Source organism: Eulemur rufifrons, chromosome 23, assembly GCF_041146395.1.
Source record: "Eulemur rufifrons isolate Redbay chromosome 23, OSU_ERuf_1, whole genome shotgun sequence".
NCBI lineage: Eukaryota > Metazoa > Chordata > Mammalia > Primates > Lemuridae > Eulemur > Eulemur rufifrons.
Window position 1 is genome coordinate 6,839,350 of NC_091005.1, and position 72,089 is coordinate 6,911,438.

The following is a 72,089-nucleotide window of genomic DNA, read 5'->3' on the forward strand; positions in this document are numbered from 1 at the left end:
GAACTGCACTGGTCTACTTATATGCAGATTTTCCTCTGCTTTGCCACACTTGGGAAAGCAAAACCAAGCCCTCCTCTCCCTCTTCCTCCTCAGCCTACTCAACACAAAGACATAGCGGGTGAAGACGTTTATGATGATCCATTTACACTTAATGAATAGTAAATTTTTGCACTATTTTGACTTCTTTATGATTTTCTTAACTTTTTTCTAGCTTACTTTATTATAACAATACAATGTATTATACATAAGAAATATAAAATATGTGTGAATTGATTGTTTATGTTATCAGTAAGGATTCCAGTCAACAGAGAGTTCTCTTGTTCAGGGAGGCCAGTCTTTTTCTTCTATTCTGTTATTCAACTGATTAGATAAAGCCCACAAATGCAGGGCATCCTGATTCAGTATTCATTAATTTAAATGCTAATCTCATCCCCAAACACCCTCCAACATGATCGATTAATAATAACAAAAAATTAACACCCTCCAAGTTGACACATAAATTAACCATCAGTCCTGGTGTGGTAGCTCACACCTGTAATCCTAGCCCTGTGGGAGGCTGAGGCTTGAGGATCACTTGAGCTCAGGAGTTTGAGACCAGCCTGAGCAAGAGTGAGACCCCACCTCTACAGAAAAAAAAAAAAAAAAAGAAAAAACAGAAAAATGAGTTGGGCATCATGGTGAGCACCTGTCATCCCAGCTACTCAGGAGGCTGAGTCAGGAGGGTCACTTGAGCCCAGGAGTTTGGGGTTGCAGTGTGCTATCATGATGCCACTGCACTCTAGCCAGGCAACATAGTGAGACTCTGTCAAAAAAAAAAAAAAAAAAAAAATTAACCATCGTACCATTGAAAGGGGACTTTACTCCCATTGAGCTTAGCAGGTCCTTAGAATTGATGTTTTCTTTCATGGCTTTTGTGAAGCCTCCGTGTGGTAACTGATGTGCTGTGTCCCGTGGCCCACTACTATTCATTCAGTTGCTAGATTTCAGGAGATCCTCTCTACCTTCTCTTTTAGCTGTATCCCATTGTCCTTCTGAGATATTCAAAGGAGCAGGAGTTAAGCTGATTAGGGTACCTATCTTTGTCATGTGACTCGCTTCTGGCCAAAATAACAAAAATATCACCATATCCCAAAATCCAGTGCCCTTGTCTCAAATACTCATAAACTCTTATGCTTCAGAATTGAGAGAAGTATCTGATAATAGATGTTCAGTTGAAAATTATAAAGGAAGTAAGGAAGATACAAGGACAAATAGAAGAAAAGAACAGGGACTGAAAAGTATGAGCTGAGTTCTGACTTTCAGGAATCTTGAAGACATTACTTAGGAAGAAAAATAGATGGGCAATGATCATGTGTTAGGAGGGCAGATAACTCGGCAAGACCATCACTAAATAAGTTATTGCACATTCTCTGTGTACAAGAATATGAGCAATTTTCTACCCAGCCGGCAAAACAATATTAGGGAATAAATAGCTTAACTTTTAAGAAATGTTACAATTACTCAATTTTTAGTGTAGTGAAATAAATGTGTTGTTTTAGTTCTAACATAAGCATCAGGGCTATCCTGAAATTACAGCAAGATCAAAAACATCAATCTGCATAATGTTTCTAGTGTCTAGTCCTGTGAATTTACTACACTAGCAGGATTAGAAAGAATAAAATGAAGTATCACAAACCTATTTAGACCCCCATCTTTGTCGCATTTTGAAACAAACAAACAAAAAAAGATATAAATCAAAATATGTACCTCACACAACGTTTGCTTTGAAATTTGTTGAATAGTTACATTTTTTAACTGAGTTTCTTAAGGTTATTTTCCTGGATGACACAATGTAATTTTTTTTTTTAAATCTAATATGAAAATCTTGCATCAAAAGCTACAAGAGGGCAGTGGGGAAATATGGCCAGCTAGAGACATTGGTCACCAGATTCTCCCAAATGGAGGCAGAAGTTTCAGGTGAGAAAGCATAGCCCAGATATAATACTGAGGGAAAGGAGCCAGAACCCACTCTTACCAGAGATCCCATGGGAAGAAGTAGTGGAGAGAGCAAGAAGGAGCAAAATTTTGGGGGAGAACAAACCCCCGAGGGATTCAGAGTCTGCTGGAAAGGATGGATGGGAGTGTTTACTTTTCCTTTTGTCACACCTGTGGTGGTCTGACAGCTCCCAATCTGTGGGAAAGCCCTTCAGCCCTGATGATTCCAGGTACTGCTGCCATCGGAGAACTGAGAGTTTACCAGGAACAGAGCACTGGGCGGCAGGGCCTTGTATGGTCGCTCCCCTTGACCATGAACCTGAGCTGAGACAGTAGCACCATAGTGCCTGCGCACATGCTGGGTACCTCTATTGAGCCAGCGAAATCACAGATCGCCATTCTCCATGTCACTGAATCCCACAAGAACATTTCCCAGCACTCGCTTGAACTATGACAACCACATAGGAACAGAGAAGCACCGGAGAGTAGCAGCGTTCCTGGAGTTCTGACCCACAGGGTAGGCTGCCACAAGGGAGTGCTATGAACGATTTTTAGGACAGAGGAAAGTGGAACACACATTCTCCTGCACTAGAGAGCCGCTGGCTGCTTGCGATCCAATTTTGTCTTTGGCCCTCCCAGAAGAAACACTCCCCACTATTTGGGGCTGTCTCCTCCTCCTCGCCTACCCTGCCCGCCGCCACATTGGTAGCTGTGGCTGAATGGCTGTTTTGCTTGGGACTGGTGAATGTTCCACAAAGGACTATCAGGCCAGGGCACTTGGGAGCAGTGGCCCTACCTCTGATAGAGCACTTGTCATACCTAACTTTCCACCGAGCTTCGGACTCCCCTACCTTCCAACCAAAAAGAAGCAGAGAGCTAGTGCTTTCATGTGCCCCAAGGACAAAAGCTGCTGCTGCCTCTGAGGAAAGGTGGTGCCAGCAGACCTCTGCCTGGGCTGCAAGCTGCATGTCGCTTCTGTGAGGAGCCTACTCTCCCTGGAGGCAAGTCGTTTGCACAACCACACCTCCTCCACTGGAGCATTTCAGCCACAACCCACTCCCAATCTGGTAGCCCTACACACAGCAGGTTGAGCTGCCACTGCCACCTCTGCTACAGCTAGGCCAGGGTAAGAGCAGGGAATCTGGGCACTTTTGTGCCCCTGAAGGACGATAATGCCACATACACACACATACACATGCACATGCTTCCCCAGATGACAATGTTGAATATAGGGTAAAATAATTTTCATTTATTGAGATAATGTAAAACAATGTTTTAATTTGATATTTTTGAACTGCGCATTTAAGCAATTACTATTAGCTAGTGTCACTATGCTAAATAGTTTACGTATATTCTATCATTTAATCCTTGCAAGCACACAGTGAGGTCATTTTAAAGATGGGTCTCCTCAAGAAGCAGACTGTGAGATGCAGATTAACATGCAAGATGCTATTAAGGAAACTTTAGGATCAAAAGTCCGAGAAAGGAGATGAAGAGGATAGGATTGGAACAGAGAGAGGGTGGAGTGTGATACAGGACTAAGCAGAACCACGGCAGACCTCACCAAGAATTCCGGAGTTAGAATGACTCTTCATATTTCTCCTTACATGGGCCAAGATGGGCAGGTCTTTATATCACATGTCAAACAGTTACTGGCTGGAGGCCGTCTATGAAAGAGTTGTGAATTCTCAGTAGCAGGGGTAATCGCTGAGGGGACTGATGGGTTATAGCCATCAGCCATGGCATTCCCAGCAGTGCGCAGTCATTCCATGGTTGAGTTTCCATCTCTGCTAGGACCCAGGAGCATGCTGGGAATTATTTGTTAACACGTGTCTAAATCTCAGATTCAGATGGCATCACTTCAATCCCAAACCCTTAGGTCCTCTGTTGTGATTCTCTCACCAGGGCTTGCCATAAACTACACATCACATCTTTTTTCACTACTGATAACTAATACTGTGTTATCTAGTGGAAGTTTGCAGTCAGATTTAAAACTCAAAAGCAAGTTTTCATTTTATGTGCCCTGTTTGGTGCTTCTAATAATAATTCTTGCCTGTTGTTTAATAAATAATAGATGAATTTTCCCTAGCATAATCTAGAGTTCATTCTACCAATCAATTAGATTGAAACATTGTTTATAATAGTATAATTCAATTAATATTTAAACATGCTTAACACAATCTTCAGTATTTATTTTCCTAAAAATTTTTTTGTTAGTGTTCATATTGTCCTTATTTTCTTATGATTATATTAAATATTATACTCTCTGATCATATTAGAAATTTAAATACCTTACTCATTTCCCCCAACAAGAACGTTTCCATTCCTTTAAGAACTCTCTTACTTACAAGTCTCTTATTGAGACTTCCATATTTAGGGATGGGTCTGTGTGTGAATAAATGTATTGTGGACTGTAGATGACGTTAGAGGTGGAGTTAGTGCAATAATCTTGTTTTCCATCTTGAAAACTTCTCTTTGTCATAAAAATACACAGCCACACAAACACACACACACCTACACACATGTAAATATAACTGGTGTCTACATGGGTAAAAATGTTGACATTGCATAACTAAAAAAAATTCAAAAGCTCCTTTGTCCACTAAATCTATATCTCTATCTATATTTAACTTTGAAATAATATTAGAAATATTTAGTAATCTGTGTGTGAAAAAAAGATAGGTTCTTTGGGAGTCTTAATAGTTCCCACACTGGCAATGTGATAATGGTGTCACTAGTAGAAATAAACATAGAAAAAGGCTAAAGGGTTGGAGATAAGTTTTAGATGTGGTATAGTGGAAATACCCTTGCGATACAAAGCTGAACATTTTTATTTTATTCCTGTCTGTGCTGCAGGCTAGATTTTTGACCTTGACACTGTCACTTCTCTCTTCTATCTCAATTTCCTTATATGTAAAATGAAAGTATTAAAATATACTGCTATAGATCTCTAAAATTTTATGCCAATGATTTATGATTGGTCAGTAATTATATTTAATAGGCACAAGGGTGCATTGTTTTCCATTTGTCCCTAACCACTTATTACCTAGGAGTCACTTGCATTGGCATGGCTGGATTCTGAAGGATAATCAATAATAAGTGGAAATTGCTAATGAATCTACCGTATAACCCATTAGGTATTTTGCTGATGCAACAATTTTAAAATAATATGATTAATAATATTCTTTCAGTATCAGGAGATGTGATGAAGTAAGCAATACCCAACCTTAACAACTATCTCAAATTGGGTAGCTCCCATTTCATATATATATATATAGAGAGAGAGAGAGAGAGAGAACATCAAGGAAGTATAAAAATCGGAAGCATAATATTATCCTGCTTTACTTTCTGAATTCAGATATAAATCCAGTATTAAAGCATTGTTGAGCCTAATGGGAGGTAGCTTTGTTACCCTGAAAGACTTTCCTACTACTTCGGTTTTGCACAATGTCAGTGATCAGTATATACTTTCTTAATGAATGGTGAGGCAAAAATTGGGAGCTTCCTACTCAGTATCCAGTCTTCCTTTCATCTACATCAACTTTACCCATATTTTATTTAGGGGAGCAAAGTTCCTTACTAAAAAAGTCTACAGGTTCCCTTGCAGCTAAGTTTGATCATACGGTCTAATTCTAATTAGAGGAACATACAAGGAAGTCATGAGGTAGGGGTTAAGCAAAGCTCTTTGTTTCTTTATTTAGAGACAGAGTCTCACTCTGTTGCCCGGGCTAGAGTGCAGTGGCATCAGCCTAGCTCACAGCAACCTCAAACTCCTGGGCTCAAGCAATCCTTCTGCCTCTGCCTGCCACATAGCTAGGACTACAGGCATGCTCCACCATGCCCAGCCAATTTCTTTCTATATATTTTCAGTTGTCCAGCTAATTTCTTTCTATTTTTAGTAGAGACAGGGTCTCACTCTTGCTCTGGCTGGTCTCGAACTCCTGAGCTCAAATGATCCTCCCCCCTCGGCCTCCCAGAGTGCTAGGATTACAGGCATTAGCCACAATGCTTGGCCAAGCAAAGCTCTTTAAAGGAGTATACTTAGCTCACATGAAGCTTTTTGCTTTGCACACCTATCTTTCATTCAGCTATAAAATAACAATGTTCTCTAGATGGTCACAATGCAGTTGGCTCAGCATCTGGTCTTAATTTTCTTGAGCCACTGAATCTACAATAACCACTGCTTAACTCCAGAACTTATATTATCTGAGAAAAACATAAATTCTTACTTCAATAAGCCAACGTAAATTATTTCCTTTTATGTTATGCAGAACCTATTTTTACATGAAGGCTACATGGATAGTTGACAGATACATTTGATGAAGAAATAGAAGAGTACACTATCTAAATAACTTTTGAAATATAGAAACATATATATTTGATCCTAGATTTTGAATATATTGCAAACATTTTATAGACACAAAAGCACTCAAGTCCAGGAGAAGGAATGAAGCAAGATATCATCATATGTTATTCTGTAGCACGAAATTACATGTTTCAAAAGTCCCATTCTGTCATCAAATGTAAAGTGTTCAGAAAGAATTACAATAGAAAGGAAACAAGGAGAAATCATACTTCATTGCAATTCTGTTTCCCTAGCCACACTTGGGGCTAGCACAAAAAGAACATGATCAACAACACCAAATTGTGCCAAGTTAGAAGATAAATTTCTAATGTAATTAGCACTCGGTGAATGTGACAATGTGACAAACATTCACAGCATTATGTGGAGGATCTTAAAATATGGACAATAAATGAGAAAAGCTTTTACCATCTATTTATTCAACAAGTATTTTTCAAATGCTCATAATTTGCTTGGTAAGGGCCTTAGAATTAGAGTGAATATTCTTCTTTCCAAATTCTTCCAGAGTTATATTTTAAACTGCATGTTAGATTAGTGTGGTTGCAGTAGGATTTCTTCCCAAGATTTATAAGAGTACGGGGCAGATAGCTCAAAAACTAGAATCTAGTCTTGCCTGTTCAATAACTAGCTGGCAGATTTGGAGCCAGCTGTTTAGTCTTTCTGAGCTTTGTTTTCCTTATACTTAAAATGAAAATAATAATAATATAAAATTTATGAGATTGCTTTACAATTAAATGTTTTAATATAGGCAATTTTTATGAAAAAGCTGACAAATGAATCGGTGGAGTGGTAAGGAAGAGTAAAAAGAGTTAACTTCTATTGAACACTGCTAAGAACCCCAAATACGTTATTAGCACCACCCCAGACACCTAACTATAAAGACCATCTCATCCTGTTACCCCACCAGACATCTAGAACTCTGATTTATTAATATCATAAAAGGAAGTGTCACAGCATTCGTACTAGAAAAATTATACAAGCTCACTCTTTCATATTTAGGATCACTGATTTGTTGTCAGTGTTGTTTCCCATTTTACTCAGTTTATTTTAATGACATCATAACATTAGGCTGAGTTTTAGAAATATTAATATTTAACGTAATTAATTTCTTGATTAGTGAATCTTTTGATTTCTAATGCTTAGGCTGTATACTTGTTTCATTCTTCTTTTTTTTTCTTTTTCTGCTCCTCCTCTTATTTCTTTGCCTCTTCATTTAAAATGTATCGAGGCATCTAATTATCATTTAGTCTATAAAATAGGAATGAAAATTTTTAGCATTTATTAATTTTAAAAATTGGTTGTAGGTTGACAAATTCGGTATGTGGGATATTCTATAAGACCTCTATCTTGTGCCCTTAAAAATATATAAATCTTATGATCAGAAAACTACTAAGAAAAAAGACAGGGCTCTTCTTCTGTTAAAATAAACTAAACAGAGACACAACAAAAAATATGCAGTGTGTGATCCTGAAATCAGCCAAAGTATGAAATAGATGATTTCCTGGCATCCCCTGCCCCACAAAAATATAACAAGACACTATTGAAAAACAAGAATACCACCCTAAATTCACCAGAACTTGGGGAAGAAGTGGAGAAAACCCCTAGGCCTACAGGATGAAGACAGGTTGCAAATCTAATGATGATACATGTTTGGTTTGTTTCCTCTTTTGAATTATTAAGACTAAAGCCATTGTTAACGCACTCATATATATTTTTAGTGTACATAAAAATCAGATTTTTTTTTTTTTTTGAGACGGAGTCTTACTATATTACCTAGGTTAGTTTCAAACTCATGGGTTCAAGGGATGCTCCTGCCTCAGCCTCCTGAGTATCCGGGACTACAGGCACGTACCACCATGCCCGGCCCTTGGCCAGCTTTTACATTATATATCTTCATAAGTATATACAAAACATTTGGAATGCCATAGACCAAAATATTATGAATGGTTATTTCTACATGATAAAATTATGATAGATCTTCTCTTTTATGTTTCTAAACATTGTGCCATAGAGATTTTATGTATATATTCTTTCCCCCTTATGCCCCTATTCCTCCCCAAAAGAAAGCTTTTAGCCTCTATTTTACTTTACCATGGCTGCCATGACAAAGAACCACAAATTTTGTGGCTTAAAACAACAGAAATTTTTTTTTCTCACAGCTTTGGAGTCTAAAAGTCCAAAATGAAAGTGTTGGCAGGGTCATGCTCCCCGTCAAGGCTCAAGGGAAGAATCCTTTCCTGTCTCTTCTTAGCTTCTGGTGGCTCCCAGCAATGCTTGGTCTTCCTTGGCTTGCAGCCATCATCACTCCAGTTTCTGCTTCTGTTGTCACATGGCCTTTTTCCTTCTATGTGTGCCTCTTTCTAGGTGTCCCTTCCTCTTTTTATTGGATTCAGGACCCACCCTAATCCAGTATGACCTCCTCTTAACCAGTTGCATTCGCAAAGACACTATTTCCACCTAACGTCACATTCTGGGTTTTGAGATGGACAGGAATTTTGAGGGATCACTGTTCAACCCAGCATAGCCACCTTTTCAAACTTCCAAGACAAAGTTCTTCCTCGAAGTGAAAATAACAAGTTTTTTCCCTACTCTTTTTCAAACTAAATGTATCCTTAACTTATTTCATCAAATAGAATTGTAATTTTACAAATGCCATGCTGTCCAACCCTGAAAGGTACGTATGTGCTGGGCTTTTGTAGTCCTTGGGCCCAGACATCAAGTTTCCAGCTTTGTGAGCCCCAGAAACTATGGTGTTTCTTGCAGGTGCATAAAAATAGTCTCAGTAGTCTCAGGCCCAAGCCCTGCGTATGTTCATTTTCTGCAAGTGAAACAGATGAAGATGCATATTCTTACCCATCCCTATATCATTTATTCCTTCCCTTTGTAACCTATTTAATAGTTTCTCCCGTCTTCTCCTTTTTTTTTTTTTTTTTTAATTATCTCACAGGGAATCCCACAGGTCAGCCAGGAGCATACTGTGACAACTTCAATTTTGTGTCTGAAGTGTTTAATGAAAATAGTTTTATACCACAAACCTAAGTTATAAAGATGTCTAGGTACCAATAATAAGACTATCTTATATTATTAAGCCTATATTTTGTGACAAAAATTATGGCCCAGGTAATATAGGTGCTTTACATGAATTATGTTGAGAATTCCTTTTTTATAACTCTACAATGTAGGTGTATTATTATCATTCATTATAAAAATGGAGAAACTGAAGCTCATAGCATTAAATACTTTGTTCAAGATCACACGTCTAGGAAATTGCCAGACTGATGTATGAACCCAAACTCTATGGACAAAGGTTCTTAACCCATAAGACATTCTGCTCATGAAATTCACATCAACAATGTCCACACTCTGATCAGAAACTGCTCTCTGTCTGCTCAAATCCAACATAGTATCAGGTTCCGGTTAGAAAGGGAGAAGTGGAAGTTAATATTTCTTCTGGTTGTCACCCTTTTGCTTTCAAGACACTCAGAAAATGATGGCTATAAAATCTTTGTGGTATATTAGTTATTATTTTATGTATTTTATGTAAGACATGAGTCAATCAGGGGTATGCCTTCAAATTCTCTTTGATCTGCAATAGCTATGTCCCAAATCAAACCCTGAGTTAAAAAAAAAAAACAAAAAAAAAACAGAAAACAAAAATCCCCAAATAGTAGTATAAACTGTTATTCTTTTCCCCTGTTCTTAGCCATAGGAATAGGTTCACTGGTCCATGAAAATGCCATGTTATGCTAAATCCTTGTATAGTTCAATACTTGAAAGTCTACAACCAGCTGCAGCGTTCATGTGGTGGCCTTTGTCAATGTGATGGCCTCTGTGGATACTGCCACTAAAGGCAGAGCCTCTACCACCTTTCCTTGAGCAAGTGGCCTAGATGTCATTAGCCAAGATTGGGAACCTACAATGATTGACCCGTATTTCCTCTTATAGGAAAGTTGGGTTTCACTGGCACCATTTCTGTCTGTTAGTGGAACAGCTTCCCAGAGAACTACAATTAACTAAGAGAAGCACAAACATGGGAAAACCCTGTCTCGAGCCTGCTTCTTTATATTGTTTACAGTTAGACTTCTGCCTCATCTAGAAAGCAAGATACCTCCTCTTCTTTTGGTACTTTTAGATAGTATTATAGTTGGCAATTCTGTCTTTCTGGCAGGTCAGAAATACAAAACAAACAGTATTTTCAGACACATCCCTTCTCTACCCTCAAATAAGTTTGAACGATAGATTTGTCCTCATATCTGTTTTTCCTTCATTGATGGTTTCCTTTGTCCAGATTCTTTGCCTATTTCTTTCTGAGTGATTTCATTAGTTCCCGGGGCTGCTTCTACCATGCCCGTGTAAGTCTTCCAATGTTTCCACCCTTATTCTTTCTTCTGGATTTCAGACTTGCATTCATTGCTACTTCTAATTAATTCTATTCAAATGTGAAATTTATCCCACCCTGGCCAACTACTTTCTTCTTTTGAGCTAATGATTTTCTTATGAATGATTTAATGATTTCCCCATTAATCATTAACTCATTGCAATAGGAACATTGCAATTTTTAGCACTCTCTAACATGATAGAACTTACAAGTTCTATCTGGTGTCCATCAGATTTATTTTCCTAAAGCAGCAAACTTACATGTTCCCAGTGGGATTAATCTGCCCAGAGCAGGAATCAACTCGACACTTTCTCTCTATCCCTGTCTCCATGTCCTCTGTCACTGCTGTTCCTTCCAACAAACTAGCTGGTCCCAAGTCTTGTCTCAGCCCCTGCTTTTGGAGGAATTCTAACCAGGGTGCCACACGTCTTGATTTATTGAAGATAGTTCCATTGTATGCCTATTGTCACATATTAATTATAAGTAGCACTCTCATTCACCTTTTAAATTTTTCAGGTTTAGGCCATGAATGGTCCACCAGTGTTCACTCTTCTTTCAGTGTGTATTCATAATGCATATTTATCGGTCCTATCCCAGACTAATTAATCAGAATATTTAGGGGAATTCTGGAAATTTGCATCTTTCATAGGTATATTTTGTTGTTCCAATGTCCATTCAAGTTTAAGAAGCATTGCCTTAGAGTGTATCCAAGTCTAAACTTCCCTCCTCAAATACCGGTAAATGTTTGCTCACACTTCCTAAATTACATCTAAATCCCTTGTATGTGAGAGTAAGCCTCTATATAGCTCCAAACTGCCTTTCTGTTTTCATTCTGTAACCACTTTCCTGATAGATAGTGTGTGCATCAACATCAGAATAATTGCCATTATCTCAATTTCTTATAGCCTTCATGGTTTATTTAACAACATTCCATCACCAAGGAATAATCTCAATTCCTTTATGCATTTTCTTATGTTAAAATCTTACCCACCTTTTTAATTCCCAATCAAATGTTACTTTCTTATCAAATATGTTCTTTATTTCCAGTCAGATTTCAGCTCTTCTTTATTTTTCTTTCATGATATTTTGCGTTAATCACTGTTAGTTTTTCAAAATGATGCTCCCTTTATAATGATTTTGTTTGTGATCCCTCAAAAGCAGTGACTACTTCTGATTTAACTGAATGGCCCTCACAGTGCCTCTTATACAGGCTTAAAAAAACATGAGCTAAGTAAATAATTAAGAAATAATTGAACTTCAGTGGTGTGGGATCACTGACATAGGTTTACATAATACAATTAAAATTAAAGATGAGTGATCATCCAAGGGCAGATTCAGGCATGGCTTACCTAGATGCCCATCTGATATTACGGGGGAGTATGCCTCTCTATGCAGCCTTCATTTCTGTCTTCTCCTGTGTTGGTTTATTTGTCAGCTTCCAAGAGGTGACACCAAAGAGCTCTGTCCTTTTAACTGGACTTCCTACAGTGATAGCAAATACAGGTACTATTTCTTCTTAATAGTTGTACAAAAGTGCTTGATTTGAGGCATATTGATGCTAATCTAACTGCATGTTCATACCTGAACCAATCACTGTGGCCAAGGAGATGTGATGATCTGCGTGGAGAAAACTGAGTTACTTTGTCTTCCTTTGAACCCAAAGTGGAGTTTGCTCTTTGCTAACCATAAGAAGTCTGAATTGGGGAGGGAGGTACATTGAAAAATTTAGAATGAATAAATATTGCTTAGGGCAAAAGAGTAGATGTTTTACTAAAGCTGATAAGGGTTTACCACAATGACAAAGGGCATTTGTGAAAAAGAGTGGCACATGAGCAAATTCTGAGTTGTAAAAGACCAGGAAATATAAACTATAAATAGCTCAGTATGGCAAGAGCAAACAGCACATTTTTGGGAGCATCAAAAAAGAGGGTTAATGATGACCAAAAAGTATTATGAAAGTTGTATAAGAAGGCCTGCTTTTGTTTATTTTTGTCTTGAGGATTTTGCATTAAAGGGTTCAATAAGTGTGTATTACTTACCTATTGCTTCTTAATAAATTACTAAATACTCAGTGGCTTAAAATAACAAACATTTATTATCTTATAGTTTTCTTGGTTCATGAGTCTAAGCAGGTTCAGAGAAGTCCTCCGTATAAGATACCACAAGGTTGCATTTTTTTAATTCAAGATACCAACCAGGCTGCATGTTTTAAATTCAAAATCCTCTTTCAAGCTCATTTGGTTGTTGGCAGCAGTCTGTTCCTTTCGTTGCACTTGTAGAACTGAGGTCCCCATTCTCTTACTGTCTGTGAGATGGGACTACTCTCCTTTCCTAGAGACTACTTATAGTTGTCTGGCACCTGGCCTTGTGAAATGCCTCTTACAACATATTTACTAATGGAAAAAAAAAAAAAAAAGTCTTGTTTGGGGTTTCACTTGATTAGATCAGGCCCACTCAGAATCATCTGCCTTTTGATTAACTCAAAATCCACTGATTTGCAACCTCAGTTTCACTTGCAAAATCCCTTCACCGTTACATATTCGGACAAGTGAGTCCGTTCTAGCCACACTCAAGAGGAGATCATACAAGTATGTGACTCATTGAAGTCACCTTAATTCTACTGTATCCACTACGATGTGATAGTGATGTTTTCTAAGTAGTAATCCATTCATCGACATTTCCTACTAAGATTTTTTTTTTTCTCTAAAAATAGGATGGCAGGTTTTTGTGAACATGCTCTCTTAAACCATCATCTCCCTTCCAAGATAGTCTTGCCAAAATGAATATATATAACGCTGCGTAGTCTCATTCCACCTTGGATGGAGCTAAAAGAATAATGTTAATGCTAGGTCCCCAACTGCAAATAGATATTCTTTCTCTGACAATTATTGGTGCAATCTCTGCCTTAATTCAAAATATCCCATTTTAAATAATTCTGTTCTTTTTTTAAAAAAACAGATATTTCCTCTGATTGAATAAAAATTGTTTTATGAAAAATTCAGTTATTTTGCTTCAGCTATCCCAATCAGCAGGTGATTTGCTGAATATTTTATCATAAATTATAATAATCCCCATCTCAAACAACCAAATGAAATTTGTGGTAATTGTCATTTCCCCAAAGATTACAATTTAGAAAACTTAACATTTTTCCCACTTTTCATCCTACATCTGCACTAAGCTCATTGCAATTAAGGGTATGGGTCAAATAAATGAAAACTACTAATGAGGAAAAAGAGGAAAGTCTTGTCCTATTTTGTGGACTGTGTTGATTGTACTCCCTAGATAATTGTGGATCCTTACAGCTTCCCTTAAATATTTTCGTTAAAAATCTTCACTGAAGTCTATGATTATCTCTGTCTACTTTATTTTTTCCAAACTCAGATTCTGGATTATTAGAAGGTTTTCAATAATTGTGGGTCCTCATTTATTTTAAAAATTAAAAAAAAAGATATTTTAGGGATATGGTCAGATCTGAAAATCGTGGGCTTTGGACTATAAATAAGCCTTGGGTTTAATTCCCAAATTGTGCCTTTAGTACTTACATGATCTTGTTAAACTAACTAAACCTCTTTAAAGCAAAATTCTTTGTTGCGCTTATCTCTCAATAATTTTCCTCCAGCGATGCTTCTGGAGAGAGCATATAGGGTGAGGTGGAAGTTAATGTGTTTAACAACTCTCTGGTAAATATCAAGGAAGATTTTCTAGAGGTGATTCATGTCATTGATGGAAGTGAGTTGCAAAACACCAAATCTCAATTCAGTGAAAGCCATTCAACAGAAGATGTACAATTTCTGATGAACCACTGTCTATTATAAGATGAAAAATAGATCAGTCACTATGCAGGTTTTCAAACTTGAGGGTGTATCAGAGTTACCTGTAGTGCCTGTTAAACCTACAGATTCCCAGGCCAAAGCCTCAGTGATTTCATTCAGTATTTTTGGGATGCAATCTAGAGATTTGCATGTTAAATAAGAACCTAGCTGATTGTAAAGCAGGTGGGCCAAGGAACAATCACTCTTTCAACTGTGTGTCTGTCTGTCTGTCTGCATGTTTTCTATGTAAAACACTAGATCTATTAGATAATCTGGACACCCCCCAAAAATCAGATACATTTGAAAACTGTACAAAACCTGTCATTCTCTTGAAATGTCACATCAAAGTGTAGCATCTTAAAGGGCCTGAGATGTCCTTTACCAAATAAATCAATTTATAGTTATTCAATGTAATGTTCCACAGACGTATTTGTCTGCAAAGCCATTTAGCAACTAACAACTATTAACGCTTGTTGTAGACACTGATGTCCTCCCTGGGCTGACGCCCCCATCCCCTAGCTTTTGGGAGTGTTGACGACAAAGATTCACATTTCCAGAAGGTTCCTCTCTCAGCAATGACTAGGAGGTTGCACCCAGTGGTGTGCTGGATTCAGCTCACACCAGCACGGGAGAGCCAACTGTGTTCCTCCAAACTCAGCATCCAGCGAAGCCAAACACTGGTGACGTGACATCTGTCATACAGGATTATTTTTACTATGAAAATCATCAATTTGTACAAATCAGGACTCTTTATTTTGAGAGCTGGTTGTTAAACATTTGCCAGGATATCACTGGATACACCTATAGCCTATGACTGAATGGTCCAGGGTTGCAGGGGAGGTGGGGAGGGGGTGGCACAAAAGTCCAACTTTCTCCCTCAAGTTTGCGCCCGTTGCGGTGCCCCTCGTTCTCCGGAGCTCTGAGATCAGACTGAGCCTACGCTTCAAAGTCTGCCAAAGCACTGTCTTCTCTTTGCTTTACTCACTGCTCTGTTCTGTTTCCCTCAGTCCCTTGACTGATCTCAGGGCTGTCCTGAGGTCATTCTTCTAGGAAATCACTTGCCTGAAAATCCCCATTTCAGGAAGTGCTTCTAGGAAAGTTGCCTGAGACAATCTCCTACTGAACTTAGTGTTCCACAAAGCACACTTTTCAAAAAGCTAAAGCAGAAGAATCGAGGTTCTTTATCTATGACACACAATCCTCCACGAACATTACCTATTTCAATCACACCTTTGTTGATTTGAATAAAAGGTAAGCAGCATGTGTGTTTCATTTTCCTGTGGATCTCTTGAGAGTTGGAACTTTGCCTTATTCACTCTTTCTCTATACTTTAAGGTCCTCATGAGCATTGTGAGTAGGTAAAATGTTTTCTTAAACTATTTTGACAATGTCTGGCAAGGGCACCCTATCAGGCAGTATAGCATATTGTTATAGAGCATAAGTTCTGGCTCATAAAGCCTGGGTCCAGATTCTGTTTTATCATTTAATTGACCTGGGGCAAGTAACTTTGCCTATTTACAAAATAGATATTATGTGCTTACATCGAATGTCTGTTTTGAGGCTTATTTTCCTTTGCAAAGTAGAGTAAAAGCATTGAGCGCAAATGTTTATTATATGTATTCAATGTGATAAATAGTATTTAGCTTGGTGACTGTTACCAAGAACCTTAATATATACCAGACATTACTACCTACTCTTTCAATGTGCACATTATAGGCACTCAATAGAGTTCTTCTGCTACAAATATTGTTAAAAATTTAGATAATTAACTTCAGTATTTTTCAGAGACAATAATTCACCTGGAGTTGAATTATTTTCCTTTTGTAAATAATCCAAAGGCCACCTCAAATCCTCTGCAGAAAAAGGCAAAACAATGAATAACAATAAACAGGTATCTACAGGCAATATTGCTGGTGATTTAATTGGCTTAAGAAATAGTAGAGAAGAATGCAGGTAGAATGCAAACATAGGAACAGTTGCTAAGGACAATGCTATTATTTCCATGAGTATCGGATGAAAACGGTGATGTTATTCTGATGTATACCTACATCTAAAAGGGAATATAGAAACTTTATTGGGCGGGGGTGGGGGGCGTTATGCCAAGATATGCCTGGGCAAATACAATGTGGGCAGTGAGAAATGGAAACACACACATACACACACAAGCACACCTACTAACACACCGTTCTTTTCATGTTCATAGAAGTTTTGAAATGCTTGAAGCCAGGTTGATATGTCAAGTCAAGCAAAGAGAGGGTACTTTTCTGAAGATTGAGCAGCACAGCAACTTGCCTGTCAGATCAGACAGTCTCATCCTAGGAGGTATTTAGCAAAGCTTACTTAAAAGCAAGGTAAAAGCTGCCTTTCCTTGCTTTTAAATAGAGCTTTTTACAGGTAATTGATGAAGGTGATGGGGAAAAAAGTGAGAGAGAGAGACAGGAAAGAGACAGGAGAGAGAGTGAGAGAGAGAGAATTTTACCCTGTTCAATGCTTTCAAGTTTATTGCCCATGGAGAGCACACCAAGGAGGTCCTAGTTCCTGGGGGGTGGTTTGTATATTACCACAAATTAAAAGACACTAAAAGCAAACCAGACCTCCCTGCTGTCTCTCACTGCTGCAACATTTCTCCCATTTTAGGAACAAAAATGCCCCACTGTTTCTAACTGTCGCCTGTTCTAAGTAACTCTGTAAATGTAACCACCCAGTTGACTCTGCATGTCTGTGCTCTGCGGATCCAAGCCAGTGCTTGTGTAATTAGTCATGGTTACAGTGCTTTTATCCCGTGGTAAGAGAAGACACCGTCATTCCCAGCTTCCTCCGGCAGCTGGGCTTACAGGATGCCTTGAGTTATTCACATAGTTTCTCCTTTGCATAAGCAGTGCTTTGAAAATCTAGCCGGCCCACTGAGAATGTGCTGGATGCAGATTGCCTGGGTCTTCATAGCAGCTCCACAAAGGGACTTGTCCCACATCAGGAGGTTATTTGGATTCTCTCTCTCTTTCATTTCTACCTCTTAAAATGATTCTTTCTGCAATAACTGCTTAATTGAATTTCCGCTGTGTAGGGGCCAAGGGAAAGTTTCTCCTCCTCCCTCTGAAGATTCATTGAAAATCAACTGACAAAAGGCAGATTAACAGGAGAAAAGGCATACCAGTTTGTTTGATCATAGTTTTACATTGCATGAGAGCCTTCAGAATGAAGATACCAAAATACAGGGGAAACTGTCTGTTTTTATGCTCACGTTCAACAAAGTATAGAAAGCCATGTAGAAATATAATTGGACAAAAAGGGTATGATCTGATGCTAAGAGACTGAGTGGGGAAACCTAGAAAGTTCTCTGTGTTTAGATTCCTCTTGGCCTGTCTGTGTAGACTTTCTTCCTTCTGGATATGAGGCATCTGTCTTTCTGGAATGGAGAAGGTCTTATGACCGACCACCATGCAAGGTAGGTCAGATAATTTTTACACAGTAAGGTGGGTGGAAGTGTAATATTTTTATGTTTTATGACTGGCTTTGGGGAAAGGGCGTTCTGGTTTTTATGACTTGCCTCCAGGAGCATGAGGACCCAGAGATGGGAACTTTTTCCTCTGAGTCTGCTTCTGAGGCCTTCGTTTTGGGGTTTCATTTTCTGAACCCCAAGAATAGTCCAGTCACCTGAACTTTCTGTGTTTTATTTACTCATCTGAAACATGAAGGCTGGAAATAACATACTCCTTAAAAAAGAAAATACCATGAGAGGAGTGTGAAAAAGAAATGTGCCTACTCATGCTCAGTACCATTGGTTGTCTTCCCCCTGCTCACTCCACTTAGTCCTGGGCAGAGTTTGGTGGGGAGTGAGGTGAGAATTGAATCCCAGGGTCAGGGCTGATGACTTGGAGATTAAGTCTGATCTGACTCACTAGTTGAACATCTGCGTGGCCGAAGAGCCTGCCGTATGTGTGCATTCCTATTTAAGCATCCGTAGAGCTACGTCACGTCATAGATGCGTCACAACTGAGACAGAGATCTGTTAAGGAAACTAAGTCATTTTGCTTTTGAAACTTAGATCTTGAATTCCAAATCAGGTCTGTCTGTGTTGGTACCAGATATACATTATTTTTTGTCAGACTCTTGGTTACTGAGCTACTCAGTGAGTCTCCAAAACAACCAATAGACCTGAATTCACATAAAAATATTTACCCTCATCGGACGGCACCTGCGTTTACCTGAGCCAGGCAAGATGCATCCTTTGTTAGAGTCAGTCCACAGGCTTCTGTTTTCTACTGAAATGAAGGCAATGTGTTTTCTCTGGTTGTCAGCCTGTCAATTGATAATTTTCATTGAGAAGAAAATGGAAAATAATGGAAATGTGCACAAATCAATTATATACCATGTCACCAGCATGTGCCGTTTTCCACCCAACTCTCTTTTTTGAAAGAGGGTTTTTTAGTCCTCACTTTTTTAGGTGAAGAAATAAAATACAGAATTTTTTCAAAGTAATTTGACTAAAATAATACAAATAAGTAGAAGGCCAGGGCTTGATTCACGACCTCCTCCCACCTCTTTCTAATGATGTTTGCTTTCCTGAACGTTGCTCTCAATTATCCTGTGGTCTTTTTCTAAAAAATACAGCATTCAGTGATCATGTCATCCTGATGGATTATATAGGTAGAGTTTATGCAGATTTTGTAAGCCTAATACGGGAAGAAAGTACTCTCCTTTGAAGAAGAAATTACTGAGTTACTAATTTAAAATTTTATGATCTGGTGCCAGAGCTATAATAACACTGGAATTTTTAGGCTAAAGAAAAATCATGAGGGCAATAATTGTGTCATTTTCAAGATAGCAGGATATTTCAAAAGCCCCAAGCCACATGTACTGTACTTTGATCCTATAAATGCTGAAAAGTTTTTTCCTGTTATACACAGTACAACCATTCTCTCTTGAAAGCCTTAACTCTGCCCCTCTTTTCATTTTAGAAAGGAAGCTTTAGGTGCCACTTAGCATTTCTATAAACAGGCCTCTGCATCTTTGTTTCAGGTGCTCTTCTGCCCTTTCCTTTACTGTTAACCAGATGCGTTTGTTTTAAGTAGATTTTTTTTTTTTTTTGGTTAGATGCAATGCAAGGATAGCCTAACTCTAAATTTATTAAACAACAGAAAGATTGAATTCTTTTTATTTATATATTAATAATAAGTCTAGAGTTAGTCATGATCTGAGTTGGTTAAAATACTTTCAGTGACTATCCTCAAGGACTCAGATTCCTGCCCCTTTCCACTATGCCCAGGGACAATATATTGAAGATAGAATTTTTTTTTTCAGGGTCCCAAGATGGCGGTCCTAGTAACAAGTGCCATATACCATAAAGAAGGAGCTATTACTTTGCAGATGTTGCACTTAAGGCATAAGGGAAACCTTTCCCAGAAGTCGACTGGCAACTTTGCAATTATGTCTCATTGCTCAGAATCATATTAAATGCCAGGACCTAAATCTATCATTTATTAAGGAAATGGCACCACTCTGATTGGCGTAGACAAAATCTAATTCACCAGCTGGAGCTGGGGTTGTAGTGGGAATGGTCTCTCCTGAAGAACTTGCACCAATTGAGTTCTTCAGTTGGGGTTGAATGGGAATTCAAGATAGTTATTTGGATAGGAGACCAAAGTTCTTTGCCACTGCATTCTTCAAAATTAAGTGAAGATGTTAAATTTTCCATGAGTCTTTTCTAGTCAGGCCAGACCAGGTTGATGATTTCCTTTTCTGCACTATATCTGAACTATGTGCATACCTTTGCTGCTGAAATCATTCTGTTGCATTGTACAAAATAAAATTCAATGGGGGGGGTCTCCCCTACCTTTAGTGAACTCCTATGAAAAAGAGAGGTGTTTTATTCATCCTCATAGCCACAGCACCCAACAATGGCCCACAATTGGCTGTCAATGAGTATTTACTAATTATAATTGGAAAGTAAATTGTATTCATAAATGTAATCATTTCTAAATTCAATACATCATTTATGAGAACATTTTAAAAGAAAATGTCACTTTGCTTACAAAAAAAGAGCCACTGCCATGCAAACATTATAAATGATAGTTACGAAGAAATTGCAGCTACATGGGAAAAACTACAAAATAACAAGAAAAAATAATTATGTTGATTGGAACCTATGGTGGATAGATGGCTAGATATATTATAAAACAAGTATAATAAAATATTAATGGAATCCAGGTGGTGGGTTCTAATCTGTTCACTATAAAACTTTTCCGACTTTTTATTGGTTGACATATTTCATAATAAATTCTTAGAAAATAAGATAATTTAAACTGTTTATTGGTTATCATTGCATTAACTATTTTGGGAAAATGTGAATGTAAACCAAGAAAATGCAGAAAAATAAACAATTTATCAGTCAGGGTGATGAGACTGTGAGGTCTTGTTTTTCTCTTTCGTTCAGTGATTGTTACTGTGTGGTTCAGGCTAGGCAATTTTATATTGCAAAGAAGCAGCCACATTGAAGTCATATTATAATGAAGTCTAGAAATAAAAAAAGAAAACTTAGGTTAAAAACTCATTTTTACATAAAATATATTTTAGAAAAGATATTTAGTAATTAATAATTTAATACATTAATTACATAGAAAAATGTCAAGTTACATTTATAAGCCAAGATGCAGCATCTGAATATAATCGATTTTTATAATAAAGTAAAAAGTCACAAATATGAGAAAACATAGGAACAAAATGAGTGTGGAATATGCTCATCATTTTTAATGTGTTCTTTTTTCCTAACCCAGTTTTTATTATATAAAAGACTCAAAGTATATTGATTTCATAAATATCATGTGGTGTATTCCAGCCAGTATGCCCTTCAAACATTGAATTGTGTCAAAAATTCTCCATCTGCCGGTAACCAAGAAAAGAATGAAATTATTCAATAAGGCGGAGCAAAGTCTCCTCTATTTTTTTTTTTTTTTTTTTTTTGTCTTTTCTAATATGAGACTGACATCCAGCCAGTATCAACTCTATTTAATTCTCTCCGGTCTATTTATTCACTGATGGCACGTATAACTTTGCACCTAAAGCCAAGTATAGAATTTACTGACACCTGGAAAGCAGATGTGTCCAGCTAATGGAGTCTCTCTGCTGCTGACTATGACCTCTCCTTATGAAGGGCGCATTTCTGCAAAAGGAAGCCCCTTCTGGCAGAGGAAGTAAGATGGATAATGGAAAAGTGATCCCGCCGTAAAATTAGTGGCACAGTTAACAGATTAATGACAGTGATGTAGGGTTTGGCTTACTGATGAAATTCAGTTTGAATGGGAGAGTAAGTTCACTCTGAATCAAGCTTGTCTCTAATACCAAAGAAAATACATTCCATTTTGTTTTACAATTTAAAGTTTCTTGTTCATTTGGATGTGTACGTTTTTCCATTTGGGTGTTTGTAATTATAAATATGCATTTATATTAAAACACACATATATATGTTTATATGGAGGGGGAGAGAGAGAGACAGGCTGTATCTGAGGCTGTTGCTAATAATGATGATGATGATATCAGTTTCCTATTAGTGATATAAAACATGCCACAAATTTAGTGTTTTAAAACAATGTAAATTTATTATTTTACAGTTGTGGAGGTATGAAATGAGTCTCGGGCTAAAATCAAGGCTAGCCCTTGATTTTACCATGACTGTGTTCCTTCTGGAGGCTTAAGGGAAAATCTTTTTTCTTGCCTTTTCTAGTCTCTAAAGGCAGCTCACATTCTTTGGCTCATGGCCTCCTCCCATCTCCACAGCCAACAATGGCTTTCAGAGGTTTTCACATTGTATCTCTCTGACACCTAACTATTCTGTCTCCCTCATCTACATTTAAATAAACATTGTGGTTACATTGGGTCCAACTCAGATGATCCAAGATAATCTTTTTATTTTAAGGTCAGCTGATTAGCAAACGTAATTCTCCCTTGCCATGTGACATAACATATTCCTAGGTCCTAGAGGTTAGGGTGTAGACATGGGGACACATAGGGTCATTATTCTCCCTACTGCAATGACAGATACAGAGTATTATTAATAGTTTGTATCTCACTTTTCTTTCTTTCTCTCCAGGAAATGTGTGTGTGTCAGGCATTTAGCCCCACAGTCACTTTTGTACACTATTTTTTTCATGAGATAAATAATTTTTAAATATAATTTACCCTTTTAACAGATATGGAAACTGGTGTCCTGAGGACTAAAATATTGACAATGGGAGAATGATGACTTCTATTTAAATCTCTTTAACTATAAAACCATCTCGTATACTGGAATCATTACTTCCTACCCCCATCAGCCGTCAGCCTAGAGAAACAATAATAATTGATTTCTCAAATCATTTGAGCTCTGAGATGTGAAGAGAATAAGAAAAACAGTGCAGAAAATTCTGGACATCCTCAGAAGTCTCAGAGAAATGATTTCCCTGGAAAACATTTATATTTACTATGAAAAAGGCAATCTCTGATTAGTGGACAGCCAGGTTGTGAATGACTTTTGTCTCCTTAACTGCTGCCAGCCAAAGATTTCTGCAGTTGAATTGGTATCGCAATTATTAATTTATAACTCATTCAACAATATTTATTTTTCAAAATTATTATTATTTTTAGATTCAGGGTCTCGCTCTATCATGCAGACTGGAGTGCAATGACACAGCCATAGCTCAGTGCACCTTCAAACTCCTGGACTGAAGCGATCCTCCTACCTCAGTCTCTCAGGTAGCTGGGACCATAGGTGTGTGCCAGCACACCTGACTAATTTTAAAATTTTTTGTAGAGACAGAGTCTCACTATATTGCCCAGGCTGGTCTCGAACTCCTGGCTTCAAGCAATCCTCTCCCCATAGTCTCTCAGCGTGCTGGAATTCCAGGCATGAGCCATTGTGCTGGCCAACAATATTTATCAAGCTTAACTATGTGTCAAACACAGCACCAGTGTATAGGAACAAAACAGTGAACGAAAAACTTTTCTGGTCCCTGTCTTTGTAGAGTCTGTGATGGAATTAAGAAAATAAAAATTATTCAAATAGCCAAATAAATTGATATTAACTTAAAACCCTGGTAAGTGCTATAAAAAGGGTAGATAGGAAAGTACAATAAATTGAAGATTGATCAAGTTGCATTGGGGAGTAAAAGAAGACTTCCACACCATGAAATCGTAAGGGTAGCTAGGAGATAATTAAGCTAAGAAGAGAAGGTAGAGCTTTTCAATTGAGAGATCAGAGCAAAAAGTCCTGGTGGGTGAAGAAATGTGATATTCTCAATATAGGAAACCAGTGTGGATGGAGGACATGAAGAAGTGTGGTGGGGAGAAACATGATGCAAGATGAGCTGGGAAAGGTAGGCATGAGGTGTGCCATGCAGGGTACACTGCCGTTCCCTCCTTAGAAAACAAAATTCAGCACCAGGCAGGCAGGTTTTTACTTAGCACAGAGCTGTTTAAGGGCAGGAGAGAAAGGTCATGGGTATCTCATTGCAAGGCGATTTTGCTTCCAAGACAGAGTGTTTGAGGAAAGGCTTTGTCGCCCTCCGTGCTAGGTGAGACCCAGCCTTTCGCTGGTAACCATCTGGTACACCAGATTCGGAGCAAGGCTCTCATCATTTTAGATCATTTTATTAAGTTAGCTTTTGAAAACATGTGCTCCATCCCTTGACGCTGAGCTCTGTGTTTGACATGGTTGTTCTCCAGGGAGAGCGGACCTCCGGGGGCAGCAGAAGAGGCCATATTAATCACTTAGGTAATTTACAGCTGTTGTAACATACTGGCACCCCAGAGCCTTACAGAGTTAGCTTTCACCACATTTAAAGACAGAAATGATGGTAATTAAAAGTGGCATTTCTAATTAGTAAGAGGTTAATTAGTGAGAGGTTGGAAGGACTGAGGAGCTGAGGTCTCCCGTTTCCCAATCCACGGCTCCCTTGCAGCTGGCTGGAGCACTCTCTACTTTCCTCCTGCCTGTAGGGTAGCCGTGGACCTTGAGGCAAGCTTCTTCAACATGTTGGGCTGCGATATAACATTTGATAAGGACAGCAGCTGATACAGTCTTAGAACCTGTCTCAGTATTTCATATAAAAAGGTATAAGAATATGAATGAGCTCCGTGGACAACTTGGGCTGAACACATTTGCAAGGCCCAGGAAAGTAAGAAAAATAGGCTTCTGAGGATCCAGAATTGCCAATGCACTTTATTCCATTTTCAGCCTCTCAGAGCCTATTTATGCTTGTTTTATAGACAATGAAAACTTGTGATTATATTGAGTAAGAACATAAAAGTGATACCAGATTAGTGAGCGAGATAAATGACTACTAGCAAATAATCTGACAGCAGGGAAAAGTGAGAGGGATAGACAAAAATAATTAAGAATAAACATGCAAAAATCAAAATAGAAACTAAAATTGAAAAAAAAGAAAGGAAAAATTAAAGTAGAATAGGAGCCTATTCCTTGGGCAATAGGCAATAGATAGCTTTGCATATCCCTTCTGGCACCTAGCTTATTCTAATAATCTACACCTATGTTTTAACTTTTCAAGACGACTCAGAATTATTGTTACATTTATTTTCATCTATTCAATTAAGTTGCAACATTTTCTATAATGTTTCAAACACTATCTTCTTCGTCTTCAAAAGTTTAACACGGCAAACGATTTTGAGTTTGTATGTGCTTTGTGTGTGCAGTGCAACATATCACTGTATATTCTCTTAAATATCAAAAGTTTGTCATAATAAAATGCTAGTCCCCAAACTAGTCCCCAGACCCCTCTCTTTCTTTTAATGAGCAAATTTTAGATAGCATAAGTTACTTTATACTATGTAAGACACCTTTATATTTTCCAGAACATACGCTTTATAAACTAAATCATGTTAAAGTTCAATGAATGTTTATGTTACTTAGAGCAGTTTGTTTTTTAGGCATCGTACAGAGCCTTGCAGAAGTAATTCAAAGGCAGCCAGGACATTTAGGTGGGGAGGGAAAAAGGTCCCCATCGCTTTGTAAACTAAGACAGTTCTGTTTATGTGCTGGCCCTCTGTGTAAGATCTAATTGGGGAAAAGAGTTCAGGTAGTTGTTTTAAAAATACTTGAGCCACAGTTTAAGAGAAGGAAAACCTGTCATCAATTTTAAAACTTACTATCTGTCAGCTGCTTTATATCCATTATCTTAGGTGACAATTACTACAACCTTTGCCAACATATGTGAAAAAAACGATGCATAGAGATTGATTGTTTTGTTGAAGGTCAGACCACTCTATCTAGAAAGCCAGAATAACAATCCATGATTTACATACTTCTGAACTCAAAATCATTCTTAAAGATTAAGTTTAGTCATGCCTTCATATATGTTTAATAAAGATAAACCAAGAAAAAGGATTCAGGTGAATTCAAACTTTATGGAGCAGCGGAATGAGGCTCTCAAAGACCCGGGTCCTTCTACCGTAGTAAAATGCCATACTCAGGTGAGATTGTCATGCTTAGCTTGTTGTGTAGAATTCCCAAGAATGACACATCACCTACAAATGCCATTTTCCAAACTAATGTGTGCAATACCGGAAGAAAGGAGAAGACACCTTGAAGGTGATCTCTTCTTGTGTATGTGTTTTTCTTGCCAAGATGAAAAATTTCTCCAAAAAAATCCCCATAAAATATATTATCTTCATCATATTGACCCAAACTGTGTCATTAGGCCACACTTACCTGCACGAAAGAATAGTAAAAACAAACAAACAAACAAACAAAACCATTAAGATTGCTCATTATACTAATACTGATCATGGTTTATACATATTTTCTCAGAACATTTTTCAAATGAGTGCCTGGTTCATATCCGATTTTATTGGCAAGAAATAAGGAGGAAAATGACTGTTGAGTGGGCAGCCGGTAGCAACTGCCACAAGGGCAGATTCCTTATTTGGCCTGTATTTTTCAAGGTTACTATGGCAGCAAGTGAATATGTCTAAGTTAACTAATACCAGTTACTGTGCAAGATGCAGGCACTCACAGAACAATTAATGTGATTCTAATTTGCACACTAATACGGTGTCCTGTTGTTCTGGAAGAGTTAGCTGCTATAACATAAAACATTTCAACGTAACGTTCTATGATATGATATAGGATAATGCCATGTGTTACAATAATGATTATTATAAAACTTATTAAACCATTTAATCATGTAGACATATATAGAGAGAGATGATACACTGATATATACTTTTCACCTTGCCCTCAGTAGTCGAATAAAGATCTCTATTTCTTATATAACCAGCTCTCATATAATTGAACTAAAGCTTGAAATAAAACTGATATATTCACTACATCTTAATAGACTCTTAAATTTTCTTAGGTACGATAGAAGAGCTACTTGTATCCACTGTCCTAAATTAGTGAACTTTCGGCTTTCTAGAAGGAGGCAGTCAAGAGCACTTATGGGAAGCTTTGGCTGTGTAATCAGAATGCCAGGCTCCGAGCCTTGGATTCACCACCTAAGGACTGTGTTCACCTGGGTAAAATGTTATACCACTCTGAGCCTTAGTTTTTCAGCTATAAATTAGAAATAATAACAATGATAATCTCATTTTATGATGATTAAGTGAGAAAAACCTATAATACTCTCAGCAGAATATCTTCAGAAAGATAGGATCTCACCACATATTAGTTATATTAAAACATAAAATATTTGCAATTACAAGATGATTACCAGCACATATTGGGAGTTAGGACACAGCACAGTAGAGCGATTATGAGCCAAACCCCTCGAAGTTAGGTACTTATAGATTCCATTATATGCTCTGCTACTTTACTAACTCAGTAGCCTTCATTAATTTTCAAATTTTGAAAGTCTTAGTTTTCACATCTATAGAATGGGCATAATGACCATATCTTGTTCATGACATGATTGTGAGGATGAAACTCCATGTGCTTGATTAACATGATGGCTAATATAGAAAAATCACTCAGTAAGTGTTAGTTGCTATTATTTATATTAATAAAAAAAGATAGGGATTAGAAAGAATATTTGATTAGAGAAAGTTATCAGAATTTTCTCCTCTCCCCCAAGCTGAGTGCTAAGGTCTTCTGGAACAACTCAGAGAAATAGAATTTGGGAGGCAAGTTTTAGGAAGCTATTTAGGAGGTGTCTCTAACATCTTTAAAAACACACATACACACACAGAAAATGCTAGCTAAAGGTGAGAATTTAGTACACTAAGTAGTAATAGAACAAAAAGGGCGGCGTCCATTGAGAATAAGCACCACTGCAGACCTTGCTTCATGGCAGGTGGGGTTTGCGCGAGCCCGATCTGTCTCACCTTGATGTAGATCCCTCCCAAGAAGACTGTATAAATAGCCAAGGTGACTGAGCATGGGAGTCTATATGTGGGATTAAAAAGCAGTTGGGGGACTGTAGTTGGGTTTCAGCACATGGTATAGGGGAGTGCTAAGAAACCCCAAAAGAAATTCACCTTAGTGCATTAGTACTTGGATATTTGCCAAATTAAGAAGATTTCAGTATAAATTATAACTGTTCATGTACGGATGTGTTGGCCCCTTCCTCATCTTTCAGTTACAGCCTGGAAATAATCAGCTGCCTAAAAGTAGGGTTGGGAGAAGGGAGTATGAGAGAGAAAGAAGGTAAAATAATAAAATTTGAAAGAAAGAGAGAAAGAAAGGAAATAAACGCAAAAATCAATTGTGCTATTAGCCTCCTCCCTAGTGGCAGACTCTGGATTTGGGGCTAGATTTGAAAAGTAGAAAAAGTAAGTTGGAAATTCCAATTTAAATAATGAAATTTTGATTTTTTATTAGCAAAAAATCCATCTTTATTTCATTTTTTAAATTTTATTTTTAATTATTATGGGTACCTGGGTACATGTGATGTTTTGATAGAGACAAACAATATATAATAATCAAATCAGGGCAATTGGGGTATCCATCACCTCTAGCTGTTGTCATTTTTTTGTGTTAGGAAAATTCCACTTCCACTTTTTTAGTTATTTTAAAGTGTATCATAACTTGTTGACTATAGTCACTTTGTTGTGCTATCAAATATTGTTCATTCTGTCTAACTATATTTTTGCACCCATTGACCATTCCCACTTTATCTCTCCCTCCCCACTATTCTTCCCAGCCTCTGGCAACCATCATTCTACTCTCTGCCTCCATGAGATCAGTTGTTTTAATATTTACTTTCCAGCTATAAGTGAGGATATGCAAGAATTGTCTTTCTGTTCTTGTCTTATTTCACTTAATATAATATTCTCCCATTCCATCCATGTTGTTGCAAATGACAGAATTTCATTTTTGTGTGTGTGAGTATATAATATTCTGCTGTGTACATGCACCACATTTTCTTTATTCATCCATGGGTGGACATGTAGGTTGATTCTAAATCTTGGCTATTGTGAATAGTGCTGCAATAAACATGGCAGTGCAGATGTCTCTTAGATATACTAATTCCCTTTCTTTTGGACATATACACAGCAATGGGAAGGCTGGGTCATGTGGTGGTATATTTTTGGTTTTTTGAGGAACCTCCATACTATTCTCCATAGTAGTTGTACTAATTTACCTTCCCACCAACCATGTAATTTACCTTCCCACACCATTTCCTTTTCTCCACGTGCTCGCCAGCATTTGTTATTGCCTGTCTTTTTGATAGAAAAACATTTTAACTGGGGTGTGATATCTCTTTGTAGTTTTGGTTTGCAAATCTCTGATGACCAATGGTGGTGAGCATTTTTTTCATATACCTGTGGGCCATTTCTTTGTCTTCTTTTGAGAAATGTCTACTCAGATCTTTTGCTTATTTTTTTTAAACAATATATTTTAAAAATGTTAACTATGCCAACGATGAGTAGGTCAATAAAATACATCTGTGGTGACCCTTGGCCTGATAGATTGCAACTTCTGAGTTAATATTTTAGGTTTTGTGTTGACTTTCAGTGCTGAAGTACACAGGCCTTTCTTTGCAAACTCTTTGTTGAACCAGTGACTTTCTGACTGTGGGAGACTCTGGTACCGATAAATCGAATAGAAGGGCAGAGGGGTTATGCTCCCTTGTCTGCTATATTCTCTTAGATATTCTGAATTATCCTCCAATTTGAAAACTAGTTCTAAAATTTAATAGGTAGTAGAACTACTTGTCTGATTTATCTTTTAAAAATTGCAGTGGCATTTTTACTCTTTTACAGAATCGTTTTACTTTGCCCTTGGGTGCCAACACAATGTGTCCTTTAGATATATAAATTTGATGAACTGGTTGAACAGAACATTTCTTTTTCCATAAAATAATGACTTCTATATTAACCACTTAAGCCTCTAGGCAAGTAACAGATCATCATTTCTTTATAAATAATGTGGGACTTCCTTATGGCAGATAAATGTCAGGTATTAAACATCCACTGTGAACAAACCTCCTTGGAGTGGGAAGTCAGATACCCAGTGATGTTGATATTCATTCTTACTTTTCTCTCTTTAGACTACTTTGAAACCAGGGCCATTTCACGTTGCAAGGGAGAGGGAAAGGGAAGAATATTTGCAACAGTCATAAACTTTTCCTGTAGTTATTACAGCACAAACAGGGAAACTAAAAGAATGCTGGCATAGATATCAGCAAATTTTGAGTTTGAAAACTGGAATATGCACTGAAAAGCTGTGTGACTATTGCCAAGTAACTTAACCTCTCTGAGTTTGAGGTTCTTCATTTATAGGAGATAATCTCTCTCTCTCACATACACACACACACTCTTGGTGTTCCAAGTTTTAGTCATTGGCACATATTAGATTTCAAATGGATTTGTGAGTTCCTCTTCTTGTGCATTTAACTTTCATTATAACAAAACAGAGACAACAGATTCAAAAAGTTAAAAAAAAAAATAAAAAGAGAAATCAGCAGAAATTTCAAAATGCTCCTTGAAAGATTAGGTTCCCTTATGCTGCTTCTTGAGTTTCCCCATTGGCATGATCTCTTCATTCTTAAAAGGCTGAAGAAATGTTTACTGATCTGGTATTTGTAAAGGAACACAGCATTGCAGGATGATATGCACTTTGTATTTATACCGAGCCCTGTAAACATGGGCACATAAATTTTATTTTGAACTCAAGGTGTCTTGATTTGTAATATTAGAAGAAATATATTAAACAGCATTTTATAAAGATGAAATAATACAATAAAAGCAAGGTGGCAGGAGTACAGAAGAAACACTCAATGATAACAATAAATTCCATTTATTAAGCTCCAGGTAGTGTGCTACAAGTTGTGAGTATTACAAATGAATATTAATTTAGGGAACTGACAATTAGGAGTTTAAAGTAAAGTAAGAAGATAATTAAAGTAGAGAATTACATTGCAGATAAACTGACGCTTTGGCTTTATTGTGACTGAATAGTTGTCATACTCTAATTACTTACACTGTCCATATAATCACTGACTTTTCTGAGTTCTCGTTTCCTCATCTATCAAAGATGATGGTAGAAGCATGCTAGCTGGTAGATGTAAATATGGAATAGGATCCAATAAAACATTCTTAATTACACATTAATAAAATATTTGCTAATAATATGTGCTGTTTCATATTTTCATGGGGTAAAGTCACAATTCATTTTTCTAATTTTTGAACTTACTGTCTTATTAGCTGGAAATTCTATTTCTTTCTCTTGAGACTCTTTTCCTTTAAATGGTCCCCAAACCCCTAAGACTCGTTCTGTTCAAAGTTGGAATCCATTCTCTTTTAGCAGCAGGTTGTAGAGAAAACTCAACTCTGTTCAGTTAATTACTGTCAACATTGTTTGCTATACACAGGGTCACAATTGAAGGATGGTCCTGCACACTCTGATAGATGATGCTTGTGTATTTACTGGCCCAGATCCCCGTGAAGAACATGATGAATTCTTCAGAGAAGAAGATGCTAGCATGCCTTCAGTACTAGGTGGGCCGAATGTGTCCCAAGGCACATGGCATGCCAAGGTTATAGCTCTTAGCAACTCCTCTCCCTTTCTTTCTTTCTTTTTTTTTTTTTTTTCATATAGATAGCAACCTCCAAGAACCATGGGGTCAAGACAGGAACTACTATTTTATCTTTTCCTTTCCAGTGACTTTCTCCTTCCAAGGAATAAAAGAAACCCCGAAACATACTTGCTACACTCTTTTCCCAAACAATGACAGACTAGCTTTAGCTTTGCCTAAATAGGAAAAGAAAAGAAAGAAACAAAAGCAAAAAGAACTTATTCTAGGTGATACAGTGACATATTCTTTTAAATGCTACATGAATAATAAGCCATCATTGTAAACAGCCTGCAAAGGTGTATCTGGTTTAATCTCTACTTTGGCAGACACACACTATGAACTGAGAGAGCATTACAATGATGTGCAAATCAAATAAAAAAAAAAACAAAACAAAACATGGTCTTCTACCACTTCTCAGAGTAAGTTTAGCATAAGAGGACCATATGTCCCTCATTTTCTAAAGGCACGTTGCTCAGTGGTTAAGAACATGTGCTCTGAAGGCACTCTTGTGTTTGAATTTAGTTCTAATAAATTAGTTACTGGGTGATCAAGGTGGAGAAAAACAAAAGGCCTGAATGTAATTGTGTGAAGACCAAATTATACCCCATCTTCAGTGAAGAGTTGGAAGATGGCAAAGTTCATGGTAGGGTTTGAGCTGTAGAAAGCTCATTCTAGAAGTTGAGTAGAAACAATAGTTTTACTCTCTAAACAAAAGTTTAGAGGCTTTTTTCAGATCAGATATCAGAAAAGCATTGAATACAGAGATCTCTAATTTCTTGATAGGAAATATCAAAATTTAAAATAATTTGGGGAAAAAGTGAACTGTATCTAGCCTTAAAATAATATACTCTAAATCACAAGTGGAATTTGTAATATTCTAAAACCAAGCTAGAATTGCAATCAATAAAATATAAAATCCGATAGGAGCTTGCCATCCGGAATGTGAAACTTAAAATATGGCTATTACATATAAATTAGCATGACATTGGCAGTGGGAGAGAGAAACAGACTCTTAGAGATAATAAAGTATGCCACACAGATAAATATATTTAAGAATTTTAAACCTTTGTAGAGGGACCAATTCAATAAATAGCTTTGGGAAATTGGCCTACTACTTGAAAGAAGTGTAAAGATAAATTATTATTTCCCACAGTGTACCCTAAAGTGTCAATACAGATTAAATATTTTAAAACAAAAATGAGCCTAACATTATTAGAAATAATAAATGAATTTTTATATAATCATTGTACAAAAAGGACTTTTTGAACAAGATACCAAAAATCAGAGAGTATATGGGAAAAGGTTTTTTTTAAATATTCATATAGATATATGTATGTAAATGTATGTAAGAGATAAAAAAGCAATACACTTCATGTGTATTTAAAGATTGATGTAAATATTTTAAATCAATGAAAACAAGATAAACATCCCAATAGCAAAATAGACATAAAACAAATAATTCACAAAAGAACAAGCACAAACAGTTCCTAAACATTGTAAAGCAAACTGAATTTCTCTATTATGTAGATCCAGAGAATTGAGGATGGGAGGGTGGGGATTATTAAATTCCCCACTTAAATTTTTTAAAAATACTTTCTTGTAAAAATAGGTGCAGAAACATAATTGTATAAAATTTTGGTAGGAGTGTAAATGAAATTTCTATTCCAAGGGCAATTTGATGTTACCTGTAAGAATTATTTAGAAATATTTATTAACTTCTAAACTGGGAGAATGGTGTTGGGGGGTTGGGGGGGGCGAGAAAGAGATTGCAGTAATCCAGGCAAGTAATAAAAAGAGCTTGAACTAAAACAATGAACTATAAAATTAAGCAGAGGAGACAGATCTGAGACCTAATTTCAATTACAGTTGTAATAGGACATTGTTGGATGTTCTTGGGAGCCATAGTTCAAATCTGCACCTAGCTAGAAAAAGACTTTCAACTTCAATTACCAAAAGCAAATCCAACTGTACAACATTCATGAGGAATCTCAAATTTACGGCACGTTTCATGGAAAAAATGAAGGAGGGCTTTACAAAGAGCATCTTAATAAAAGTCCTCCAATTGGATAATTTCCTTCACTTCTCCCATTCCTAAAGTTTTCCAAAATCTTAGATAGAGGCTTTCACTTCATTTTTCTCATAATTTCTTTCCCTAAGCTATGGCAATGTAGCAGTGGCTTACTGTGTGTAAGCTTGAACCTCCTCACAAAAGCATATTTCTATAAAGATTTCGACCTTTGATGGCTTATCAAATGCTTCATTAAAAATAAAAGCAAATCTCTCCATGGAGACTGTGGGGATATTCTGCTCTTAAAGAACAGAACATTTTTGATCCATTTTGTTACTTAAGAATTTATTTTAAGAAAACAACCCTGAGTGTGGGTAAATGTTTCTCTACAAGAGTCAACACATTTTTTTTTTGAATAGCAGGAAGTTAAAAGTGTTCTAGAGAATTAAAATGAAATATGAAACATTATAGGAGAAACATATGATAAAATACTATGCTTCTATTGCAAGTAATATTTTAGAAAATATTTTCTACATATAATTAAAAGTGGGAATATTGCAAATATTTTCATTTTATGTTATTGTTTTTTTATATTATCTGTGACTAGAAATTTCAAGTCAGTTTTCTTTACCTCTGTATCATGGCATTGAGGGTAGATGACTTATCTCCTCAAATCCCAAATTAGAAAAAAAATCAATAGCATTGAATTAATTTGAATTCTTCTTGACTTGAAGAACACTGGGTTCCTATATTCACGTGTCTATATTGGGAAAATCTTATTGCTGTCAATGCCAATTTTCCTTCTACAGCCAATTGTACAAACGCCTAGAGAGATCAATAATGTATTAACATTTTGGTCATTTATATTTTTTTCAGTATGTATTACACTGTTATTGTCTTTCCAACGATACTTAACTGGTTCTTAGGCATTTTCTTAGAAGGGAAAAAAGATGTAACATACATGGGAACCACTATGTAAGTTTCATGCTTTGGTTTTGTAGAAACTGTGAATTATACTTCAAAGGAGCCATTTATGTGGCAATTAAATAAATCTAAACATTACTGTCACTTTCTCTGACTTATAATGAAATCTCACTTAAAGGAGGCAAATGGTGTTTTTGAGGGGATTGCAAATACAGATGTATGTATTGATTCATACTATTCCATTTATGGAGAGAAAGATTGAAGCTAGAAAGACAAAGTGAGTAGCAGTATTTGGGAGAGAATTCAAGACTACTGGTTTTCAGTTCAGTACCCCTGGAAGCAAACTTCCCCAAACTTTCTCAAATTTCCTTACACAATTGCTGAAAAAAACCAGAGAAAAGAAACACATCAGAGGAGGTAACCACCCCCATATCCATAGGCTGTATTTTCATGGTAAGCTTTACACAGCTTACGGGTTCATTCCTCCCTGATCATCATAGTCTCTTCATTCGTTTTTCCATACAAGTGTTTTTCAAGCCAATCAACAAAATTTGTGGAATTTATACAAAAATGAGAATAAAAATATAATAATAAATAAAAGAATGATGTTTTACTTTAAAGATCAGCAATTTGGCCTGCAGATATTATATCTCTATGATAATTTAATTTAAAAGTTTCTAGCTCCTTAAACCCAAGTGTATAAAGAAAAGAAAGTATTTATTAAGACTACTATATCTTAGTAGTTATATTTCTAAAAAAATTGATTATCATGTCCATTTTATCTTTTAGATGAACTGTCGAATTACCTTGAAAAGATTCAGAAACAAACTTACAATGTCATTATTTTAAAGAATTGTGTCATTTTTTTTAGATTAATCTGGGAAGAATTGGCATGGTTCTAATAGTGTTTCACATTTAGAATCATGCAATGTCTCTCCAGTTATTAAATTGACCTTTTATATTACTTATAGAGTCTTGTTTATATTGTTTGAACCAGATAATTTTAATTAACCTTATTATTGAGGCTTTTGCATTTAAGCTTTTTATTATTTATATATTGAAGTGAAATCACATTATTATATAATTATATATTTTAATATTAAGGTTATATTTTAAACAAACTGTCTTATTAGTTATAATTGCTTTACCAGTAGAATAGCTGTATTTATTTGGTAAATGATCATATCATTAGCAAGGCATATAATTATTGGTTCACCCTTCTAATATCTATGTTAGTTCTCATCTGTTCTCTCATGCAACCCAGTGAGTAAGCTCTACTTCTCTAACAAAGTTGTATTTTTCAATGATTCTGAAGCTGCAGCCCTGAAAAAGAAGGTATCTGTTTTTTTTCCTATCCAAAGCCTCTTCAGTCAAGTGAGTATTGATAAGGCTTTGCTATATCACCTACAAGCTCATCATCCACTAAAAAAATTTTACCCCGATGTAAGACTTCTTCCACTAAGGCATAGGGTAAATAGTTTTCAAGGAAAATTGTTAAGTGTCTGAAGAAATCTCTACTGAATCAAGAACACATGCAAATGTATCCATTCATTTAACATACATAGATATGAGACAGATGCTGTGCAAACAGAATAGCAGCTATATGTCATGCAAAGACAGTAACAAAATGCCTTACATATATATCTTCGAGTTGTTTACACATGTGACCTGTTGAATACTGCCCTGGAAGGATGATCTATAACAGGGTTTCTCAACATAGCTGCACAGAAGATTGACCCAAAATACTACCTACTGATTCTTGAACTCGACCCTGAAAAGATATAATTTCATTGCCCCAAATTACTGTCTAAATATCCTAAGATTCATTACCTTTTTTAAAAAAATTAATAAAATTTACATTTTGAGCATTTTTTTAGTTTACAGAAAAACTAAGCAGAAAGTAGAGTTCCCATATCCCTTACAACCACTACACCTCTCCCCTCCAGATTTACTGCATTTTTAGGGGACAGTGGTCATGATTAAATTTGAATTTCTTGATTTAAAACTGAACATTCCAGTAATTTCCTTCTATATGAAATGTAAATATGTAGAGAAAAATTACAATTGTTCCATACCATGATTATGTCCTTAAATATGAAACATCTTGGGTAGCTAAAGGAAGGGTTAATGAGTCTCTAGAATTCTATTTCCTCTTTCCACAGCATACCAGGAAGAAAATATGTCAGGATACTAACAAGTGCTTAGAATTTAGAACAGAAAAATCGGGTTGCTGATTTCATTGCTCTTTACGTTTCTAATTTTAAACATCCTTATGCTGTTGAACATACTTGTGGCACTTGGCACTTGTTAAAGAAAGGCACTTAATGTTAAAATAGCCAATAGCTGTAGTTTGGCATGGGGGAAAAAAAGATAGTTTAATTTTCTATTTTGAACTATTTAGCCAGCTTCTCAATTTTTAGAAGAATCTATTTCACTTTAGCTCTAATAACCATCATAAGAAGACAGTGCAAATGATAGCTATTGTAATATGAACGTTGTGGTCAGTGTAAAGATCAAGAAGAACAGAGGTAACAAAAACAAGGACTGAAATTACCTCTGTTGATTTTATCGGCAAATGATCCTTATATTTTCACTTTATGCCATGCCAATATATTGACAGAGTATTGAATTTAAGGTCAGAAGTAAGATCCCTACCCGCTTTCTACAATTGTGTCTACACCCATTTCTTAGGACTACTATAACAAATTACCACAAACTATGTGGCTTGAAGCAACAGTACTTTATTATCTCACAGTTTTGAAGGCCAGAAAGGTGGTAGCAGGATGACGCTCCCCTAAAGGCTCTGGGGGAAAATCGGTTCATGTCTTTCTCGTAGGTTCTGGTGTTTACTGGCAATCCCTGGCTTGTAGATGCATCCCTTTAACTCTGCCTTCATTGTCATGTGGTGTGCTCTGTGTATGTCTGTCTCTGTATCTCTTCCCCTCTTCTAATGAGGACACCAGTCATGTTGGATTAAGGGCCCATCATCCAGTGTGACCTCATCTTAACTACTCATTTCTGCACAAGGTCATATTCTGAGGTTCCAGGGAGAACATACATTTTGGAGAGACACTGTCCAAACCCAGTACAGTGTCCTTGAGTTAAGTCTCTTACAGTTTCATGTATTGTCATGGACCTAATGTTTATGTCCCCCAAAATTTATATGTTGAAGCTGTAACTGCCAATGTGCATTTGGAGATGGAGCCTTTGGGAGGTAATTAGGGTTAGATGAATTCATGAGGGTGGGGCTCTCATGATGGCATCAGTGTGCATATAAGAAGAGGGAGAAAGACCTCTCTTGACACACACTGCGGAAAGGATATGTAGGCACACAGGATAAAGGCATCCATCTGCAAACGAGGATGAGAGCCCTCAGTGGAACCTGACATTACTGGCTTCATGATCTCACACTTCTATTCTCCAACAATCTGAGAAAATAAATTTCTATCATCTGAGCGACCCAATATATGGGGTTTTGTTAGGACAGCCTGATCTGTCCAAGACAGGTTTTGATTCAGAGCAGTGAGGTGCTGTTATAAAAAAAATACCTAAACATGTGAATGCAGCTTTAAAACTAGATAATGAGTAGAGTCTGGAAGAGTTTTATGGGGCATGCTGAAAATACAGATGTAAAGGGCATTCTGGTGAGGTATCAGACAGAAAACGAGGAACATGTTACTGGAAACTGGAGAAAAGGCTAGTCTTGTTATAAAGTGGAGAAGAACTTTGTTGAACTGTCTTCTAGCATTTTGAGAGAGGTGCAACTTGTCAGCAGTGAAATTGGATATTTAGCAGAGAAGATTTCTAAGCAAAGGGTTGAAGGTGCCGCTCGGTGCCTCCCGGCTGCTTGTGATAAAATGTGAAAAAAGAAAGATGATTTGAAGGAGAAATTGTCAAGAAAAACAGAACCAGGTCTTCTTAAAGATTTGGAAACTTCTCAGACTGTTTATATTGGAAAAAATGAGAAAGCATGTTCAGAAGACAAAACCAGGGTATGGCTGAACCACCACTCAATAGAAAGCTTAAGGGATTATATGAGCAAGGATACAGCCAGTTTAAACTAAAGGAGATGGAGACAGGACTGCCTCGTGGGTCCGTGGTGGGGGACCGCCGCTCGGAGCCATCAAGACAGGACTGGCCTAAAGCCACAGGGCTGCTGCTCCACTGAGCCTGGAGGGCAGAAAATCAACCAAGAAAATTAATCTGCAGCATCACAATGTGTATAATTCACCCCCTTGCTAGGTTTTGGACTTGCATGGCACTCATTGCCCTTTCGTCCTTTCCTATTTCTCCCTTTTGGAGTGGGAATGTCTATGCTATACGTGTCTCACCATTACACTTTGGAAGCACATAACTTGTCTGGTTTCGTAAGTCCACAGCTGGAGAAGAATTTTGCCTCAGGATGATTCATACCTCAATTCCCACCCATAGCTAATTTAGATGATATTTTGACTCGACTGTGAACTTTGGAATTAAAAGTTGATGGAAGACTGAGTTAAGTATTTTGGAGCTGTTGGGATATAATGAGAATATTTTGCATGCCATAAGGACATAAATTTTGATGGCTCAGAGGTAATGTTATGTTACTCAATGTTAGTGTCCCCCAAAATTCATATACTAAAGCCCTAACACCCAATGGGATTAAGGCTTTATAAAATGAAGAAGAGATCTCTCTCTTTCCCTCTCCCTGCCTCCTTCCCTCTTGCTCTCTCTCCGTCTCTTGCTCTCTTTCCTGCCTCTCCCTGCCTCCACACTCATACACTGGAGAAAACCATGTATGGATACAGCAATAAGGTAACCATCTGCAAGTCAGAAAGAGAGCCCTCACGAGAACCTGACCATGCTGGTACTCTGATCTCAGACTTCCAGCCTCCAGAACTCTGAGAAATGAATTTCTGTTGTTTAAGCCACTGAGACTATGGCATTTTGTTACGACAACCCAAGTTGATTAAGACATATCTATATTTTGTATATGAGAAAATAATCCTACTTATCTTAGGGTTGTTTTGGGATCATACAAAATAAACACATGTTTATTAAACTGAATCTGCAAAAATATTGAGAGATTATTAAGTAACTAGCTCTAGGGTATGTTATAGGCATCTAAAGGTAATGAAAAAAAGGAGTCCTGTATTTAAAGTTTTTGAAGTTCAGTGTGCATAACTTTCCTAACCTTCGGTTTTCCCATATTAAAAGGAGATGCTGAATTGCCCCCAAAAGGAGCAGTGAGCATTAAAGTGATGGTTCATTACAAAGTACCTGTACATAGTAGGGACTTCATTGTGCTAATTTCTTCTCCCTTCCCAATATTAATAATAATAATGTGGATTTTTGCTTCACGTCTAGTTTATTTTTTCCATTCTATACCCATGTATACATTAACATGTAACAAGTCTATGGTCTTAGTTCCTGAGCTTCCAAATACATTGTTCTGTCTGGTGGTCACCAACATCATCCTATTGCCCACAGATTCAACTTAAAGTATTTACTCTGGCATTTAAGGTACACTGTAACCTCAAGGTAACTTGTAAAGCCTCATTTATTAATTTAATTAATTAATTAATTAATAAAAGCCTTTTTCTTTACAGTACCTGGAATTCTCATTCCTTTATCACATTCTATGACTCTCCTAAATCCATGCCTTTGATTGTGTCCTCCCCTTCACCTGAAATGCTTCCCCTTAGTGATATTTTTATCATAAAATTTAGGATTCAGCACTGAGCATTGCAACCGCTCTTCCTTCCTGGGATTATTGGGAAACTCAAATATCTCAATAAGGAATTACATTATCATGTCAAGAGGCCAGGATACTGGAAGTGCAGCTCCTGGGAGTCAAAATGGGGTTTCTAATCAAGGCTTCCAGGAGACCATATTTGATCTCTGATCTTAGTAAGAAGGAAGTAGTGAGAGACAGACGGAAGAATGACAATGATCTGTGCAAAGTCTTGTAGGTGAAAAGACAGTTTGACTTTTCTTCCACAAAATTGAAAGATTTTTTTTCTGACTGGAGCATAGAGTCTGGGGAAGAGCAAGTGGAGTAGTCACACGTGATGAACCTGGAAAGCCAATGGGCAGGTTCATGTAAAGGCAGACTGAGTCAAATTAAGAACTCTGTATTCAAGATTAACGAGGAGCTATTTTTCCACTAATCAGCATATAACAAAGCTAGGGTCCTTCTTATGGAGGCTGTCTGTGATTGGACGATTGGACTCTTGCACCCAATCTTCTGCTCTCTCTGACTTTCATATTTCTCAATAAATACTTGCTCAGTGTTTAGTGCAAGTGAATGGCAGAGTTATTCCAAAGAGAAACAACCAACTTTACTTCCTTTTAGTCAATCACTTGGTGATCATTCTCCAAAGGCTCAGGTTAGGGGGAAAAAAACACACATATACCCCCCCCCCCCAAAGTTTACAAACTCTCTAAAACAATTAAGAATGACCTTCTAAAATTTCACTAGTTTATCTGAATTAAGCAAATATATTTATATTTACTTACTAAGCAAAGGGAGCTAAAACGTGTAATCACTGTAAAGCAATAGTTTGAGTCTTCTCTGCTCACCATTCAGTGAAAATTCCAATTTAGTAAATGGAACGACATTTTCTGATTTGCAAGTAAGAAAAATCTATAAATCTCTATGATATGGATAACCAGTAAGTAAACTCTGAGAAAATAAAGTTTGTGTAAATTGGCTAATATCTACATAGGGCCCTGATAATATATTTAATGAAAGGATGAACCTAAACAAGCAAAAAAAATAGATAAAAGATAAAATGTAATTTCATTCTTTTCACAGAAAAGGGAAAAAATCATAAACCAAATTAAAAAAAGGTATGATTGAGGATTTGCATTAGAATTAATAAAAGGAAAACACCAATATCCAAAGTTGTATATGCCATCATAAACTTTTTTATATCTGCAGTACTTAGATTTTATTTGCTCTCTATGCCTGCATTCTTCTTAAGATATTTTCCCCAAGTTCAGTTATATTGGAAAGTAAGATTATATTGCTATTGAGTTCATTTTCCTAGTGTATAATACCAAACTGGGTTGCAATATCTGACAGATTTATGACTATTTGCTGAGACATATTTTATAAAATGGCAGAATAGAAGGCATTTTTTTTTCAATCTGCTCTCTATAGAAAACCTTCATAGAAAAAAGTAGTTTTTAAGGAGGAATATATTATCATTTTTTCAAAGTCTTTTTTGTCTGTGGCAAAGGATATTTCTGAATAATATGTTGTAAAATAACGTATTACAGATGAAATACACAATTCATTGCTTACCCTATAGAGGAAGACGTCTTCCTGTCTCTGCTAAATGTGTGAGTTCATGGGTATATAAAAATAGAATGCACTCGGCAATGAAAGTTACAGGCTGATGGATGACACCCCGTTGTCAAACAATTGATAGCTAGTGAGGAATTATAGCGACCTTGTAGTGCAGTGCAAATAATTCAGCAGCCCCTGAAGTATGTTAAGCAGACTAACTTCCCTCTTAGGGGTGCCTGGGTCACTTAAGTAGGGGAAATGTATCTCTTTAATTTCTTTTAGAAACACTGTAATCACCTCTAGGCATGTAAGAGAGCGGGTAATTTCAAGGCAGTTCTTTAGGACACCTTTAAAGACATTCATTCATCAAGAATGGTTAGATATAGCCCACATTTCCCTATGAAACTGGTAAGAATGACACAAGCATAGAACTGAAAATATTTAAAATGTAACTTCCTAATCAAGAAATGGTGGCACTGATGCATAACGAATTAAATCATCCATCATATTGGCCAGATTTGAAAACAAATCGTGGTTTTACCACTTAACTCATAGAAGGAGCTTGGGCCCACTTCAGTTGTCTCATTGGTAAGGGAATGAAAACGCATCTTTCAGAGATTGATGGCGGGGAGTGGACATGATGATGTGCATGTGTGAGAGGATAACAAAACTCATAGAACCAACAGGAATCGGGGCCATAGAGCATGAGCACCAGATGGCAAAGAGCCATCGACGATCATTCAAAGACACATGGTTTGGTTACTTCTTGGTGCTCTTAAGAATTTTTTCACATAAAATGAAAGGAATGTTTTTCACAATTTTGACTGTTTTTGGTGAAGACGCCTGTTTAGTAAATGCTGAATTTGGAGGTGGATTTCATGTATAAACGCGTCTATTTTTTTCAGTAGAAGCAAATCAGGGAGAAGAAGAAAAAGATGGGAATCATCAGCTTCCAGATGTGAATGGAAACCGTGTGAGTCCTGAAAATCATTTGGAGTGAGAGATGAGATGCTGTGAGAGGCAGGCTGATACAGGGGCTCCCTGAAGGGAACTAAGCGTGTCTGAAAGCACGTCATTTTGTATTTGAAGGTCCTAGGTCCTCATTGGTGATCAGCGGCCTTTTGCCCATCTCTTCCTAAGCAGAAGCCACTGATAAGCGGAATATTGTAACTACCCAGGGAAGGCAAGATGACAGGGATGCAGGCTGATCAGGCCATCCAGTCACACCAACAGACAAAAGCAAACCATTGATAGGGAGTGAGCAGGGCACCCACAATGTAAAAGAAATCATCAGAAAAAAACTCCATCTTGATTTGTGCCTACAGATCAGCTATGCTGGAAATGCACTGAGAAATTTAATTTTTGAGGGTTCACTTTGGACATTTTACAACTCTTCTTTACATTTTACAATTTCTTAGTTATCACCATGATAGAATTGGAAAGAACGGATCATGCCAAGTTTGACAGTCAGAGCAGACAATGAAAACCAGATTGGGGCTCAGTATAGAACTTTTGGGGGGCCTTTAGGCCTATTTGGCCCCATGAGTCATGCCATGGAGGTAGAAGAAAATATTTTAATCCTTATCTTTCATTCTATTTAATGGAAGACAATTATTAAACAGGTGAAATATGAAAAGAACTCTGCCAGACTCTGAAAATACAGAGGTTAATAAGATTCTTTAAAAGCTAAAGGAGTATGAAAAACAACAAAAAATCCTAAAGGAGTGAGAGAACCTCACATGATTCCAACAAGCATAACAATTTTATCTTTTTAAAGAATGTTACACAATTCGTCTGAATGTATCTGAGTGCTAGTCAGCTCTCTAAGACCTACGAGGTTTCTATTATTCTCTGATGCCCCCTCATTTAGAAAACGGTATGTACAATGTACGCTTTCAATAAAACAACACACACTCTGACAGCAACACTACCACTGAGGAAACTGAAAGGCAAAAGGCATTTTGCCACAAAAATGTTTTCTGAAAAAATAAATACAATTGACATCTTAAAAGTACTCTTCAGAGAATATAGTTTAATACCTGTTTTTTTTCTGAAGTAGTTTTCCATATCTTTCATAGATAAAATGATATTTTATTTTCTTCTTTATTTCCTGGTAAAATGTTTTCAAGAATCCTACATAATCCTTTGCATCTACACGAACAATGATTGTTCAGTCGATGGCTGCACATTTGTTTTACTTTCATTGTAATCACAAATATATGTTTTACTGAAAATGCAGTAATATTTAGAATGAATGCATATATTCTAATTAATAATTATAACGATAACATTTATTGAGCAAGTAGATATTCCTGGATGTTTGCTCTGTGTTGTATGTGCAGTGTCTCCTTGGTAGATGGCTGTAGAGTTAGACTGGGATTTAATTACTGTCCCCATTTTATAGAGAATAAGAATGAATAGATGGGCCAGGTGCAGTGGCTCATGCCTGTAATCCTAGCACTCTGGGAGGCTAAGGCAGGAGGATTGTTTGAGTTCAGAAGTTCAAGACAAGCCTGAGCAAGAATGAGACCCTGTCTCTACTAAAAATAGAAAAAAAAATAGCCAGGCATTGTGGTGCACACCTGTAGTCCCAGCTACTTGGGAGGTTGAGCCCAGGAGTTTGAGGTTGCTGTGAGCTAGGCTGACGCCATGACACTCTAGCCTGGGCAACAGGGTGAGACTGTCTCAGGAAAAAAAAAAAAGGAATGAATAGATGACTTTCTTACTTTGTAAATGCGACATCTTGAACTTCCTCCAGAGTCAAATGTCTTTTCTATTGCACTACAGCAACTCCTACTTAATAAGAAACTTAGTTGGTTAATTTTATAATTTTTATTAGATGTTTTACAGCGTGCACCCTTTTTGGCTGCATATTTTGAAAGGCTAGTATTCCCTGGAACACAATTTTTATGGCAATATTTTTTTCAAATATTTCCCTTTTGTTATAGTATTTTCATATTCTGTAGTTTACAAAGAATGAGTAAGTGTCCCAAGAGTTTGGGAAATAACATTTCTGAATCACGATTTTCTGATCTATAAAAATGAGGGGAGAATAGAGCCCATCTCTTACGGCTGGAACTGGGATTAAGCGAATTGATAAATGTAAAGCCCTTAGCACAGTGCTGGGGACGATGTCTATCCCTAATGACGTTGGGTTCATTATTTTTTCATATGGCAGGAAATAAAAGAAGGAGTAGGTAAGCAAATGAATTAATATCAAGCAATTAATTGGCTACATGGTCACAGATTGTTTGATGACTGTTACCGCGTGTTATCCTACCTCATTCTCACAGCGACAAATTTAGGTAGAAATGCAGTCCCATTTTTTGATGAGAAGTTGAGACCCAGTTAGGTTAAACTCACATCCCATGACTAGTGTCTGCCAGAGCTGGAGTATGAATTTCAGTTCTGTAAACATGTCAATTAGGATGCTTTCTGTGTCGAATAATAGAAAACTCGAATCAATGGGCTTAAACCACAAGGAAATGTGTCAGTGCGCATCACTGGAATTCTAGCGGGAGGCGAGTTTCCACTCTTCATTTAACGTAGGTGCTCTGACTGCGTTATCTGTGCATCTCTCGTTGTGCCTGTCTTTCTGGTATCAGTGCCATGTTTCATCAGAAAGCATGTGTGACTACAGCGGTCGAAGGCTTCATATGTGGATGTGACAGTATGCAAAGGGAGAGAAACTGCTTCTCTCAGTCTTTCAAGGAATAGTCACCAAATTTAGACTTATTGATCACTTACTTGTTAGTCTCTGCATAATGACTATATCCAACAAAATGGAATTTGCTGATGGCCTTAAGACTTACAAAGTGCACACATACCCGCCCAGACACATACCACACACACAGACCAAGCAGACAAAAATTGTAGGATATCAAAGCGCCTCTTTTCTGAGAAGAGTGGTTTAATTTCATTCTAAAATGGGTTTTAAATAAACAGTAAGCAACTAAACTATTTTACCAATGTTTTACTTCTGTTGGTCTGTGGGCTGGACTCTTGTATTAGAAAAGAAAACCAGGGAGAGAAGTCAGTTTTCATAGAGTGAACAAGAACACAGGTTTTGAGCCAGCTGGGCTTTGCTTTCATTGCTAACCCATTGCCTGCGTAAACATCTGTGAGCCTCTGTGTTTTCATCCATAAAATAGGTTTCTGTAAGGATTGATTCCGCTCATCAAAGCTGCTTGGCAAATGTGCATTGTTGTCAGGGAGCTAAAGTGAAAGAGAGGCAGAGACAAAGAAGGCTGTGGCGCGTGTTGGACTGGGAGCAAATAGACTTGCTCACATTCCTAAATGACTGTGTCATCTGGAAAAAAAAAAAAAAAAACAGAATTAAAAACAAAACAATCAGACCAATACACACAACCTCATGTTTGTTGTGAGGATACAAGATGATACACAAAACATATTTAGTCCATTGTCTGTCCCAGAGTAAGCACTCCATGGATATTTTTGTCATTAATATTACTCCTGAAGTGCAAGTTCTGTCACCAAAGAGTTTATTGCACGGTAGAAAAAAGAAATAGAAGTAACAAATAAAATATATTACAAGAATTGTAGACATTACACAGTGTAATTTTGCAGGTCCACAAGAAGCATTGTCTCTTTAGGGGTCAAACACTCCACAGAGGAGGTGCAAATAAGTTGTGCAAGGATGTACTCCAGGTCCTCTGTACAGAGAAAGCATCACTCAGAAAGCCTCGGGGGTGCAGGGAAACAAGACGATTAAGTTAGACAACTCATAGCACGGATGAGAACACTGGCTTTCGTAGCAACTCTGCACTGTCTTATCCAAAGCAAAGATGTTCCGGTGCAGACCCAGCTGAGAAAGGAAAAGTGACAGAGAAAACAGATTCCCTCCTTATAATGTGTCAGGGAGCTGGGAGTAGATTAAATCCTTGTAGGAAGGCAATAGGACGGCTCGGCAGCTATTTTGACAGAGCTGAAATAGAGCCAGGAGCCCATTACTTTAATACTCAGGGAAACCAGACTGATCGGCATCAAAGCCATTCAGGAAAGGTGGGTAGATTGATGACCTGGTCCCAGGTGACATTTTAGAGCAATAGCAGGCTTTCAATCCTGGGCAGATATCCAACTGACACCCAAATTATCTTCACATACTACAAATTCTGCAGGTCCCTGCCGATGTATATAGTGTCAAGAGGTAGGCATACAGTAGGCACTCAATTCATACTTGTTTACTAACGTATTTTGTAAACATAATGCAAGATTTGTTGTTAACTTATGTTGGGACTTGAGGGCTGGGATATTACGTGTTTGATGTCAGGCAGTATTTCTTGGGCAGATTTATATGCTGTCTCCAGATTACCTGGCTTTCATTCAACCCTTTTATCTCCACCCATCTCGGGAGTAATAGAGTAGATGTGGCTGCAGAAAGTTTGATCTAAAAGGACAAGAATCTAGGGCCACGGAAGTGTGATGGAATTTGAGTAATGGCAAAGATGGACAACATCCAGGGACCTATATGGAAAATTAGTAAGGACGCTGATGCTGTGCTCTGAAATTTCAAAATAGAACTATCAGAAGCACAAAGAGGCTGCCGGTAGCAAACAGCAGAGGCCCTGGCTGAAATGGGGGTTTGCCCACTTCAATAATATTCCAGGAGAACAGATGCCAATTCTATCCCCTGTTTACATTTCTAGTGACCCCAGTGGTCTTCAGGATGAAACTGTATATTCTCTTTGGCAAGACATATCAATTCCTTCAACATTTTCTTCTCATCTTTTTTCTTAAAAATACTCCCCCTACTCCTCAGCACACACACACACACACACACACACACATTATATCATGTGCTTCAGTCATGATGTGTTATTTATAATTCTCATAAGAATGATGTGGTTTCAGACTTCTCTAACCTTGAAGATGCCACTTTACCTGGAATATCTTTTTATCTTCCTCACCTGCCTATTATTTGTCTGGATCACTCAGAATAATTCTTTTTCTTAATAACTTCTTTCTGCCATGAGCTCTAAAATTCTTTCCTGTTTGGAGGAGGATGGTGAGATATTTATTTCTTGTTTTCTTTCAATCATTGATTGCCTTGTTTATTGATTCATCTGTCCGTTCATCCATTTGCCAGGTACTGTCATGCATCCAGGTCAGAGAGTATTTGCCAAGTCCTGTACGGTCTTATAATATCCTCTGCTTTCCTCCATATTACACTTAGCAGTTAGCATCTTAATTGGCTGTTGGCAATGGGGGAAAAGACCATTAATGAAGGGTCCTTGAGGACAGGAGCCCTGTGTGGTTCATTTTGGTACACTCAAAGTTGTGTGCCTGGATTATAGAAGAAGAATCCATAGCAATGTGTTAAGGCTGTATTGTTCCCAGAGTTGTTCTAAAAAAAACCCGACAAACTGGGTGGCTTAAAACATTTCTGGCTTAAACAGAAATATATTGTCTCATAGTTCTAGAAGCTATAAATCCAAAATTAAGTGTTAACAGGGCCATGCTGTGTCTGAATTCTCTAGGGTAGAATGTGTTCAATAACTTCCCCTTAATTTCTGGTGTTTTCTGGCAATCCTTTGCACTCCTTGGCTTGCAGTTAACTTCACTTTCTGTCTCCAACTTCAAATACCATTCTTGCCCGTGTGTGTGTCTCCGAGTCATTTCTCTTCTTCTTATAAGGACACCAGTCATAATGGAATAAGGACACACCCTACTCCAGTATGGCCTCAGCTAGTGAAGTACATTTGCAATGAAATTACTTTCAAATATTGTCAGATTCTGAGGTTCCTAGAGGACATGAATTGGGGGAAGATACTCAGTAATGATGGCGAAATAGAAAGGTTTGTGTTCTTTATGTTGTTCAGGAATATTTTCAGAAAAATAAATGAATATATAATAAGGCAAGTAATCTAACTTTAATTTTATTCAAATAAATAGATAATTGTTAAAATTCATAGTCATCCTGCATTTTTAGATTATCTAAATCTGGGCAAGAAAAGTGGGTCTTGATCCAATGATTTAGAGTGGAAGACGATAAATGAAGTTTACATATCAATAATTATGTATACAAGTTCTTCTTTGAGATCCTAATGAAGGTTACATTCTTAAATCATTTACTATACATATACATATGTATATGTATTATGTGTATATATATTTCTAACAGTGCAGCTTGATACAAATGGAATGAGCCTTATAATCAGAAAAACCCGATTCAAATGAAACCTCACATATCAACTAGTGGTGGAAAATGTGGTAATTTATTTTTTTAAGTTCCTTGAACATAAATTTTATCATCTCTAAAATACAGATATTAATATGCAACTCATAGTATTGATATGATGATTTAAAAAGTTAATTTATGTAATCGCCTAGAAACAACTAGGCAGTTTTCTTCTTCTTGCTGTATTCTCCTTCCCTTGAGTTCCTCCTATGGTAGTCAGGAAATCCTCCCTCGAGGAGCTAAAAACTGTGATCTTCTAGTAATGGATTGTATTTGGTTACATGTCGATCATGATAAGAAGCCATGCTGGACATGACCTACAAGGAATTGCAGTTTGTCTGGGGTCTAGACAAAAGACTGCGAACATCTTAAAATGTTAAAGTGTATCGGACATCAACTTTCCTGGAATGATTAATTCATTTCACTTCATATGCCAACTTGATTTGATTGGTGATAACAGCTTGGGCTTCTTTTGTTGATAAGAGTCCTAAGCTGGTGTAGTTATATTTAGTTATGCCTTGCATATGCTAGTCAGGGTGCTCTGGGTACAAGCAACAAAAATTGACTAAAAGTGAATTTAGTCTGGCTAAAACTGAATTTGTAGCAAAGATTTAGGATATTTGAAAGAATGAAAGAGATAGCTTAAAAAAACCTGGTCGGGAACCAGGGTGATTACAAGAATCCAGGTAGTAGAAAGTAAATGGCAATATTTCCATTGATAGAATTATGATGATACAGCAACATGTTTTTAATCTTCTGTGCTTAGGTTAAGTCCTTTCAAGATTCAAAGTTCTAGAGGAGAGAAACTGAATGTTTCAGATTCTGCTATCTACTCAATCCTTATTTGATGAGAGCATACAGTGTTAGCAGATGGGGTGAAGTGGATCCCTGAAAAGATACAGGGCATTGGGACTGGTGTAGAGCGGGATGGGTAAAGTGAGGTAAATAGCTAATGTCTGGTGTATTGGCATGAACTAAGGAATGGAAAATACTTCCTTTGTTTCCTCCTTCTTCAACCACCTTAGAAGTGAAAAGTTAAGGTCATAATGAAGAAGGGAATTGTAATTAGTGTCAGGAAACTTGACTTGGTTCACTCTTCTGTTAAGGTCACACCAACATGAATCAAAATTCCTCTCCAAAAACACTGCAATGTCTCAAGAGAACTATTGCAGCCCAGAAGTAATTTATGTAAAAAGTCAGTCTGATTTGATATACATAATTCAAGCATTTACAAGGTAGAGTGTGAAATCAGTAAGCATTCGATTCTTTTATCAGTTGCTAAGGTTTTCCAATAATATTCTAGCTCAAAGGAGCTCATGATGAAGAATATGAAGGGGCACCCTTAAGCTGTGCTGAGACTTAAATCACATTGCTTGTTACTATTAGAATCAAAGATCTAAATATAACCTCTAATAGATATGATATTGTTTATTTTAAAGATGAATAAGAACCAGGCATCATTTAGAAATGTTTACTAAAGTCAGACCCAAAGTTAATAATTTTTGCCTTGCATCAGACTTGTGTGACACACACACACAAAAATGCTCACGTTTGATTTTATGTGACAGAAATACAGAAGAAAGTTTCCTATATCCACTATCAAAGGCCAAATGCTATATTTAATACAGTAAAAATTGTATTAGATTGAAGCAATGGTCATTAAATATCATGTCAATATATTTTTTTTTCAATTTTTGACTTCACAATTTTTGTACAGAATGCCAATTGTTCTTGCAAATAGAAGATCCTCAAAATGTGGAATCAAAGCTCTGAATTATAAAGCAGAAGAATTCACTGAAAATTGCCTTCTGTACAGCAGTAGTTTGTCTTATCATACCCTCACTATTCTGAATTTCTCCATTCCCTTTCTTTTCTGCTCATTCAATCGCAAGTGATGCTTTAAAAGCATATATGTATATTGTTTGGCAATAATGAGAAAACTTTGCTCCTACCAGCTGGCCTGAAAATTAAAAAAACACAAGTACAAAAGTACATTTTTTCAGTTCATAAAAACCTCTCTAATGAGACAGATGAAAATATGAATTGCTTCTAATGAGCTCAGAATTGCATATACTTCCCTTGGTTTAATTTTCTAAGTGTTCATAGATATTTGTTGTTGTGCTTATTATAAAACAAGAAGTGGCCACTAGGCTGTGATAAACCAATTTGTGAGATTAAAGTGCTGAACTTGAGCAGTTTCATTAAATTCTAAGTCATGAGTTGAAATCGGAATTTTAAAAGCCTCTTTTTCTTATTTACACAAGACCCACAGCATTTATGCAAGCAGAAAGTAGTGCCAATTAATGCTGACTCTGTTGATGAGGTCTAGGAGGACCCCTTAAAATGCTGTCTTTTCCCCATATCTTCCCTTCATCTTCACACACACTCTCACCCCCCAAAAAGCAAAGCTCAAGCTTTAATGTCATTAAATTTCCACACCCTATATTACTCCAAGCTTTTTTGCTGGCTAGTACTCATTTATACATGTTTTAGAATAAACTCTTTTATACCTTATTTAATATGTTACACCTGGGAGTTATAGAAAAGCAGTTTATCAAATTGAAAAGGAATTGATCATTCTAATGTGCTGTTTCTTATATAATGATGAACAGATTACAGTAACTATTATTTGTATGCAAACAACAGCATCTAGTTAATTAGTGGTGCTACTTAGAAATTATGGGTTTCTCAAAAAACTGCAGGGTGTAATAAAATAGAATAGAAGATCATTAGCTTTCAGTAATGAAGTTCAAGGAAAATAAACACAGCCTTGTCTTTCTTTAACCTGCAAGAACCAAATTAAAATATATAATCTGAATATAAGCATATATCACTTAATTCATATTAAATGCAATATAAATTTTAGTATGTGTTGAAACACATGAATATATTTAAATTTTCATCAAGCACATCTTCAACGTATCTTAACATTCTCAATTCCGTCTATTACCATACTCAAAATGGGTGGCTGCCAGCATGTTAATGGAAAGATTATTCATATGACTTGAAACAATTGAGCTGTTTTGAAATACTATTCATCAACACTCGTATAACCTGCCTTATTAATCGTTTCACACATATATAATTGTACATAGTTTGTGTATATGTGTATGTAATATGTATGTGTGTGTGTGTGTGTGTGTGTGTGTGTTAACTCACACATAGCAGGGATACCCACTCCATAGGAAAAAGAGAACATTGATTCCAGGTCATACTTTATAATTTCGAAGTCTGCTCTATTTCTGTAATCTCATTTAAAAAACTCTCAAAATTCTTACATTCCAATAGTTTGTAACACAATACCAGTACTTCTAGGACAAAGGTTTTGCTGTATCTTATATGTTTAACCCCAATATTAACATAGGTGTGTAAACCTGGAGCATGTGACAATTTCTATATGGCTCAGTTTTCTCACCTCCAAAATGAGATTCCTACAACACATAAATGAAGTGAGGAAATAATTAGATGGGGGATGTAGTTAGTACAGTGCTTAACAAGTCAGAGGCATTGGATAAATGCTAGTGACCATCTGTTTGCTTCCTTAACCATGATGGCATCTGCCAACTATGGGCTTCTGCTCCACATTGTTGGTGAGAAATGACTAAGCAAGCAGTTTGCCCTTCAGTTGTGCGTAAAGTCAAAGTGCAGCAAGTTTGTCATGATGGATTGCCTGCTGCTGATAGCTCACAAAAACTTAAAATAAGAATTATCCATTTTAGAAATCTGAGCAATCAAAAAAAAAAAAAGACCCATGAAGGTATTATTTTTGTTTTATTTTCTGTTTTAAAGTCTTAGTGATATTTGAGTCCTCAAGTATCTTTTAAATACATGCTACAAACAAACATACTGTTTGGAAAATGGTTCTGAGGAGCTAGGAAGTGTTCTGAATGGCAAGTGCACTCTCCTGGCAGGGGGCTACGACATTGCGCCCAGTGCAAAAGCACCCATGTGCCTTCCCTCTGGCTGCTGCCAACGTTGCTAAGTCAAAGGCCCTCCACGAATTTCAACACTTGAGGAATTATCCTCACACCGGGAGAACCACTAATAAGCAGGATAAAACACCAGAAAGTGTATTTCCAAAGTTGACTCTGCAACAGCTTGATCAGGTTATGTTGTAACAAGGTCCTGCTATCGGAACTGCTGCCATGGGAAAGTGCTTTCCGAAGGAAATCTGGACAGCACAGAGTGGCTTTCATATGTATGTGTGTGTATGTGAATAGATATACACATATACACATAAATGTGTGTATACACATATGTATATACACACACAGATACCTATATGGGGACTAGGCAACTTAAGAGAAACAAGAGAAAAAAGTAAAACACATAAATATTGTGCATGAAAGATAACTGGAAACATTGTAATGTAAAAACAGTTCATTTTTTTTTTTTTTTCATGAAGTTCATAGAAGGCATGCATGCTTCTCAGCTGGCAAAAAAATGACCGTGAAGACATTAACCTGTATGTAAATCTGTGTGGCAGGAGAGTAAAGGTCTTACTAATTCAAAAGAAAGGGCAGGGAAAAAGAAGCAGAAATAGGACCTAGATTTGCACTTTTCACTTTGCTTTTATGTATTCTATTGTAATCTAAGAAACTCTGTTCCTCCTCCTAGAAGACAATTTTTATATTTGACTTCCTTTAGGATTTTTTATTGTTCGAGTAATACCTTATTTGACGTATTCAATTAACAAATATATATCTGCCTTGTGCACTAAATACTACATAAGCATGGCCTTTAAAAAATTGTTCTAAATGAAGACTGTTAGCAGAACAATTAGCATTTAAAGCTAGAATGACCTTGGCTCTGTGTAGCACTGTGATTAGTTTGGACTCTAATATCAGGTGTATCACCAAACTGTCTTAGATACCAAGATAAAAAGCTGCTAGCTCTAGCCCAAAGGACATTGGGTAATAGTGTGATACTTGGGCAGTGAAACATAAAGGACAAACTAGTGTGATTATGTTTGATTTGTTTTGTCTTAGAAACTGAGAAAGGTCCCTCAGACCTGAGAGTACCAGCAAATGAGGACAGAAATGGCCAGTCGCGTTTGTCTCCTTTGTAACCGTGGTGCTATTTAAAAACCTAATTTCAGCACAGTCTTTCTCCCCAGTGAGATTCTCCTAAATTTTGTCAGTTACAGGGCTCATTTATTAACAATGGCAACAAAATAGAATGCGAGGGAAGAAATATTTGCTTTTGTTATTAAATAGGCTATTGTTGGTTATAATTTAAAACATACATCATGAGGTTCCTAAGTTTTACCAGGCCTTCTGCTTGTCACTGAAAATACAAAGATGAAAAATACCTTCTGACTTCCATGTTTGTGAATATGTGTGTGTGGGGGGTGTGTATACCATACCGAATCAGAATACACCATAACCAATCCATATATTTAAACTTACGTGACCTACTTAGCTATGCACAATAAGACAAATTTCATGGTTTTGCAGAGTTTAAAATTGTATATTAAACCTTTTATAAAATTTCATATTTAGGGCAGTGAAACTGCTGTATGTGATATGATAATAGTGGATACATACATATATTATAAATTTCTCTGAATCCATAGAATGTACAACACCAAGAGTAAACCATGGACTTTGGGTGATAATGAGGTGTCCATGTGGGTTCATCAAGTGTAACAATTGTACCGCTCTGGTGGGGGGTGTTGATAATGGGGAAGGCTGTGCATGTGTCAGGGTAAGGGGCATATTGGAAATCTCTATACCTTTCTCTCAATTTTGCTGTGAACCTGAACTGTTCTAAAAAGTAATGTTGATTTTTTTTTTAATTTTATAACTGTTATAAACTACAAATTTCGAGTTCTGCTAACATTATGCTTTGAGATTTAACTATTTTAATTCACGTGTCTTTTGTTCATTTTAACTCCTATATATGTGTTTATCGTTTGCCTCTATAAATATATATTTTTTTCTTTTTTATTACTCACAAAGTTGGAGTGAACATTTTGTGCATATGCTCTTGGGTACATTTCAGAAAGAGTCTTTAGAAGTAAAATATCTGGGTAATATCTGTTAAGTACATCCTCAACTTCACAAGATATGGTTCAGTTGCTCTCAAAATTGGTTGTAAAATTTTGCACTCCCACCAACAGTGTATAAGAACTTTTCTGGCTTCACTTGGTTTCCAAAATACAGAATTATTTGCATTCTTAAATTTTGCAATATGAGAGTGTGAAATGATGTGTCTGCTTTGTGTTTATTTGAATGCAAAGGGGAGTCTTTTATATATTTATTGGCCACTCCTGTTTCTATTTTTTTGACTTGCCTATCAATATCTTTGTCCATTTTCCTATTGGGTTTGCCTTTTTATTATTTGTAAAGTTTCTATTTAAATATTTTAAATTCTAGATATGAAGATTTTCTTATTAATATACTTTTTATGATGTAGATCTTTTCCTCCCAGTCTATAGTTTCCTAAAATTTTCTATGTTTATCAATTATAAATTCATACATATTATTTATGTCTTCAACTTCTCCCTTATTGTTTCTCTCAAGACTGCTCCAATTTAATGACAATATTTCACATTCTTTTGGAAGTTGTAAAGTTTTGCTTTTGCATTAGGCTTTCAATTTCAATGAAAGTGTTTTTGTATGTGGTATGAAGTAGAGATCCCAGTTTATTTCCTTTTGCCATATGTTAAGTTCCTACACATGTGTGTGTCTCCTTCAAATGGTCAAGTCCATCCCACTAGATGTCTTTTTCTAACCCTATTCTAAATACTAAAGTCCCTAAACTCTATTTCTTTTTTAATGATACTTGCTATCAGGTATGGTGAATTCTTCTTAAAGATTATTCTGATTCCTCTGCACTGTGCAATTCTCCATAATTATGTTACATATCTTGTATTAAATTTATTCAAAGGTACTTAATAGTTGGACTCCCGTGAAAATAGGATTGCTGTTCCCTTGCATTTTTTAAGGTGGTTATGTTATATAAATGGGATATAGAAATGCTTATATTTTTATAGCAGCATTTCATGACTTCCAGTGATAATAAACACAACCCCAGTGCATCTTTGAGACAGGGGTGGTCACAGGGTTTTAGATCTTCCCTTTTGACTCATGAAATCTCTGTCCCAGTTGCATGTCAAAAGTAGCTTTGTCTATGTCATCTTTTCTTCAATCAGTGAGCCTGATTTTTCAATGCCGATTAATACAAAATAGCTTTAATTCTCTTTTCCAGAAAGAAACTCAACTTCTAACTGCTACTGCTTTCTTCTGCACCCAATGCCTAGAGCCCCAGAGCTTTAGCCTTATTTTCTGTTTCCCATTTCTGGGTGCTTCTGCACCATAGAGATTTTTAAGTTGCTTTCATGATAAACTAGATGTCTTTTTCTTTCTCCATTTTTAATTGTTATTAGTGGGCATTTGGAACACAAACCGTTTGTCAAAGCATGAATTCTTTGTAATTTTTTGAAAACATTTAGGAAGTTGTTTTTGTTTTTACTCAGCACCATGATACGATGAATCAACCATCCAAAGTTTATACTTTTTTTAATGTCTATACACCAACAAAAAAATACATTTCATGTGAAAAATCCTGGGTTTCTGATTGTCCATTAAAAATAATTGGGAAGCTGCCACTAATACAAAATAGAAGGGAATCAGAGGCTGAGCCTATATTAAGTACAACATATGTTTTATTTAAAATATAGAAATTTTACTTGTACTATTTACCAGCTGTGTTGCATGGGCAATCTATTTAATCTTTCTAATGCGTATTCTTTATTAAGCATTAGATATTAAGTAAATATTGATGGCTACCTCATGAAAGTGCTATAAAAATCAAGTGTGTTTATATGGACATGGAGGTGTTTTATAACTAGTAGAACACACAGGAGAAAATATAAGGTCTAGACATGGTGGTGGTTATTGATGCAGATGGTACTGTTATGCTTGCTGTTGTTACTGGTTTAAGTTTCCAATAACCTGTTAAAAAATGTGATTTCTTTTATTTTTTATTCAAAATAGATAGATAAAGATAGTTTAAAAAGGAAAACAATAAAGCATTCCATGAAGGCAGATATTTTCTCTCAAATTTCAAATGTAGATACAACTAAGCCATATTAGCAACACAAGCTCTTTTACACATTTAATCAGCATTAATTTTGTCTACGTCTAAATGACTCCAAACCACCATATAGACTCTAAGAGTTGCTATAGGGAAATGCACTGATAAAGACCGTCTTAAACTCCAAAGTGGTTGGAATTTGGTTATCTCCTCCAAGAACATTAAAGCCAGAGAGAGAGACCAGTCACATGTCAAAGGAGCTCAGGAACAACAACAACAAAAAAGTTGTCTCTCTTTTTTTTTTTTTTTTCTTATTACTTATGATGTAATAAGTGCTATTAAAAAGGACAGCAGCAGAAGATGCTAAGAGAGCAAAGCCCATGGGACATTTAACTCAGTCAGTGAGGGACAGGTGATAAAGGTTATCTCCTTTTGTCTTCTTATAGCAGGCCTTATAGGTCCTGCCTACAGGCACCTGTTTTATGACAGAGACTCTGTGACACATGCTTTGAGTTACTGCATGCCTTTTTCATTTTCTTCCTGATTTGGGGTTGAGTTTTTGGTAGGGACTGTTACTAAGGAGCTAACAGCTGACTATGTAGGGTTTTTCTGCATTCTATGTTTTTTTTTTTTCATAAACCCGCAAACTAGTGGGGGTCTTGTAAGGAGCTGGTATAGGTAGGAAAAAATAGATGTGGGCAAGTGCTCTCATCTGATTTCTTGTCCTCAATAAATAATTTATGTATAAAACCACTGACTTGCGATGATAAGGAAATGATGCTGAACGGGAAAAGGGAATATTCCCAAGGTCTGCTCTGCCATTAATTTAACTATGAATGACTGATTGATTTTGGATTCTCAAATTAAAGTGTACATACACATTTCTTTAAGGAAAATTGCCTATTTCAGTGAGAAATGATTATGTCAATTTTATGGTTATCTAAATCACCAAAGAAATTGTTGTAACCTAAGGGAAAGTTCTAGTAATGATTGAACCAGTCATTTTCGTATCAAGGAACCATGAGACTACGAAGTAAAATACTTAGCAAGCAAAAATAGGTTTTTTTTTTATTTACTTTCATGAAAATTTCATGAATTTGGCAAATATTACTTAGATTTCTTTTCTCACCCAAATTTATTCAAAGCAAACTCACAATTATAGACAGTTATAAAAGTAATGAACATTCTGCAAAATTCTAAATTAGCAATTAGTCCAACTTGGAAACGATTCAGCAAGAAGTCAAACTGATCAAGTCAGCACAAATGGACATATTTCTTGACTGGTTTGTTCTGGGTTGTTTGGGGGCATTATGTGATTTTATTTTGTTTTATTGAAATCTCCTTTCAGCTGCTACTGATAAAAGATAGGAAAATACCACTTTCAGGTCTTTTCCACAAATATTACTAATGTTTCCAACGATACATAATTTAACTAAATTTGGGAATCTAGAAGCATATTGAAAGGTCCAGGGGCATTGTGGGATCATACACAAAGATTTAATATACTTTGATAATCAAATGTGTATATTGAAATAAATACTTTTTGAAACAACAACAACAAAAGATTGTCTTTGTACGTTTTGTGAGACAGCTATTGGTAACCTTGGTGATTTTTTAAAGCTTGGGATGGGATAACATTATGAAACTAAGTGCTAATTGGTAAACATATTTAGGCCTATGAAACTTTCTAGTAACAGCAAACTTTACAGAGCATCTCGTATGGCCATCTACCTAAGTTGTATTATTTTACTCATTTTAGAAATAAATAAACTGATGTCCTGAGAGGTTATTAAGTTGCCCAAAGCCACATAGGTAGGAAAAGAGACATGATATGAGAAAAGAATCTGATTCTGAGCCTATGCATGCATTAGATTTAGTATAAAATAGGTGTATTCTATGCTATGTCTTACTGTATAGTAACCAGATCAAGGAGAATCTTTTAGTTTACAACTTTTTAATCAGAAAAGAAAGACATACTTTGGAATTAAAGAAGTAGCAATGAATGGACATGGACAAAGATTGTGCATACATTTTAGAGAGTAAAATTGATGAAAATAAAGAGAGGACAATAGATTTCTGGACCTCAGTGACTTCCTGGACATCTTGAATATTAAATCTTTCCACTCATTTCCTGCACCTGTAAAGCACTGTGTGAAATTTAAAAGAATATATTTTTTGATAATTTAAATAGGACATTATTTTTTAATGGATGTTCTTGGGAAAACTACAAGTTGAATTCTTTTTACAACTTGAGATAGAAAAGCAGTGAAGCTTAGAAATGTAAATGATTTCTAAACTGTACCTTTGGTAGGAGGGCATTTCAGGGGAGCGAGCCAGGCAGCCAACAGAAATGAATGCCCCTTCTCCCTGGGAGTTTCCTCCTCAAAACCGGACGTCTTTCTGAATGATGAGCCCAAGACCAATGGCCTGCAGGCTGTAGATTTCCTGGAGCTGCCCTCTAGCTTCTTGTTCCAAGGTCAGGCCATAGGACCAGCAGGACTCTCATATCTTTGGAAATACTTGGTAAATTCTGTAAAGAATATATGTCCAGAGAAAGGAATTTTGTGGAAGAGCAGAAATACTACATTTTCTTGGGAAGAAAATTATTTGGTACAGAGAGTAGAGAGAACGTTAGAGATGGACAATCCTGAAATTTTGTGCTTATCCTGACATAGGCATTGAAATACATCTCTATGAAACTTGGTGTAACAAAGGTCATCAAGACCCCACTTACCTCGTTGGCCAGATCTTACAATGATCACCTGCTGAGAGATTTCTCTGGGTGCGTGTTGGGGTACTGAGGATTTAATGCCCTGAGAGCATTTTCAACCAGTGACAAATAGGAGTTGGTTCATAACACCACGCTTCTTGCTTCTAGGTTTTACCTAACATCCCAAGGTCTCAGCAGGTCTTCTCTGGGTCCTGCAGGTTAAGTGCCACTTGCTGATAATAGAAATCTGTTCATTAACATACTTGGTTTGGATTTTCTTTCTTTCTCTGTCTCATATTTTTGGCCTTCATGTCAGCACTTTCTGGAATCACTTCTCCATAAACTATTTAAACATAAATCTCTTTTCTCAGGGTTTGTTTTAGGTCAAAAACAATGTGAGACTTTTTTTTTTTTTTTCCACTTCTAAAAAAATCAACTCATGGGAGAGTTCTCAGTTTTAGCTCCAGTATGTACAAAATATAGAATCTGTTACTCTCAACATTATACTAAGAAAAAAACTGACTAACCTGAATTTTAGCTACTGGTCTTGGGCCTGTCAAAGAACAGTGACCACCCTAAGATGATCACCCTAAAGTCTGGAGAGACAGAGATATTGAGTGAATCTGGTTACCTAGGACAGAAAATTCTAGAGCTGAAACTGGTAGGAATACTAAAATGTTAATTTTGAAGACTTGCTGGAGACTCAGTGTGGGCTAGCAAAAAAGCGCGAAACGTCTAGGAGCTGCAATTTTAGGAAGGTTCCCACACATTTGTGAGTTTTACTTCCAGGGACCTCAGCAGATTCTGACAGTGAATAATTGAGGTAGAGCCTCCTATTGAAGGATGGGGAAGCGCAATCTATGAAATATGCCAAAGTGTTATTCATAACCAAGTCCTCCTCTCCAGGGAGAAGACTTTACAAGACTGTTATTCCACCTGGAATAAAAGCATTTCTCCAACTCTAGTTCACTGTAGCCTTCCTGTCTAACCCAAGGGCAGAAGTTATAAAATACTTTCAAGGTTCACGGCCTACAGATACAAGCCTATGAATAGACTTGCATGTAATAGAACGTTTCAGCCACCCAATGCCTTACCTACATATCAGTAGGGTTCCAGTGGGTTACACCTGAAGGAGTTTTAAGAAACAGACTGTCTTTGATGCGGAATAGTTTAGGAAGCCAAAATTCAAGAATAGATACAAAACCAAAGACCCTAGAAGAAACTCAAACCTCCAGCACCTACAGTTAAAACTACATCAGTTATCACTTTAAACATGCATATTCTAAATGCATGTTTTGAAAGACAGAGATTGTCAGATTGGTTACAAAAATAAATAAATAAGACCCAACTGTATGTTATCTGTAAGAAACCCACTTTTAACATAAAGACTTAGGTTACAAGCAAAAGAATGGAGGAAAAAAATACCACAGCATCATGGATCAAAAGAAAGCTCAAGTAGCTATATTAATTTCAGACAAAACAGGATTTGGAACAAAGATTATTAGGCATAAAGAGGGATATACATAATGTTAAATGGATTGATTCTCTAAGAGGATAAAATAATCCTAAATGTGTATACACCTAATAAAACAGAGTCAAAATCATAGGAAGATAGCTGGAAAATCTACAAATATTTGAATATTAAACATCATATTGCTACATAACTCATGGAGAAAAGAAGATGTCTCAAGTGACTTTAAAAGTATTTTTAGCTCAATGAAAATTGAAATACAACTTAAAAAATGTGTGCGAGGCAGTGAAAGTGTATAGAGGGAAATTTACAACACAAATGCTTATATATTAGCAGGCAAAGAAAGAGAAAGAACAAAAATCAATTATCTAAACTTCACACTTAAGAAACTAGACAAATCAGAGCATCTTAAGCCTTAAGCATAAGGAAGGCAATAAAATAATGAAATAGAGAATAGAAAAACAAAAGAAAAAAAACAGTGACACCAGAAGATTGTTCTTTGTAAAGATTAACAATATTGATGAATGTTTAGCTGGATTGATGAAGGAAAAAAATGAAAGAGAGAAAAGACTCAAATTCCTAGAATGAGAAATGAGATGGGAGATGTTACTACTGTTCTTATAAAAATGAAAAGGTTTATAAAGTAATTCAATGAACAGTTACATGCTACTAAATTAGACAGCTTACATAAAATTGTTGAATCCACACAAAGACACAAGCTACCAAAACTGACTCAAGAAGAAATAGACAGTCTCCCCTACAGAATTCCAAATAACTTAGGCAGGTTCTCCTCCTCTCCCAGGAGGTGGAACATAACTTTCTACTCTTTCAGTGTGGGCTGCTCATAGTGACTTCCTTCCAAAGAATACATTATCAAAGGTTGGGCGTAGGGGTAACTTTACTTTGGGGAAATCTGGCAAACATCACCTCGGTTTGATGATCCAGGTCAAAATCAACAGTGATCAGTCATGTTGATTGTATGGTGTTCGATATGGTGTTATAAAAATGAAAGTTTACTTCTGGGGTCTTTCTCCCCCAAACCCGTACTCTAGTCTAATCAGGAAAAAGGCATCAGGGAAATCCCAGTGGAAGAGGATTCTACACATACCTGAACAGTATTCCTCAAAACTGTCAAGGTTATCAAAAACAAGGAAAGTCTGGGAAACAGTAGCATACAAAGTAAGCCTAGGAAGATATGTCAACTCAATGTAATGTGGTGTCCCGCATGGGATTCTGAAACACAAAAAGAACATTGTATAAAATTTAGGGAAAGATAAATTAAGTATAAACTTTAACTCATAATGGTGTATTTTAACAATTGTACCATATGAATGTGAGGTGTTAATTATAGGGGAAACTGGCTATGGGTATGTGAAGCTCTTTGCGCTGTTTTGGCAAATTCACTATAAATCTAAACTGTTCTAAAATGTAAAAGTTTGTTGCCAGAATGTACTAACAATCCTACCTTTGTGGGATTAATTATCTGTTTAATTTCTATCAGCCTCAAATAGTGTCTTCAAATTAAGTCCCTTACTTCCTTCAAAGTTTCCTCATTCCTGTTTTCCTTCCCTCCTTCATTTGGAACTAGAATTCATATTTCCAGAACCGTCGGTGACCAATTGGAGTTTCACACTGGAGAAATTACATAATATCTATTGTTTTAATTTGGAAAAATTTTTGCTTTGGGCGCTGTGCAAAAGCTCTGTCTGTTGCTGTTAAGAATGCCGTTTAATATGTGTGGATAGAGCATGATATATAGGGAGAACTAGATAAGCTGGGACACATGGGTTGATTTCCTTTGTCTCATACATTTCTCTCTAATAAACTTTATTTTTGTCTTTTTTAATAGGAATGAATTATTTACTTTTAAAAAGGCTTCAGATACTAGCTCTTTCCATAGACATAGTATGAAGTTATTTTGCATACAGAGGGGAGGGATTAAATGAGGATTCATATCAATTAAATACCTCAGATTTATTAGGGGACATCTGAGGACAGTATTTATTATTATTTAATCCATAATCACTCTGCACTTTCTGCTTTTTGGGGGAGATGGAGTACAGTTAATTCAAATTAGATATAGGCTCAGTTGAGCTAATGGGGCTGATGATAGTGCCATTCCTTTGTGAGGGCTTGGTGGGAAGGGGGCCTAGTGGCGGCATTTAATTATTATAAAAGTGGCCTTTGATTCCTCATAAGCATTCTCTCTTTCCCCCCCCCCCGCCACTTTTGTTTAAAATGTGTCGTTTCCTCAAAGAAATCTATCATAGAAATTATCTATGCACAGAAATGATTGGTGAACAGTGGTTCACCCTAGTGCAAAGTGTAACTGCTGCGTGGGAAATGGCTTTAGAAGCCCAAATGGAAAACAGAATGGGACCAAAGAAAGGTTAGCTGCTCAGTCCCTAAGAATTCTATCTTATGCAGCCTCACATTTCCTGGTGGAAAACTGAAGCCAGTATCCATATGGCTTCTTTCATAATTCTATTCAGGATATCTGCTGTAAAGAAGAATTTGAAACTTCCTAGGACAACAATCGATGCAACAGAAAGGGGCAGTGCAACTTGTGCGCCCCCAAGCATTGATAATTGAATACAGATACTGCAAACATTAAAATATAAAATCTGTATGAATAAGATAGAGGGCACATATGCAGATTGTTTTCATTGATAGGAATTCATAAAGTCAACTGTAACTGAGCATTATTTTCTAATATAAGCTATTTTGTAAATGTATTATAATGTTAACAAATTTTAGGGAATATATATTCTAGTTACATTAGTTTTCTTTTCAACCATTTGAAACTAAATGTAGTATCATTGAAAAGTACAAGGGAAAAAATTTTTAAATTGCACCATCCTAAGAAAAATTTCTTTTAAAAAAAGATCACAGACAATTTAACTTTTTAGCTTTTCTGATTAAACAACATTATGCCTATGCGCTTGTTGTTTATGAAGCACATGTACTATTACTGAAACTGCTCCTTGAATTTAGGAAACTGATGAAAATTAAGCTCATAAAAATTTAATGCCGTGAAACCAAAGCATGGAATATATAGTTAGGGTGTAGCTTTTGAGAGAAACCACATTAAGCCTTAAAAAAGAAATTACATTTAATTTTACCCACTAATTTTAAAGAGGAACAGTTTTCTTTGAGCAAACATGAAGCTCTTCTGCTCTTAGAACTATAGTAAAAACAGTGTGGTTATTAAAATATCAGGACAGGCTTAAGGTCACCAGAAAAGATGAAGGGAAAGTTCTTGAGAGAATTGCGTTAACTAATGCTATTGTGTAACCTCATTTGGATGTTCCAGGTGGACTCATGCAGAACGGGTACAAAACTGAGAGGATTTGGGGAATAGGATCTTTTGTGATAAAGTAGGCTTGGCCAGCATAGTTTTGTAAAAGTGCATTTTTCCACACAAAATGCAAAAGGCATGAGAAATAAAATTCTTCCTACGCTTACTGTTTTGCTAGAAAATGTGAATGGATAATTTGTTGACTCTACAACCAAGAGGGCACAGAGGAAATGTGCAAAAGTTTATTTAGGAACCATTAAGATATATTGCATGGTCTCTTTATTGGGGATTGGATATGATATACTAAGAAAAGACGAAAAAGAAATACCCTGTAAAGACAAAATATGCCTATTTGTCTTAAAATTTTAATAATTAGAAATGTGTAAATGTCCCTTTCCTGTGAAAGTGACGGAGCTCTCATTTATTCAGTTTATACTGTGGGCCAGATTCTGTGCGAGGCATATTGTATATATAAGTTTATGAAATATACGTAATAGAATTTAGATAAAAATATTAATATTCCCATTTCTAAAATAGGGAAAGTATTTGGAAAGGTTTTCATTTTCCAAAAGTTGCACCTGTAGCAAGCGGAGGAGACGGAATTTAAAGCAAGGTTTACTTTTTCCAATGCAGACTCTTTCAACAATCATATTCAACTCTTTCCCTAGATCAATCAAGGCAATGTACAATCAGGAACAAAGAAAAAAACTATTCTTCCTTTGGATAGAAAGTAAGATTTGTTGTCCTGCCAAATTCCCTTAAAAGATTCTATAAAATTCTATGGCTATGGCATTGATGGGATGAATTTTATTATCAAATAGGACCTATTATAGTGTTGTCCTAAATTGTTTCCTTGGCCAAAGTGAATTCTCTACAAACTCTGAACTTTTGGATAGCATGTCAACCTCTTGCTTAGGTTTATATCCACAAGATCTCGCATGACACCAAGCACACGGCAGATGCCCACTACATACATTTTGGAAAGTCTCAACAATAAAATATATAAAGTAGGACAGACTTGAGAAGGCAATCCAGGACATCTTATTCTTTCCTCTCTCTGCTTGTGTTTCTCTTCCTCATCATGTCTACCCAGGCAATTCTCATTTACACTTCACACCCTTTTCTTGTTATCCTTTCTTTGGCGCAGATTTCCCTGAGCAATCCCGGATTTCTGTACTACTCATGTAACTTACACACAACTATCCCACGTGCCACACTGTATTTTAGACATGAGAAGGATTACCCTGAAGCTGAGAGCATGGGCTCTGAGGTCAGACATGCTTGCATTTGAATCCAGGTTCCATTATTTCCTAGCTCAGTGACCTTGGGTAAATTATTTTACTACTTTGAGCTTTAGTCTTCTTATCCATCATCCTTTCTTCATATGGTTATTTGGAGGATTAAACAATCTAGAATCTGCTGATAGACAGCTGGAAGTGTTAGGGGCACTGGTGAGAGTGAACTTAGTATCTTAATCCCAAGCCAAGTCTGAACTAGGAACCTATAGTGCAAGCTGTCCAATAAAATAGTCTATGATGATAGGCACTTTCTCTATCTCCCCTCTTCAATATAGTCAAAACTAGCCATTTGTGGCTATTATACACTACTAAATGTGGCTAATGAGACTAAGGAAGTGAGTATTTGATGTTATTTAATTAATGTATCTTTAAACGGCTCGCATGACTACTGGCTATTTTGCTGGACAACACACCTCTACCTCTAGAGGTGTGTTGTCCAGCAAAATAGCCAGTATATATATGTTGCATTTTGCTCCTGATGCCCAGCACCATAGTATCTGGTACTGAGCCAATCTTCTAGAATCCTCTATGGACTATGGTAAGAAACAATATGTGTGGATCATAAAGAAAACGTGTCATTGTCCACAACAAACCAGCTGTTAATCTTTTTTGTAAGAAGTCCCCTTCATGACCATCAATCTTCAGTAAGTTTAAACTGCAGTCAACATTTGCACCTGCCCTGACTGTCTCTGTGCTGTAAATATCCTTCTTTAGAAAGCCTTCACTGGCACACAAGAAAATTGCATAAGCACATTATTACAGTCTTATAATTTAGAAGACACAACATTATTAGCTTCCCAAGAGGAAGGCACGTGATCTGTTTACAATTTAGCTGGACTTGGATTAAGATGCAACTCTGGTGCATTTTAGCTGAGAGATCTTGGGCAAATTGCTTACTTAATGTGTCTGAAACGCAGTTTCCTCCTCCATAACATAGACTCCCCTACCTTATATTACCTTACCTACTACAAGGCGTCTTAACATCAAATCAACTAAGGACTCTGGCTTGACGAAGACGGCACAGAAGATATCTCATGGGTGATGTCTTTTTTTTCCTTTGAGTTTCATTGTTTCAGTCACATAGCCCTCGCTTGATAGATGCTGAAAATATTTCATGTTTTATCATTCTTTTCTCTAATTGGCATCTTGATTCCAATTTTCTCCATGGCCATGTTCTCTCTCTCTCTCTCACACATACACACACACACACACACACACACGAGCACTTTTGCTATCTGCTTTGATGTAGCACCTAATAGAAATTTCATGCTCTCCTCCATGTCCCTTGACTTTAAACTATCATGTTTATTCTCTTCCCCCCCAAAAAGAAGTAAAATTTTCTTCTATTTTAAGTGAACTTCTCTGAAAATTACTTCCTGCTGCCAGTTCCCTTTCCCCCCATCTCTCTTTGTTTCTTTTCTGAGGTGTGTTGTCTCCTCCAGATGGACAGGGAAAGGCAGGCGAGGAAGGGGCCTCATATAATTAAAGGGTGTATCTTGTGTTAGAGTGGTACATGTAATCTGTGAAACACCAATTAATCTTCTCAACAACTTAATTCCCATTCAGAGTACAGGGATCTGTGGCTTAGAGAAGTGGTGGAGTCATCTCGCCAAGGTATCAAGGTCGCTGGGAAGTGGAACTGGGATTTGAACCACATCTGTTCCTCCCGAGCCCATGGGCTGTTTCCACTCAGACACGCCGCCTTTTGCCCTGAATCTCCCTGTGCTGGAGCCGCTGGTCAAGCTCCTGTTGAGAGCGATGCAGCTGCAGCAGTCAAGGGAGAGAGAAGGAAGCAAAGCCAAGCAGCTCAGCATGAGGAACGATAATAACCTGACTTAGATTTAAATAATGATAACCCCTCAGGGATAGGTTCCTAGCCTGGAGAGTGATTATGCAAATGAACTCTGTGTGTATTTCTGAAAGCAGCATTTTGAATGGAAACCAAACACATTCACTGACTTCAGTGTGGATGACTATTTTAAGCTGGCTTTGCAAAAAAGCATTCCAGGGCGCCTGCTTTTCTGCCCTGTTTCAAAAACACACAGCCAAGGGGAAAGGGCAAGTGAGCTGGCACTTAATGAGTCCTCTAATGTGCCAGGCACTGCCTTAGGCATTTTTATGTATGTATTTTATTTTAATCCTAGCAAATGCCCTGAGCAGTAGGTTTTGCTAACCCCATAGTTTAAGAAAAAAAAAAAAAAAAAAAAAAACTAGATAAAAGAATATCATAAGGACAATTTATTGACTGCCTAATATGTACCAAACACCAGAAATTTTATGTTAAAACTATATAATTTTTTTTAGTGATGTGGTAATATAAATCAACATCATCTTAGTAGCCAAACCAAATAAAAGTAAGAGCTGGAAAAATTACACGGTTACCACACTTAGAAATACAGACACAAAATTCCCTTTAAAGTATGAAATCAAATCTGATTTATTTTAAAAATCTAATATATTAAGAGTGAGTAGTATTTATTTTAAAAAAAAACCAGATGATTTAATTCAGAGAATGTACTAGTCTGATTAATCATCCTGACCTATTAATGGGAAAATATAATCGATAGATTTAGAAAGGATATTTGGTAAATTCAACATGCAGTTATAATTTTAGGAGTAGGAAAGCATATTTTTAACCTGACAAATGTATGGAAGAAATGATTCTTGTTGAATGATAAGAAATATTTTCTGAAATTTGTAACAAATAAAAGATGCCACTTCACTGCTTCTATGCAACAATGTAATGAAAGTCATAGGCAATGAGTTAAAATAAAACACAGGAAAATAGTATTAAGACTGAAATAAAAAAGAAAAGAAAGAAAAATATTGGGAAGGAAGAAACAAAACTTAATTACACACACACACACACACACACACACACACGCGCGCGCGCGCGCGCGCGCGACTTTCTACAGCCTATTTGGTTCTCTCTACCCTGAAAATTGTTTCTTTTTACAAGTCTCATCATTAGATCACATTACTACAACTACTGTAATAGTAGATGATCCTAAACTGTTCCTGCTCTGTTGATGATAGAAATGTCGAATTATCTTGTAGGTGTAACAGAGACACAACTCTAAGTCATGCAGCCTAGGCCTGTGCAATGGAAAAAAAACTTTGACCTCTAACAACACCTAGAACCAGCATTTCCTCCCCTCCCTGTGGAACCAGGAAGACCAGGACATGACTGGAACCTGGACACTGGAATGCTTTTAGAAGCAAGGGGTCCGTTATGCAGGAAGATTCGGTGCCAAAAGCCACCATTTCATACCTTCAGTAATATGACTTGCTCTGCAGGAGCACAACTTAGAAGAAGATTTAGGTAATTGAAATACTTCCCCATTCTATCAGAAATTAAATATTCACTTTAATTTGGCCACACAAATTAACAAGCACATTAAATGTGTTTGCTTTGGGCTAGAATATCATCATCTCTGGGCACAACAGAGATAAATTAAACTAATCAGACAGAGCTCATTGTCAAGCATACCCTTCTTTTGTTAATCAAAACTTTAGAGCACTTATCTTTTAAAAGATGAAGCCAGTGATCCCCAACTTTTTTTTTTGCCATCAAGGACTCTTTTATTAATTCCTTAAACCTAGTCATGGTGTTTGTCTTTTATTTTTCTTCCAAAGAGTGTAAGCTACTTTCCTTGACCGGTTAATGCAGACCTTTCAGTATGAATAAATAGGCCACAAAACTGTCACCTCTAAAGAAGAATTTAACTTAGAATCCCCATGCTTACACAAATAATAGGGTCCAATGCTTTCCCTTTAAACTCAGGTTGCTTCTGGGCATTTTTCTACCCTTCGGCATTTCTCTCTCCAAGTTAATTGGGTATCACATTTTAACACTCTCAGGTCTGTCGTTAATGCCATTGTTTTCTAATTATCTCATTTCCAGGGAACTTCTCTGCAGTTGTATTGGTTCAGATACTTTCAGATTGATCCCTGTGTGGCACCATCTGCAAATTTGATTACTGCACGGCTTATTCAGATCTATCAGACCATTATTAAAGGCAAAAAGAAAACAAACAGGCCTCCACTGGTCCTGCCTCCCACTCCCACACCCCCAGATCCCAGCCAGCTCTCCTTAGCCCCAGATACAGTCATTTATCACTAGCCCTTGGTTGTTTCCTGGGAGCCGACCTTGTTGTGTGCACAGGGCTGACATCCAAGTGTTCCTCTGTTTGTCTTATGTAAGATCATAGGAAGAGCCACACTGAGCACTTGGATTAATGGAGCACTGACCATCTCTCACAATTTTATGGTGTTGAAACTCAAGTGTCAATGTGCCTCACTCATGCATTCTAAACACTCTACAACCAGTAGTAATAGGCACCAAACTGTAAGTTCTCTGAGGCTAGAAACTGTGGATATTTGTGACTCTGCAGTGAATTTCCAGTGAGCTGTGTAGGGCACCTGGTACATCGATCTATTTAACATATAGTTCGTTAAATTAATGCTACAAAAAATGTCCCTGTCGTTCAATGGCTAAGACTCCACTGGTAAAACTGAGCTTTGTAGGCTGAATTTTTCATGACAATAAATATTTGCTTAATGAGCAATTAATACTCGAACCATAAGAAGGTGATGCATTCCTTGATTTCCCGATCGGTAAAGTGGGTGAAAGTTGCTTGTTCATGGTAACTCAGTATTACTTACACACATGCATATTCAAACACAGGCGTATCATTGAAGGAGCAGAAAAATAACATCCAACCCAAAGCTTTCCTAAATTCATTCTTTGTCAATCACTTTGGCAGGTTTTTGGTCTTTTCTCACAATATCTTTTACCTATTTTAGCATTTAGAAAATGCACACACACAATCACACACACTCACACATAAAATAGAGTGTAATGTTTCTTCAGCCAGCTTGTAAATGTGAGCACAGAGTCTGCATTTATTGCTTGGTGTAATCGCTCTCAGTGCCTAGCACATCATCTTGAATAAGGTTAACCACCTAATAAATCAATCAAATGATTTACCTCTAGGATAAGAGCTAAACTTCCATCTCTTTAAGCCCAGTGCTTTCCTCACCATGTCATAGTTGTCATCTCATTTCCATTTTATTATCCTTGTCCACAGCACACGTTTAGTTATGTCGTCCTATGCCTCTTATCCATTCCTGTCTCGTCATTATCTGGCTTGAGAATTAAACTGTAAAGCATGTTTATTGTTAACTATCCTATAAAGTTATTCTGAGATTAATAAGTGCATGTTTTCTAAGCATCCTGTGCTTGTGATGCCTTGATGCCCCCTGATTTAAGAAACTCCTGCAGTGAAAGCATGCACGTTAATTAAATACATGTCATAGGTCCCAGCCTAGATATATCTATTACTCCAAACGTTTGTCTCCGAGCCTTATAGTCTGTCCCTTGGTCAGAAATCAAAGAAGAAAATATAGCTTACCAACATAGAGTCAGATTTCCAAATATGTTTTTAAATATTGACAGTGAATATTATTTAACATGTGACATATTAGAACATAGGATACTTTCATAATATGATTTAGGATTGCATGACTGTCACATCAGGCAGAGATAATTTTTACCTGCCACAGGTATACCGTATTACACAGTGATTTCATTACTCAACCCGGGACACTTTTTCCCCGTGATTTGTTGCGTAGATTTCAATAGTTTGCTTCACAGGTTAGCTCAGTTGGTTAGACCCTCATGGTAAGAAATCCATGATTATTATGTGTTAAACTCAAAGTTAGACAACAGTAAACCTAGGAGGGGATTGTAATATTAAATATATATTCTCTGATCTGAAATCCTTGAGATTAGGCACTTTTAAATACTTCAATACTTTCCGAATGGTTCTAATAGCCAGTCATGTCGGAGAGTTTATGATTTACACAAATGTCCTTCAACTGTAAATGGGACCCCTGGGACTTAGTAAGCAGGAGGAAATTTTTCAGGGACAAACTCTGAGTTGGAGACAGAGCTAAAAATAGATCGGTGATTCTTGATCCTGAATTACATGGAAACTTAAAAAAAGTGCCAAAGGCCAAAGATGATTCTAACTGTCAGTGAGAATTGAATCCCGGTGAATAGGCCCCAAATGTGATTCCCAATCTACTGCTCTCTGCGTAGGTAGTATGTCTCTTTCATCCTCCGTGAGATCGCTAAAGCCTACAGATAACAAAAAAGAGAGTAAATCTATGTTTTACAAATCTGGAAGATAGCACCCTTCCTATGGTAGTTTGTGAGAGGTTATTGATAAGATGCACCCTGGAAATCAAATAATATTGATAAAACAGCAAGAGAGTCACTTCCTTTTAATTATTTTTCATTATTTCTAATTATGTCAAAGACAAAGTCTGTTTGAA